General features: G+C 45.0%; 2 protein-coding genes, 1 long non-coding RNA gene and 2 other non-coding genes across 12 annotated transcripts; 4 read left to right on the plus strand and 1 right to left on the minus strand.

Moving 5' to 3' along the window:
* Nucleotides 1-12179: 12179 nt before the first annotated feature.
* LOC116544576 lies at nucleotides 12180-17685 on the minus strand. Of its 5 annotated transcripts, none has more exons than XR_004265955.1 (5): nucleotides 17598-17685; nucleotides 17223-17562; nucleotides 17040-17130; nucleotides 14762-14904; nucleotides 12180-12711 (listed from the first exon to the last, which is right to left on the minus strand). It is a non-coding gene; the product is annotated as an uncharacterized LOC116544576 (long non-coding RNA). The 5 variants fall into 5 exon arrangements; XR_004265961.1 differs by lacking the exon at nucleotides 12180-12711 and adding an exon at nucleotides 15465-15546 and having other exon boundaries at nucleotides 13041-14904; XR_004265962.1 differs by lacking the exon at nucleotides 12180-12711 and having other exon boundaries at nucleotides 13041-14904; nucleotides 17452-17562.
* On the plus strand, nucleotides 17602-32074 carry SLC25A38 (solute carrier family 25 member 38). 4 transcript variants are annotated; one of them, XM_032271020.1, is made up of 8 exons: nucleotides 21438-22708; nucleotides 24535-24562; nucleotides 24667-24788; nucleotides 25674-25758; nucleotides 26678-26857; nucleotides 27095-27263; nucleotides 29576-29742; nucleotides 31254-32074. In XM_032271020.1, exons 1-8 carry the CDS (start codon nucleotides 22686-22688, stop codon nucleotides 31374-31376), a joined length of 897 nt encoding a protein of 298 aa, XP_032126911.1. In that variant the 5' UTR covers nucleotides 21438-22685; the 3' UTR covers nucleotides 31377-32074. The 4 variants fall into 4 exon arrangements, with proteins under 4 accessions (XP_032126930.1, XP_032126921.1, XP_032126911.1 ...); XM_032271030.1 differs by lacking the exons at nucleotides 21438-22708; nucleotides 24535-24562 and adding an exon at nucleotides 17603-17844; XM_032271025.1 differs by lacking the exon at nucleotides 24535-24562 and having other exon boundaries at nucleotides 21439-22708.
* A 10021-nt stretch (nucleotides 32075-42095) lies between these two features.
* On the plus strand, nucleotides 42096-48596 carry RPSA (ribosomal protein SA). Its single transcript, XM_032271068.1, has 7 exons — nucleotides 42096-42196; nucleotides 43327-43492; nucleotides 44351-44469; nucleotides 46806-47051; nucleotides 47809-47937; nucleotides 48057-48222; nucleotides 48431-48596. The coding sequence occupies exons 2-7, from the start codon at nucleotides 43360-43362 to the stop codon at nucleotides 48523-48525; spliced, it is 888 nt and encodes a 295-aa protein (XP_032126959.1). The 5' UTR covers nucleotides 42096-42196; nucleotides 43327-43359; the 3' UTR covers nucleotides 48526-48596.
* Nucleotides 44133-44283, plus strand: LOC116544935. Its single transcript, XR_004266109.1, has one exon. It is a non-coding gene; the product is annotated as a small nucleolar RNA SNORA62/SNORA6 family (small nucleolar RNA).
* On the plus strand, nucleotides 47108-47261 carry LOC116544921. The gene has a single exon (XR_004266102.1). It is a non-coding gene; the product is annotated as a small nucleolar RNA SNORA62/SNORA6 family (small nucleolar RNA).
* Nucleotides 48597-70244: the final 21648 nt, after the last annotated feature.

Raw genomic sequence — 70244 nt, forward strand, 5'->3', positions numbered from 1 at the left:
ACAGAAAAAATCAGGGGTTGCAATCTTAGTTTCTGACAAAACAGACATTAAACCAAAGATCAAAAAAGACAAAGGACATCACATAATGGTTAAGGGTTTGATTCAACAAGAAGAGATAACTATCCTAAATATATATACACCCAATACAGGAGCATCCAGATTTGTAAAGCAAGTTTAGGGTCCTACAAAGAAATTTGAACTTCCACAAAATAATAGTGGGAAATTTTAACACCCCACTGTTAAGAGTAGACAGATCATCGAGACACAAAATTAACAAAGATATTCAGCACCTGAACTCAGTGCTGGATCAAGTGGACATGATAGATGTCTAAAGAACTCTCCAGAGCCGGGTGCGGTGGCTCAAGCCTGTAATCCCAGCACTGTGGGAGGCCGAGGTGGGTGGATCACGAGGTCAAGAGATCGAGACCATCCTGGTCAACATGGTGAAACCCCGTCTCTACTAAAACTACAAAAAATTAGCTGGGCATGGTGGCGCGTGCCTGTAGTCCCAGCGACTCAGGAGGCTGAGGCAGGAGAATTGCCTGAACCCAGGAGGCGGAGGTTGCGGCGAGCCGAGATCGCGCCATTGCACTCCAGCCTGGGTAACAAGAGCGAAACTCCGTCTCAAAAGAAAAAAAAAAAAAAAAAAAGAACTCTCCAGCGCAAAACAACAGAATATACATTTTTCTCATCACCACATGGCACTTAATCTAAAAATTATCACATAATCAGAAGTAAAACCTTCAGAAAGTGCAAAAGAACTGAATCATAACAGTCTCTCAGACCACAGCAAAATCAAATTAGAACTCAAGATTAAGAAATTCACTCAAAACCATAAAACTACATTGAACAACCTGGTCCCAAATAACTCCTGGGTAAATAATAAAATTAGGCAGAAATCAAGAAGTTCTTTGAAACTAATAAGAACCAAGAAACAATGTACCAGAATCTCAGGGATGCAGCTAAAGCAGTGTTAAGAGGGAAATTTATTGCACTAAATGTCCACAACAAAAAACTAGAAAGATCTCAAGTTAACAACCTAAGATTGCAACTAAAAGAATTAGAGAACCAAGAGCAAACAAACCCTAAAGCTAGCAGAAGACAAGAAATAACCAAGATCGGAGGTGAAATGAAGGAGAAAGAGACATGAAAAACTCTTAAAAAAAAAAAGTCAATGAATCCAGGAAGTAGTGTTTTGAAAAAATTAATCAAGTAGATTGACTATTACCTAGACTAATAAAGAAGAAGAAGAAAAAAAGAATCCAATAAACATAATTAGAAATGATAAGGGGGATATTACCACTGACCCCACAGAAACATAAACAATCACAGAAATATAAGCAATACTATAAACACCTCTATGCACACAAACTAGAAAAACTAAAGGAAATTGATAAATTCCAGGACACATACACCCTCCCAAGACTGAACCAGGAAGAAATTGAATCCCTGAATAGACCAACAATGAGTTCTGAAATTGAGGCAGTAATAAATAGTCTACCAATCAAAAAAAAAAAAAAAAAAAAAAGCCCAGGACCAGATAGATTCAAAGCTGAATTCTACCAGATGTACAAAGAAGAGCTGGTACCATTTCTACTGAAACGGTTTTAAACAATTAAAAAGGAAGGACTCCTTCCTAACTTATTTTATGAGGCTGGTATCATCCTGATACCAAAACCTGGCAGAGATACCACAAAAAAAGAAAACTCAGGCCAATATCCCTGATGAACATTGATACAGAAATCCTCAATAAAAATACTGGCAAACCAAATCCAGACAATTACACAGCTGGCAAACCAAATCCAGCCAACAAACATATGAAAAGAAAGCTCAACATCACTGATCATTAGAGAAATGCAAATCAAAACCACATTGAGATACCATCCTATGCCAGTCAGAATGGCAATTACTAAAAAGTCAAAAACGATAGATGCTGGTGAGCTTGAGGAGAAATGAAAATGCTTTTACACTGTCAATGCGAGTGTAAATTAGTTCAACCATTGTAGAAGACAGTGTAGCAACTCCTCAAAGATCTAGAGGAAGAAGTACCATCTAACCCAGCAATCCCATTACTGGGTTTATACCCAAAGGAATGTAAATCATTCTACTATAAAGATACATGCAGACATATGTTAATTGCAGCCCTATTCTCAATAACAAAGATATGGAATCAACCCAACTGCCCATCAGACTAGATAAAGAAAATGTAGTACATGCACACGATGGAATATTATTCAGCCATAAAAAGGAACAAGATTATGTCTTTTGCCGGGACATGGATGGAGCTGGAAGCTGTTATCCTCAGCAAACTAACACAGGAACAGAAAATCAAACACCACATGTTCTCACTTATAAGTGAGAGTGGAATGATGAGAAGACAAGGACACATGTGGGGGAACAATACCTACTGGGGCTTGTTGAGGGTGGGAGGTGGGGGAAGGAGAGCATTAAGAAGAACAGCTAATGGATACTGGGCTTAATACCTAGGTGATGAGATGATCTGTGCAGCAAACCACATGGCACATGTTTACCTATGTAACAAACCTGCACACGTACCCCTGAACTTAAAATAAAGTTGAAGAAAAAAAAGATGATAGATACCTCATCAACCTTGATTCAATTGTGTGAATGTATTAAATTATCACACATACTCTGAAAATATCTACATCTATTTTGTATCAATAAAAGAAATACTGAGTTGAAATGAGAATAGGAGGAATATGTGGAAAGGGAGAAAGGAACGCTTACATTTTTAGACATCTACTGTGAGCTAGGTACTTATTCAGCATTTTCTCACTTATTCTTGAAAAAGTCTTTCCTGATTATTATTGTTAACCCAGGAGGCTGTCAAATTGGAACTGAATCTGTGACTCAAAACTTAAAAGAAACCAGTAACAGAAATACTTGAGTTTGCAGAATGGCAGATAAGAAACAACTTGCTGAAACACTGAAACTCTCTCCAATTATGAGATAAAGTAAATGACTAACATCAATTGAAATCAATATGGCCAGTGCAAGTCTGTTAAGAACCAGCTTGCTGACACCACCAGCCTGAATTTACACCATGTTTCATACTAACTCCCCTTGAATTTGTACATGTGATCCATGAGGTATCATGAAGAGACAACTGCACGTGCCCAGACTTTCCAGACCTCCACTTTTCATCTACCAATCACCAGCTAATCTCAAAATCCACCCACTGAACTTTTTCCTATAAAAATACTACTTTGAAGCCAGCACAGAGAGACAGATTTGAGATTGACACTCCTGTCTCCTTGTGAGTTAACTTCCAATAAGAAGGCTTTCTTCTCTCAAAACCTGGTATCATAGAATTGGCTTCTAGTGCATTGGGCAGCAAGCTCCCTTTAGCTTGATAACAGAGTCTCAGAGTAGAATGTCTTTAAAGCCATCTCTACCCTGCCTCCTGCATTAGCCAGCTAGTCCATGGTCACACATGCCCTGTGCTTTCTTGGCTTTGCTGTCCCACTGCCTGGTCTACAGCAGGCCATGCTCTGGAAGACTCAATTCTGAGTGCAGCCAGCCCTATGAAGGGCACCGCCACACTGGGCACAGCAGGATTGGACGAGCTCTGTGGTTGTGGTGAGATTTGAAGAGAGGTCTCCTCCACCTTCTGCCAGACTGCTGCCTGTCAGGACTTTTCTCTCTCTCACCCAGCAAAGACCATTTGGAATAGTCAACACTTGTGAAGTGAAAGGTATTGCTGGATCTTCAATCATTCCACGTGTCCCTTAGGGAACATTACAAGGAATATATTAAAAGACCTGACCTGAACCCTGCTCCTTTACTTACAAGCCAGCCTGAACTAACCTCTTTGAGGTTAGTCGTTGGTAAGATAAGGATGATGAAGATGGTGATGATATGCTATCTCTCCTGCCTGTTCTATAGAATGGCCTGATATCCAATCTGTAACCGCAAAACCCTTTGTACACACACAAAGGTTACTATTATTATTATTTTTGCCCTAGAAGCTACACACAAAGGTTATTAATAATAAACAGCATATAGCCTTTTACTGATAGTGTAACTTTGGGCAGCTTATTTTAACTGTTCTGGGCATCAGTTTTCTTATATGTAAAATTGGGACAGTAATAATGTATTCCTCTGGTCTATATGTTCAGGGTTATGAAGTCGTGTTCTAACATCACCTACTGTTCACTGGCTAGCAGTACCACTACTTGCCCACAGCAGAATAGAAAGAATTGGCGCTCATTCCTGTGTGTATCTGTGTGTATACATGTGGTATGTTAAGAATATGTTTGTCGGCTGGATGCGGTGGCTCACACCTATGATACCAGCACTTTGGGAGGCCGAGGCAGGCAGATCACGAGGTCAAGAGATCGAGACCATCCCGGCCAACATGGTGAAATTCTGTCTCTACTAAAATATATAAAAATTAGCTAGGCGTGGTGGCGTGTGCCTGTAGTCCCAGCTACTTGGGAGACTGAGGCAGGAGAATTGCTTGAACCCGGGAGGCGGAGGCTGCAGTGAGCTGAGATCGTACCACTGTACTCCAGCCTGGTGCCTGGCAACAGAGAAAGACTCTGTCTCAAAAAAAAAGAGAAAAGAATATGTCTGTCAAAAAAAGGCTAAAGAATTGTTCCAGATGAAACTAAAAAGACATGACATCTCACTGAAATATTAATATATCATTCTAAATTGGATTCTGGATTGGGGAGAAAAATGCTATGAAGGACAGTTTGAGGATAATTGATGAAATTTGAATTTGGACTGTATATGAGATCTTATGAGTATTAACAGATAAAGCAGAAACATTTATAATAGCGCCTGGGGTGTAGAAAGCACAATTAGTCATTACTTACAGAATGTAAGCCCTATCTGTTTTATTCACTACCATATCCCAAGAGCCTAGAACACATAATATATGCTTAATTAATATTTTTTGAATGAAAGAATAAACTGGTCTCCTACAACAAGACAGAGCTAAAAACTAGGGTGAGGTATCCAGGGCCAACCGTCCTTACATGCAGGGACTGATTGTCATGGCTGTTTCCTAGTCATTGTTGGTTACCTTAGTGACCCTTGGCATGCAAGACATTCTAAGATTGATCCAATTATTCCAGGTGCCTGCTTAACACAACCAGAAGTCCTGGCAGCTCTACACATCAAATGCATTTGTAATTTACTAACTTACGATTGCTTAGTGTTTTGCCCAGCGAGGGAGGAGGGGGTGGATTTTGCTGTTGGTCCTCTGCCCCTCAGAAGACAGACAGGCTCTGCTTGGTGGAGGCAGAACCTCAGGCCAATGTTTATCTAATAGGAGGAAGGCTAGCCTTTGTGAGGAGGTTCAGTCGGCAGATCTCAGCTGGATGTCATGCTGCAGAGAGGTCTCAGATGGCTGGTGGGGCGCTGACAGGCAGCACCCCTTCTCCAAGCTCTGGCTGGCCAGCACCTGCTACCCAGATCAGCCTGGATGCCGGTCCAGCTCATCACTGTGAGTATCTTCAACACCAGATGCCGGGCAACTGAAACTAGTCATAGAGCCCCAGAATGAGAGAGCTGACACCCTAGATAGTATTCGATCTGCTGCTCTCCTTTGACAGATGAGGAAACTAAGGCCTGGAAATACAAGTTGGCCTGCCCGAGGCCATAGCAGATATTGGCAAAACGAAGACTTAGGGGCATAGCTCCTGATTCCTAGAAGGTACTCATTGCACTTGGCTGTTACCCGATACTGAGGGGTGAGGCTCTCAAAGTGCGGCCACTCAGGGCTTAGAGTCGGTATCTAGAGGCCCCTTCTCTCTTACCTACTCTGTAGCCATTCTCTAGCTTTTCTTGAACATTTCTGACGTGGGAAAGTTGAATTGCCAAACCCTAGAGTGGGTAGAATTGGGGAAAGAAAATCTGGGCAGTAGCACCTGGAGGGAAGGCAGCAATTACATTTTAATACGATAATTTCTAGGCTGGGCACAGTGGCTCACTTGAGGTCAGGAGTTCAAGACCAGCCTGGCTAACGTGGTGAAATTCTGTCTCTACAAAAATTAGCCAGGCATGATGGCAGGCACATGTAATCCCAGCTACTCAGGAGGCTGAGGTGGGAGAATTGCTTGAACCCGGGAGGTGAAGGTTGCAGTGAGCCAAGATCATGCCATTGAACTCCAGCCTGGGCTAACAGAGCGAGATTCCGTCTCAAAAAAAAAAAAAAAGGCAGAATCAAAAGTGAATTGTATGCAATTTAAGTGCAAAGAAGTAGCATCAATTGGATGTCATCCCTTTCATATTTTCATGAATAACCTCATCCCAAAAAGGATTTCAGTCCAGGCTTTGTTAATATAATCATTGCTAAAAAAAATAAAATATTCTTCGGGCTCAAGCTGGAGAAGGAGAGATTTTTTTTCTGTTGAATTCAGATGAAGCTAGCATCTTGGAATGCTTGCTCCAGCAGGTACTGAGCCAGGCACATTCACATTATGCGGTTTCCACAGCAATCTGCAGGGAGGGTGGCATTATTCTCATTTTTACAGATTCGAACATTGATGCAGAGCAGTGAAGTGACAAGCAGCAGTAAGTGTGGCATATTAATGGGAAAAAGTTTTGGAGACTGAATTCAAATGCCGCTCTACCATCCACTAGCTCACAAAAGAAGAGCTTCCTGCAGAAGGGCACTAATAATCGTCAATCCTTCATCCCTGACCCCTGGCCCTTAAGAGCTTGTCTGTTTATAAATAATTTAAGAAGTTATGTTTCTGTCCATCTGTTTAGGTAGAGAAGGGCATATAGAGGGAAGTGTGAATAAGCCAGATTAATGCACCAGAAAAAGTAGAAACTGTACCAAGAGCAGGAAGGACTGATTGGCACCAGTGAATTCAAACAATAACCAGGTAGAAGATACAAGAAGGTGTTGTCATATGATGGATTATCCAGAATTCCCAGGAAGGAGGGCTAGCTATCTGGACTCAATCATCTACTCTGTCTCCAAGAAAAAGGAGTCTCTGGTTGAGCCTTCTGATTGTAATAGGACAGTAAGGAGATATATAAACTAAATAGTCAAACAAGGTGAACCGTCTTAGAAGCACAACCTGAAGGACTTGGGGAGCAGGAGAGGGAGGCACAGAGGAGCTGGAAGCTGAAAGGGAACCAGGAGGGGAAATAATGTGTCTTTGAATTGTGTATCAGCAAGGCTGTCCAGTGTCAGGGAGACTTGACCAGTTTGCAACTTCCTGTGTGCAGAGATCCCTCTAACATGCCAATCTGACCTTTCATTTTCCTGCTGAAACCTCTTCAGCATAAAGCCTGCATTCTCCTGCATGGTTGATGGAGGGCATCAGGCTTTCCCTCTGGCTTCCTCCCTTCCATTCCTTCCCTCCTACTAGACGTTTCCATATTTACAGTCTAGGAATCTTACATGCTCTCTCTTACCGCTGGGCATTTGTAAGTGCTCTGTGAGAGAAAACAGGCTCATCTATTACAAGAATGCTTGAGCGAATGAGTCAAATTGGAAGGTACTGGGAGCTGGAAGCTGTTCTCCTCAGCAAACTAACCCAGGAACAGAAAACCAAACACCACATGTTCTCACTTATAAATGGGAGCTGAATGGGCACAGTCCACCACCTCTTCTGGACTTTTCAGGTCTCAAGCAACAGCTACCTCCAGTCTGATACAAAAGATTCCCTCCCCAGTGCCAGCTGGAGCCTGTCATGGTGAGGCTATATAATGAGTTCATGGAGAAGACTGTGGATGGGTCATGGAGAAGACTTCCAGGTTGCTGGCACTCTGTGCAATTCCTTAAAGAAGCAGACCTTGCTAAGATTGCAAAAGCTGTTCCTGGTATGTTGAAACCCCCTATATCAGTAGTGTTTAACGGGGCTTGCAGGGGTGCTCTACATAATACGGAACTGTTCGCAAAGCTTTGTGTATGCACATGCATTTTCCTCAATGCAATCTGTGCCCCAGCCCATCTCCTGTATCTCCAGTGTGGCTTGCATTAGCCTGAAAGTCAGGACCAAGGGAGTCTGGAGATCACGATCCCAGATTCATATGCTATTAGCCCAGAAAAGGAACTTGAAGCCACTTCGTTCAAGGCCCTCATCTTACAAGTGAGAAAGCTGAGGCCTAGAGCAATGACAATGAGTTTTTGGCAGAGTTTGGACTAGCATCAGAAACTCCCGACTTCAAGTTCAGTGCTCTCTCCACCCCCATCCGAAGCCACTCTCGGCATCTCCTTGTATTTGTCCACCACAAATGGTCTCCTGTATAGACCAGACAGGTGAAGCATAAGTGAGGAATTGGAAAGGGGCAGGGTATGGGACTGAGGGCCAGTGCCTTCACCCTGTGCACCCAAGGCCGGTAGCTGTGACACTGCCAACGGACTATCAGGTAGTTTACAGAGACCTGAGGCTGGGACCCAGAACCTGTTTGGGACAGGACACATGTTCCCTCTAGTGGTCACTTTGAGCTGAGCTTCTGAATGGGTGAAGAATGGATAGGAAAGAATGGCAGATGATGGAGTGCCACATGTTGTTAAGAGACAAAGGGGCCAGCGGGAAGACTTCTAATTTATATACCTAATCTGTCATTAGAAATCCTGCTTTGAGATTTTTGGTAAAAGTGCAGGTGTTTGGTAAGTATTTGAATTAAAAAAAAAATAGACACAAGTGGATGGGCACAGTGGCTCATGCCTGTAATCCCAGCACTTTGGGAGGCTGAGGTGGGCAGATCATGAGGTCAGGAGTTCAAGACCAGCCTGGCCAACATGTGAAACCCCATCTCTACTAAAAAAAAAAAAAAAATTAGCCAGGCATGGTGGCAGGCACCTGTAATCCCAGCTACTCAGGAGTCTGAGGCAGGAGAATTTCTTGAACCTGGGAGGCAGAGGTTGCAATGAGCTGAGATTGTGCCACTGTACTCCAGCCTGGATGACAGTGCAAGACCCCGTCTCAAAAAATAAAAATTAAAAAAAATTAAAAAGACACAGGGTCTTGCTCTGTCACTCAGGCTGGAGTGCACCGGTGCAATCATAGCTCGCTGCAGCCTCAAACTGCTGGGCTCAGACCTTCCTGCCTCCACCTTCTGAGTAGCTGAGAGTACAGGCTCATCTGGCTACTGTTTTTATTTTTGTAGAGACAAGGTCTTGTTATACTGCCCAGGCTGGTCTCAAACTCCTAGGCTCAAGAGAACCTCCTGCCTTGTCCTCCCAAAATGCTAGGATTACAAGCCTGAGCCACTGAATCTAGCCTAAGTATTCAGATTTTATATATGGGAGGCTTCACTCTTGACCTCTAATTAAGGCCCATAAACTGGCCAGGCACATTGGCTCACACCTGTAATACCAACACTTTGGGAGACCGAGGCAGGCGATCACCTGAGGTCAGGAGTTTGAGACCAGCCCGACCAACATGGTGAAACACCCTCTCTACCAAAAATATAAAAATTAGCTGGGCATGGTGGCATGCGCCTGTGATTGGCTACCTAGGAGACTGAGGTGGGAGAACTGCTTGAACCTGGGAGGCAGAGGTTGCAATGAGCCAAGATTGTGCCACTGCACTCCAGCCTGGAAGATAGAGTGAGACTCTGTCTCAAAAACAAAACAAAACAAAACAAAACAAAACAAAAACCCATAAACCCTTTCCATCTTCCTTGAGGTCATACTGCTTAGACAAATCTAACTTGAACAAATCTCAAACCTGTGGGGGATTAGAGAAGGGGACACATTTGTTTATTTTTCAAAAGGGTGTTTTCCTGTTTATTCCTAGATCTGCCCAAATCAGTACATTTCAGATTAGTATTTCTGATTCTGATGATAGAAACAGCTGAATTCTGATTTCATTGGTGGTTCACTCCTCCTCCCCTTCCCAGAAGCTGTTCTCTTTCTTCAGATAATATGGGTCTACTCGGAAGTACAGTGGGGATATTGAGGGCTGTAGGTTTTCCTGAGGACTACTTCCTCTGGTCTTCTGCCCTGGAGGTCTGCTCCATCGAGGGGCCAGACTCCAGCCTGAGGTCCCTCTCACTGACTTGACTCTTCTCTCTAGTCCAAATGATAGAAGACATCCACCTCTTTCTCAGGATTACAGAGTAAAGACTTGGCTTTCAGTATGTCATTTTCCACAATGACTTGAAGAAGTGTGTCAGCCTGTTCCAGACTGGGCTCTCCCTCAAGGGACTGCCTAGGTAAGGCACGGAGAGCCATCCCAGCTGGCAGCTCAAGCATGGTTTTACTCAGTATAAAGCAGGGAGGGAGAGGCCAGCTGGTAGGTCTGTGGCTGCCTTCCGCAGGTTCTTGGTTACTGAAGTACAGGGAAGCAGAGGCTTCACACTACTGACTCCCTAGGCAAGGAGTGGCCTCTTCCTATTAGGGAATTATTCATTAATCTTCAGCTGCCTAAACTTCAGGGGAGCAAGCAGTGGGTGTCAAAAATGAGAAGGGAGAAAAACTCTTCTTGTTCAGTGGCTGGTATATGCCAGAACCTGTACCGTGAGCTTTGGCTGTGTTCATTTGACACTCACAAAAATTATTAGAAGGAGATAATTACTTTTTTTCTGTTTTATAGGTGAAGAAACAGATGCCCCAAGTGGTACTGTGACTAAGGTCACGGGGCTGGAAATGTGGGATTCAGAGCTAGGTCTCTCTGCCTGTCAAGCCCATGCTGTTCTCGCTGAACCATTCTATTTCCACCTTAGATGGACCCAGAGGGAAAACAAGAGATCAGAACTTGAGGCTGAGGCTGGCGGTGGTGTGGGGGGCTTCTTCTGTCCCCTTGAAGAGCTCATCTCCTAAGCAGGGAGAACGTACTTCAGACAGCCTTGCTTGTCTCCCCTTGCATTTTTTTGCTCTCACTTGTCTGCTTCACACTGAGTGATGCCAGACTCTGGCCATGGTTTGCAGGGAACAGGTCAGTATCTCACCTCACCAGCACCTGGTCATGAGGAGCCGAGTGATGATGACTTTTTCTCCCCTCACCTGGCTCTGCAAGATTCTCCATGGAGATGCGCTGGGAACCATGCTAGATCCCACACTTTTCATGGCAGCATATCACAGTGCCAGTGCAGTCTTTACAGGGACAATGACCATCACCTTCAAGAGGTCTGTTTTCCTTGCCTGGGTTCAAGTTAGGAGCAAGCTGGTATGAGATTATTTGATGTATTATGATGGAAAATATGGATGCAGCAATCTTGATTGCAAAGAGAAGTTTCTACTTTTGGTTTTCACATGAACTAGTCTAAAATTTTTAGACGTTCCTTTTTCATCCGAGGACAAGGTAACAAGCTTGAAGATGGTTGACGTGTTCAAAAATAAAAATATTCTACATAGGATGATGATGAGCTATTTTTGGCCACCTCTGGTTTAAATAAAGCTAACAAAGTTGCCTGTAAATATTTAACTCAATCCACAAATAATTACACAAATAACATTACTTGTCAGGGACAAGCTGCCCCCCAAAACCCTCTCAGCTGACCTCCACCCTGATTGCTCTGCAGCTGCATTCCTAAACTCTTATCTAGGGGCCGCAGCAAGGCTGCCAGACCCGCCTCACTGAGCAAAGCCTGATAACAGCCATCTGGGCAGCACGGGAGAGGTCATGGGAAACAAACCTTTGTTACAGTACGGGTAAACTCTTGTTTTACACATACCTGTAAAATCCTGTTTTTTTAACTGCTGCCACAAAAGTCGCAGGATGATGTTAGTCTCTCACAAGCTGATAACCAATTTGTGCTTATTACAAGCTGATAGATTATCTTAGTCTGGAGACTCCCTTAAGCCCCTCTCACCCCACATAAACCCCTTGTTTTGTAAGTGCAGGGCTGCCTCCTCTGATTGTTACAGCGCAGCCTGGCAGGTCAATAAACTTGCTTGCCTGACTTTAGGTCTACTTGTCCTTTCTCTCGGCCAACCTTACATTACCGTACTTATAATTCCTTATATTTAATTAGCTCTTTAGGAAAACACTTCCATAAACATTCTTTCATTTGATTTTTACAATAATTCTGGGAGGTAGGTAATAACATCTCCAAGTTGACAAATAAGAAAGCTGAGGCGGGCCAGGTATACTGACTCATGCCTGTAATCCCAGCACTTTGGGAGGCCAATGCAGAAAGACTGTTTGAGCCCAGGAGGAGTTCAAGACCAGGCTAGGAAACATGGCAAGATGCCATCTCTACAAAAAAAAAAAAAGTTTTAAAATCAGCCAGGCATGGTGGTGCAGGACTGTCGTCCCAGCTCTCAGGAGGCTTAGGTGGAAGGATCGCTTGAGCCTGGGTGGTCAAGGCTGCACTGGGCCATGATTGTGCCACTGCACTCTGTAAGGTCCGACCACGCCATGGATGCCATGGCAACCCCCGCAACCTGCATGTACACCTCTGGATGGCCTCCTGGAATTAGAAAATCTGATGTAACTGGAAGACCATGAAAAGAGGAAGAAAGAACCCCTTCGGCGCCTACTTAACTCCGAGACAGTCTCTATTGTTCCTTATTCCTGCCTCAATTGATAAGGCCATTGGACCTGGGTCAACCTTGTGACTCCAGAACCCATGACCCCCTCCCAGCTTGCAAAAACCGCCCAAACCTATAAAAGCAACTCCTATCCCACCGCCCTCCACTGACTCTTTTCGGTCTTAGCCCACCAGCACCTGGGTGAATAAACAGCCATATTACTCACAAAAAGTCTGTTTGAAGGGTCTCTTCATTCAGAGCATGAGTTTTAACACCCTCCAGCCTGGGCAATAGAGCAAGACCTGTCTCATAAAATTTTTAAAATAAAAAAAAAAGAAAAGAAAAAAGAAAAAAAATGAAAACAAAACAAAAAAAGCAGGCTGAGTGTGGTGGCTCATGACTGTAATCCCAGCACTTTGGGAGGACAAGGTGGGTGGATCACATGAGGTCAGGAATTCGAGACCAGCCTGGCCAACATGGCAAAACCCCGTCTCTACTAAAAATACAAAAATTAGCTGGCCGTAGTGGCATGCACCTGTAACCCCAGCTACTCAGGTGGCTGAGGCAGGAGAATCACTTAAGCTGAGGAGGCAAAGGTTGCAGTGAGCTGAGATTGCACCATTGCACTCCAGCCTAGGCAATAGAACAAGACCTGTCTCCAAAAAAAAAAAAAAAAAAAAGCAAGCAAGCTGAGGTGAATACACAGCTAGCAGGTGACAAAACCAGGATCAAATACAGAATCAGTGCCTGATTCCAAAGTCCACTTTCTTTTTACAGCATTACTCTGTCTCAGTGGTCTCTTAAGGACACACAGAAAAGAGCAGGAGATATCCTCTACCCTTTAAGGAGGGGAAACGAGGATACGTCAGGAAAATGTGTGTCCTGATTATCTTTCGGCCAGATTGTGAAAGGTAATCTCCTTTACTTAAAGCCAACCGATTACAGAGGTTAGCCACATCTACAAAATCACGGGCAGATCACAAGGTCAGGAGTTTGAGACCAGCCTGGCCAACATGGTGAAACCCCGTCTCTTCTAAAGATACAAAAAATTAGCCGGGCATGGTGGCAGGTTCCTGTAATCCCAGCTACTTGACAGCAACACCTGGATTAGCATTTAATTGAAACTTCACAGCAACACCTGGATTAGTGCTGAACTGAAAACTGGGTATTATAGTCTAGCCAAATTGACACATAAAACTGTTATACAAGATGCTTGCTTATAAATAAAGTCATTCTGCTAAAGATTAAAAAAATAAAACCTTCCACATATGGATAGATCGCAGGTGGGTCCTACTCACCCCTGTGGGAAATTCAGATCAATCAGGACCTGGAAGAACTGTGACCAGAAAATATGTGCTTCTGTTTATAAACTTTTAGCCAAAATGTTGCCTGTTTCCTCATTGCGAAGGCAGCAGGAAAACAAGAGTTTGATTTTTCCAGAAGATGGGGAACTGGTTTGTCAAAATGTTGACAGAGTGACTTGTGGCTTCCATATATTTGATGGCAACACACAAAATGCCACCCCACCTGGGCGGGTATCAGAGCTCCTCTCCCTTCCACTGCCCCTGACAGCTTGGTCCTTGGAGTAGAATCTGAGGCCCCCACTCCTGCAGGAACACATCCATCCCACAGAGTCACCCGCCTCTCCCTTGGATGCCAGCTTGTAAGCCCCTCTAACTCTCGTAGCCCAGTTATCCTTGACTTGAGGGTGAGGTTAGAGGCATGAGTCACCGGCACAGAAGGAAGAAAGGTGTTTCTTTCTTGTGAAGCCCAAAGCAGTGACAGGACCATCCTCTCTGTGGAAGCTTCTGTAAAAGCCCTTAGAATTATTTATCTGCAGTATTCACCCATCCTTGTGATCAGGCAGAGAGCGATGTATCCTCCCCCACCCTCCACCCAGTGAAGACAGTGCACCTGCAGACTCTTAGGCTTCTCTTTCAGGTTGTATGTGTTTCGGATGGGAGCGGATGTTCAGATGGAGAGGGGCCGCCAAGAATTATAGGATGAAGACCATCATAAGATACCCGTAAGACCTGAAAGGCCAGTAGGCATAGAGAGGCTATGAAGATGGACAGCAGAGGAGGTTGTGGCAGAGAGCATGCATGGCATCTCCCCTCTCAATCCTCTACTGGTTTCTAAAAGACAAAGGCTGGCCTCATTGTTTTGGCATCAGTAGAAGAATTTAGATATTTCCAGAAACAGTTCTGGCTCCAGGTGGGTAGAAAGATCTTGATGAGCTGGTTTTCTGGAAGCATGGGGGGTGGGAGCAGTGATTTACCTGTGTGCTCTTCACCATTCCAGCCATCTTCTTACAAATGAAGTGACACAGATGTAAGGCACCACAAGATCCACCTCCTCCCGCTCTGACAGGCAGACAGGAAGCCAAAGTCACTATGTGACCAGCCTCTGTCTCTGCCATTCACCTCCAGCTTCCTCTGTGGACTGCAGCCTTTTCCTTCTCAGAGAGTGGAAACTCCTCAAGATGTCAAGACTTGCTGGGAATAAAGTTTTAAGAGGAGGTTATGTATCCAAACTGATACATGTGTATTTCTTCCTGGGTAGAGGGTGTCTCCAATCCTTGGGATGGGAAAGCATCATGTAACCTGATTATAGAATCCAGAAAACAAGAGCCACTTTGGGTCTTTGAGGGACTCAGTGTGTAATTGGGGGAAGTTAGGTCATAAGAGCCAAATCACCTTCCCCTGACTGCAGATAAATCCATTAAGGCTTGCCTTACTCTAATGACCTTGTTTTGAATTAAGGTCACACACAATGTTTTCTTTTTTTAAAAAAGTCCACTCCTCCAACCTTGCAGTTTAGTAAGTACTGCTCCAAAACTCCCACTCCTCATCTGTCGATGAGTAATGCTCCTTTCCCATGATCATTATACACCTCGGCATCCCACAAGCATCCAGTGGAGAAGATGTGGGAAAAGAAGGGACTGTGGGCTTTAGAGTTGAGTAAGCATGGAGAAACAGACATAGAGGGAAATCTGCCAGCTGCCACCCTTGAAAGCCAGCCCATTTCTTCTGAGCACATAGCCAAGCAGGCATACCTGGAAGGGTGAGGCAGTGGACAGCCACCTTTCACTCTAGGTCCCACCTGTGCTCCACACCCAGAGTGGCCAAAAGCAGTCTCTAAAATATGCCAAGATATGATTTCTCAAAAGTAGGAATTCTTGGCTTATGGAATTGGTGCCGGGAGTGGGGCAGGTGTCAGGGTGGAATTAGGTCTTCCTTTAAAAAGAAGTTTCAGGCTGGGGGATGGTGGCTCATACCAGTAATCCCAGCACTTTGGGAGGCCGAGGCAGGCAGATCATGAGGTCGGGAGTTTGAGACCAGCCTGACCAACATGGTGAAACCCCGTCTCTACTAAAGATATAAAAAAATTAGCCAAGCATGGCAGCGGATGCCTGTAATCCCAGCTACTTGTGAGGTTGAGGCAGGAGAATCACTTGAACCCGGGAGGTAGAGATTGCAGTGAGCCAAGATCTTGCCATTGCACTCTAGCCTGGACGACAGAGCAAACTTTCAGTGCATAGTTATCAACATCAGCACTGCACAAGGAAAATGAACCTTGCAGCTTAGAACAAAGGGTAGCAAAGTATTCAACCACCAGGCAGGTTTGTAATTTTTTAAAAATGTTTATATTTTCCTTAATCCTCTTTGGGAATAATCTCTTCTAGGACCACTTTCTTGCTAGTTCTATGTACCTCAGCAGCACAGGAATTAAGTCTCAAAAAATATTATCTTGCTCCCTAAGTCATCAGTTTCTTTTCTGCTCTAGAGTTCTTGGGTGATGAATGCATGTGGGAAGTTGCGAAGGTTGCTATGAAAAGCTTGGACTTTATTCTGCAAATTCCCAGGGTCACTGAAGGTGTATGCCTACACTTTCAGTAGGAGTGTCAGGATCCCAGCAGTAATGCTTTTCCATGGATCAGCCGAACAGTAACAAGGGGAAGCTGGGAGACCGAAAAAGCTATTGACAGATTCCGGGTGAGCAATAAACCAGAATTTTAACCAACTAGACCAGTGCTATCCTACAGAAATGTAATGGGAGCCACATGTTAAAGCTTAAATGTTCTACTAGCCACACTTAAAAAGAAACATGTGCCGGGCGCGGTGGCTCAAGCCTGTAATCCCAGCACTTTGGGAGGCCGAGGCGGGTGGATCACGAGGTCAAGAGATCGAGACCATCCTGGTCAACATGGTGAAACCCCGTCTCTACTAAAAATACAAAAAATTAGCTGGGCATGGTGGCGCGTGCCTGTAATCCCAGCTACTCGGGATGCTGAGGCAGAATTGCCTGAACCCAGGAGGCGCAGGTTGCAGTGAGCCGAGGTCGCGCCATTGCACTCCAGCCTGGGTAACAGGAGTGAAACTCCGTCTCAAAAAAAACGAAACATGTGAAGTTATTATTTGTTTCAGAGACGGGGTCTCGCTTTGTTGTCCACACTGGTCTCGAACTCCTTGGCTCCCTCAAACGATCTTCCGGACTGGGCCTCTCAAAGTGCTGGGATTACAGGCCTGAACCACCGTGCCCGGCCTGAAGTTAATTTTAATAATATATTTCACCTAACCCAATATACCCAAAATATCATTTCAACATATAAAAATTACTGAGATTTTACCTTATCAGTCTTAGCTATTCAGCGTGCGGTTTATGCATACAGCACACATCAACTCCTGTGCTGTTTTCAGCATTTAAAGGGAAATATGGTCCTGTAAAAACAAAAACACCTGTTTAACGGGAAGCAGATTTAAAAGATTGATTGGTTAATCAATAGCCCCGGTCGCCTAGTGTTACCCCCAACTGGGCAGACCGGGTCTGGATTGTAAATACGTTCAGACGTTCCACGCAAAAGCAAAGTTGCCCGCAGACGCCCCATCAAGTTCTGGGTGCAGGGACCCTGCAGTCCTGGGCGTTTTCACCAGGCGGCACTAAGGACACCCTCACGTGACGACCGTCCCACCCGGAAGCGAAACCTCCCCTTCTACAGAGTTCCTCCAGCTTCCTCCAGCCCGGGATACACAGAACCTCACCTCCAGTGCCGAGGCCTGCGGCGGGGCAGGATGGGCAGGAGAGCAGAGCCGCGAAGCCTGCGGCGCGGGTGAAAAGCGGCGCGTGATTCCCGCGGCGGGATCGTTCCGCGCCTGCTTAAATGTTCTACTAGCCGCAGCCTCGGGACGCGCAGGCCCGGACCCCGGCGGCTGAGTGCTTACAGGCGCAGACGTCAGAGAGCCCGCGGCTTAAGGCGCCTCGTCCGGCTGGCGCCATCCCCCGGCCTTCTTCTAGGTCTGCAGGGCGGGGTCCGAGCGCCCATCCACGGCACCCTGGGCCCAGAGCTCTCGCGGGCCTCCTCTCCAATGATTCAGAACTCACGTCCGTCGCTGCTGCAACCCCAAGATGTCGGAGACTCGGTGGAAACGCTTATGGTGAGGGCACTGCGGGGCAGGAAAGGCAGGGGTCCGAACCGCGGGCTCGGGCGGGAGAATTCGGAGCGTTGCTACGGCTCGGCGACCCTTTTCCGCGCCCCAGGTGCGCTCAGGGTCGAGGATGCAGCGGGAGAGGAGTTTGACTCAGGAGACTGAGAAGGGTGCGGGGAGGGAGGAGGGGGCAGGAGCTGCTGGGCCGGAGTCCCGGTTGAGGGCGGAATTGCCCGGGCCTGAGCGGGGCGCGTGCCGGGGAGTGTGCCCCCGCGGCCCCCACGAGGTGCGGGTGGGATGCCAGGAGTGGCGGAGGTGGGAGGGCCCCTGGGCAGATTTGGGATGGTCACGAGGCCTGGTAATAGCGCTGAGAAGCCGTCGACGCCGCCGCGAGCCGGCCGGGTACAGCTGCGCGCCCGCGGAAGGCGGTGCTGGTACCGGCGGCCCTGGCTGGACTGCGCCTCCGCGTGCGGGCTGAGGCGGCGCGCGGTCCGCGGACGACGCCACGCCCCCTCCGGCGTTCGATTGGTCGCCGTGGCCGGGCCGCCGGGCCGCTATTGGTGGAGGCGGAGGCGGGGCTGGCGGGGTGGTTGGCTGGTGGGTGGAGTCGGGCGCAGCCGGTCTCGGGCGCCGAGGGCCTGGGGCCGGGCGGCTGCTGCTACTCCGAGGTCTGGCGCCGGAGGTGGGGGCGGAATGCAGCCTTTTTTTTCTTTCTTTTTTTTTTTTTTTCCTTCAAGGCCGAGACGGCGGCAGTGGTGACTACGTTGATGTCTTTGAAAACCTGCTTAACTGTTTCAGAGCTCTCCAGCTCTCGCCTCCAGATCTGAATTGAACTTAGGGAACTTTTTTTAAGGGGAGTAGGAAGTGCTTGAGGAGCCGGTTTGCACTTTTATGTGTTATTTCCTTTGTGGGTGTATCATTGTTTATGCCCTCCTTTCTCCCCTTAAAAACAAACTACATTTTTATTTACCTTGACCGTCTTTGAGCTGCCCGTTTTCTTGAGACGGAGTCTCGCACTGTCGCCCAGGCTTGAGTGCAGTGGCGCCATCTCAGGTCCCTGAAACCTCTGACCCTCGCATCCAACCAATTCTCCTGTCTCAGCCTCCCAAGCAGCTGGGATTACAGGCGTGCGCCACCCCGCCCGGCTAATTTTTGTATTTTTAGTAGAGAGGGGTATGAACCAGTTAAAGGGTATTGGTTTGGTTGGGTTTTTAAAATTACAATTCAATGAGTATTGATGGCAACAGCACCCCAACTCCACCCACCAGGCAACCACTCCGCCAGCCCCACCTCCACGAATAGCAGCCAGGCCGTGGGTGGCGACCAGTCAAACGCTGGAGTAGGCATGGCGTTGCCCGCGGACCACTGGCCGTCCCAGCAAACTGTTGGAAGGCGGGCACTCAGGTGCCGTCACTCCTGGCCCGCAGGTATGTTGGCCAAGCTGGTCTTGAACTCCTGACCTCAAGTGATCTGCTCGCCTCAGCCTCCCAAAGTGCTGGTAATACAGGATTGAACCACCCTGCCTGGCCTTGAGCTCCTTTTTAAAAATTAAGTTCACTCGCAAAGGATGTGTGCCATTCACCATTGACAAAATCTTAAGACCATTCGATATTACCTGTTGGGATGGTGTTTTTTTGTTTTTGTTTGTTTTGCCTATTAGAGGTTAATCTGTACTGCTAGTATAAATAACATCTCTGCTAATGGACTTGGAAAATTACAAAGCTAAAAAAGCTATTGGCTCAATCATTTGAGCCAATAACATGTCCAGTCACTGTGCTGTAAAATTAAAGAGATTATGAAGATATTTCCTGCAATCAAGGATGGGAAGGTGAAGGACAGCAGCCTTAAAACAAATTCCACACAACACCTGTGTGAGCACTGGGGCAGCAGCGCCTAGAACTGCCGGGAAACTGTTAACTGCAGTCATTTCTATAGCCTTGCTGGAGCAAGGGTCTTGGAGGAAGGTGGGGAGATTAACATCCTGGAATGAGGCATACAGGGTCCAGTGAGCCTTGTCCTGTGGGATTGTGCTCAGATGGAGAGCATAAGGTTTCCTGTTAGCTGGCAAGATTTGTTTCGTTGTCAGAGTTGAACACCTACTGTGCACCAGGCTCTGAAGTCAGTTCTTGAGATACCACCATGAACAAGACAGGGGGGAGTGTGACCCCTCTGTCTTGGACACACAGCCATAAGGGAGATGGCCCTAGGTGCTGCTGCAGAAGCCCCAAGGAGAGGCACTGAACTTGGACGTGGAGGAGTTAGGAAGCAGGAGAGGAGCTAGGACATAACAAGAAGTCAGTTTTCAGAGGTGAAAGCAACGTGAGTCCTCCAGTATGGCTGCAGAGTGTGTGGGTGGGAGGGTGAGAACAGAACAAAACAGCAAGCAGGAGCCCTGTGATTCATGAAAGGCCTTACAACCAGCAGTGTGAACTTTATCCTGAGAGGAATCTGAACCGATTGAAGTATTGGTTTGGTTAGGTTTTTAAAGCTATAATTCAGTAAGTATTAAAGACAAATTTGTGGGATATTCTGTAGTTCCTAATACATTTGTCATTACTTGTATTTTTGTTGTTGTGGTTGGGTTGTTTTTTTTTTTTTGTTTGTTTGTTTTTGAGACAATCTCGCTCTGTCACCCAGGCTGGAGTGCAGTGGCACAATCTCGGCTCACTGCAACCTCCACCTCCCGGGTTCAAGTAATTCTCTGCCTCAGCCTCCTGAGCAGCTGGGATTACAGGTGCCTGCCACTATGCCCGGCTAATTTTTATATTTTTAGCAGAGACGGGGTTACACCATGTTGACCAGGCTGGTCTTGAATTCCTGACCTCATGATCCACCCACCTTGGGCTCCCAAAGTGCTGGGATTACAGGCATGAGCCACCGGCGCCCGACCATTACTTGTATTTTTATTCCTTTTTTTTGTTTCGTTTTTGTTTTTAAGCTAGTAACTTCAAATTTCACAAAACACTGTCTTTCATTGAAGGGTTTTATTCCTGAAAGCAGTGTGATCAAATTTGCAGTTGTTTTTTTTTTTTTTTTTTTTGTGACGGAGTTTCACTCTTGTTACCCAGGCTGGAGTGCAATGGCACGATCTTGGCTCACTGCAACCTCTGCCTCCTGGGTTCAGGCAATTCTCCTGCCTCAGCCTCCTGAGTAGCCGGGACTACAGGCACGCGCCACCATGCCCAGCTAATTTTTTGTATTTTTAGTAGGCACGAGGTTTCACCATGTTGACCAGGATGGTCTCGATCTCTTGACCTCGTGATCCACCCGCCTCGGCCTCCCAAAGTGCTGGGATTACAGGCGTGAGCCACTGCGCCTGGCTAAATTTGCAGCTTTAAAAGATGACTCAGGATGGGCACGCTGGCTCACGCCTGTAATGCTAGCACTTTGGGAGGCAGAGGTGGGTAGATTGCTTTAGTCCAGTTTGAGACCAGCCAGTGCAGCATAGCAAAACCCCATCTCTACAAAAAATTAGCTGAGCATGGTGACACACACCTGTAGTCCCAGCTACTCGTGAGGCTGAGGTGGGAGGATTGCCTAAGCCCCCGAGAGGTCACGGTTGCAGTGAGCCGTGATTTTGCCACTGCACTCCAGCCTGGGTATCAGAGCAAGACCTTGTGTCTAAATAAATAAATAATAACATAAAAGATGCCTCTGGCTGCAGGGTAAAGAGTGGATTAGAGGGGTCATAGAGGTGACAAATGGGTGAAGAAGTGGTAGCCGTCACCAAGGCAAGAGATGACAGGGCCCTTTGCTGGAATAGGTAGGTGGATTTGAGAGCTGTTTAGGAGGTAGAGTGAACAAGTGTGGAGAGGCCAAGTCCAAGGATGGTGCTCAGGTTTCTGGCTGAGAAAAATAGAGAAAGGGCAGGGCATTCACTGGGACAGGGCACCTTGGAGGAGGAGCTGGTTGGAGGTATGGGAGAAAGATGAGTTCAGGTTTGGAAACGTCATCTGAGGTGGCTGTGGGACGTCTGAGTAAGTGGCTGTGTGAGTCTGGAGCTCCAGTGAGAGGCTGAGCGTGTGGAGGGGAGGGTGGAAATGAACCCCTGGAAGTGGATGAAGGGCCTTGGGAGTATAGTTCATTTAAGGGAGAGGCCAGAGAAGTGGGAGGAAAACCAGGGCAGTTTTAACCTCTGAAGCCTAAGGAAGAGAATGTTTCAAGAAGGGAGTGGTGGTGAATAGTAAATGCCCTGACTGGCCTAGTGTCCTGGATTTTCACTTTAGACTGAGCTATATGGTGAAAAGAATATGAACTTTAAGTCCTGGCCAGTGGCTTTCACCCCTGTGATGTAGGACACATCTGTAACCTCTGTGAGCATAAAATGCCGTGAGATTTTTGAGGTGGTGTCTTTAGATGCCTCGCCCAGTGCTACTCGGGGAGCAGAGTGGAGGGTGGGTTGGCAGAGTTGAGGCTAGAGACTGCCACAGAGGTCATCAGGATGGATCAGTGGAGGCCAGACTGGGCAGACTGACGGCTTAGTCAGTGGGACTTGTGAAGCAGCAGGTGTAGTGAGTTTTATGTGTCCCTGAGGTTTCCAACCGGACTCCTGGCATATCCCAGCATGGATTGGAGAAGAGGCAAATGCGTGGAGAACTGTTGACCAAGTTTTCCATTTTGGACATGTTGAATTTAAGATGTCTGTGGGTCATTGAGGGAAGACAGAGATATTAGCAGAGTCGGGGGGAGAGCTGGCCTGGGCTGGAGATGTGCACGTCACCAGCACATGTGTGAAGCCTGGGTGTAGATGAGGTTACTCTGATAGGAGATAAGAGGAGCAGTGCTATGTGAAGGGCAGCCGGAGGGCAGGAGAGAGAAGCCAGAAACTACGAGGAGAGGCGCTCAGCCACATGGCATGCACCAGAGAGGCCAAGTAAGATAAGGACAGGGACAGGAAAGGGGTCCTGGGGTGCAGCAGGTGCCTGGCGAGCCCTCAGAGGCTGCCTTAGTGGAGGAGATTTGGCTGGATAGCACACTGGTGGAGCAGGGGGTGCTGTGGAGGGACTGGCATAGAGCAGGTGGAGATGGTGTAGTGTCAGGCTGGAAAGATGGATGCTTTGGAGCATGTTGCCTGGCAGAAAAGGAGATGCCAGTGGGATTGAGAGGCCCAGTGTGTGAGTAAGCGGGGCTCATTAATGCCACAAAGTCTTGGGGAGACACTAGAAATGCAGAACTCATGGGAATATTGGTTGGCAGAAGAGCAGGACCCCTCTGGGGGAGAGGGAGTCGATGTGGATAGACTTGCTGAATATGCACACCTTACTTGGTTTTACCTGTTGTCTCATCAGACCACCCTTTGGTACTTCAGAAATTATTGGATTGTGGTTGTAAACTCCAGCTTTTAGTGACCTGACATAGTTCCCCCCCACCCCCTGCCTCCAACTGTCTTACGAGGAATTCCAGTTATAACTGGCTCCTTTGGTCGAATTTGAGATGCAGTGTCTTCTCTGTTAAGCAAATACCACAGATCACAAACATTTCAGTTCCAGTTAAGTACTTACGTGATGTGTATAAAGGAAACTTTATATATATTCATCTTAATATTTTAGGGCTACAGTGTGTTATTTAATTAAAAATAATAGTGCAAATGCCACTTAATAAGGGAAGAGAAGATCTTTGAGGATGAATTTGCCAAGTATTTTTGGAGAAGATAGCTATCTATTTATTTTAGGGAAGGGGAGGAGGGGGAAGAAGGTCACTGGTTGGGTTTTAAGTACCTTTTCATAGTCAATTGTGATTCTACTGGATTCTAGGGGTCTGGAAAGAGGATACTGTCCTGTAATGGTAGTACCAGCGCTGGAAGCTGCAGCTCCTGGAATATGCTTAAGGGAGGTGCATTTAGTCTTTGAAGGAGTGCCACCCTTCCAGGTGGTGTCTGTAGATTAGCCAGTGGTATGACAGTGCATGGGTTGAAGAGGAGGCAGCAAAGCCAGGAGAGGCTACTGGTCTGTAAGACTGTGTGATCTGCTGAGGGTCCAGTGAGCTGGATGGTTTAAGAGATGGGGAAAGTGGCCAGGCGCGGTGGCTCATGCCTATATTCCCAGCACTTTGGGAGGCCAAGATGGGCAGATCACCTGTGGTCAGGAGTTTGAGACCAGCCTGACCAATATGGTGAAATTAGTCTCTACTAAATATACAAAAATTAGCCAGGAGTAGTGGCGGGTGCCTGTAGTCCCAGCTACTTGAGAGGCTGAGACAGAAGAATTGCTTGAACCCAAGAGGCGGAGGTTGCAGTGAGCCGAGATCACGCCACTGCACTATAGCCTGGGCGACAGAGTGAGATTCCATCTTAAAAAAAAAGAGAGAGAGAGAAACAGGAAGTTTTAAATGAAAGAAATACTAGATTCTACAGGAAGTGGCACTTATATTTTACACAGTGGTGAGCTTAAGGTTTCATTTGCTTTGGCATGGTTCTATAAATATCTACAGGTTCTACAGCCAAGGGAGCCTGCAAATCAGCCTTTCCAAGTGAAAGCACTACACTGAATTGACTTTGCTTTTGCAGAGGTAGGAAGATGACTTTTTGAGTCAGAACAAATAGGGAAGTGTGGTCAGTGGCATGGAAGTAGTTTTGCTCCCACTGAGCAGCATGCCTACCAGCAGTACTAAGACCAGAGATACCTCTTGCAGCACATAGTGTCCTCAGCAACATTCTGGTATTTTTAATTTCTGTCTGGCTATGCTTTTCCCCTCTCCGAGGTATGACGATAACATGAGGCACCATCAGGTAAGTTTCTAAGAGACATTATAAAGGAATTCACTGGTCAGGTGTGGAGAAAGGTGAGGCTCACACAGGCAGAGCTGCTGACACAGTATTGTCTTGTCCTGCAGTTACATCCGGTGATCAAGGCTTTCCTGTGCGGCTCCATCAGTGGGACCTGCTCTACCCTCCTTTTCCAGCCCCTGGATCTCCTTAAAACACGACTGCAAACTCTCCAGCCTTCAGATCATGGGTAGGCCCTGCATTACATTGGGGAACTGATTTCAGCAACTTCTCAGACACAGGAGCATCTTTACTGTGTTAAGTCAACTTCCATTCCGTTGGATGTTCAGGGACACAGACCACGCCCAACTTTCATATGTTCTGTGAATTTTTATATTTGACATTTCTTATTAATTAAATGGGGTCCTTTCCTGAGCCACTTCCTGGAATCTGCCTCAGTGACATTTACACTTTATTGTGTTAGCTTGTGATGTTAACCATATTGTCTGGCATGAGTGTAGCAGGTGATTTTCTGGAAATAACATCAATATTGTCTGTTTTTGTTTTTGTTTGTTTGTTTTTTGAGGCAGAGTCTCAACCTCTTGCCCAGGCTGGAGTGCAGTAGTACCATCTTGGCTTACTGCAATCTCTGCCTCCCAGGTTCAAGTGATTCTCCTGCCTCAGCCTTCAGAGAAGCTGGGATTACAGGCACACGCCACCATACCCAGCTAATTTTTGTGTTTTGGGTAGAGATGGGGTTTCTGGCCTCAACCTTCTGGCCTCGAGTGATCTGCCCGCCTCAGCTTCCCAAAGTGCTAGGATTACAGGTGTGAGACACTGCACCCGGCCTGTATTGTCTGTTTTGTGCCCTGATATTGAGCTCTGTGCTGTGGGAAGGATACAAAATGTACATAAAATGGGAGGTAATCCCACTGCTTGCAGTGTAAATAGATAAGCAAATACGTGTGTGCCAACCTATGAACACATAGTAAGTCAGAGTACCTCCAACGTGTGCTGTAGAGATTGTTAAGTGTCCTAGAAATGAGTCTATAAAGGAAGTCTTTGGAGAATTGTTTTATGAGGAAGTGATCCAAGTGATTTTTTTCTTCCCTATCTCCATTTTGTCTGCTTTCAGATCTGGACGTGTCGGGATGTTGGCTGTGCTCTTGAAGGTGGTTCGCACAGAGAGTCTTCTGGGCCTTTGGAAAGGGATGTCCCCTGTAAGCTGCTATCTGGGTCTAGGTTCTCTTGCACACACTCCTTGATAACCTGCTGTTTCTCATCCACTTACCAGCTCTTAAGGATGTGTGAGAGTAAGAAGCAGTGGACGTCACTACATCGTCTTCCTACCCATCTCTCATGCTACCACCAACTTGTTTGCAGGCTCAGGGAAATGTTCCATCTGCACATTATGCTTTGATGTGACTGATTAGTGCAGCATAGTCTTTACAGCAGAAGTTCTAGTGCCCCACCTGTCCTTGCCCTTATCACTTCAGTGAAAGTGGGATGGGGCCTCCAACCAGCATTTCTTTGCTCAAAGGCTTTTTTTCTGGTCTAAGGGACTCACTTTACTGGAAGTGCCAAGGAATTAGTGCCCAACCCAAACCCGAATCAGAAATACATATACTGATTTCTCTAATTATCCCAACAATGTACTTCAGAGTAATTTTGTGTTTTGTTTTCAAGAGTATAGGCCAGTTATACAACCCTGTGGGTTTCTGTGCAGTTCCTTTGCGATTAGATTTAGTTCTACATTTTTAGCAAGAGGACCACATAAGTGAAGTTGATTTTTCACCCACAGCAGTCCGCAACCACTGAAAGACGAGAGTTGATGTTTAAAAATCCCATGTCCCTCCTTGTTCAGGGAGAGGGATAACTCTGAGGTGTGTTCTACACTGATTCCCAGAGTTCCCCAAAGGGATTAGGCTGCCCACAGCAGTAACTGGTTTTATAACACACCTTTTAGTGACTGCCTTCTCTCCTACCTTATGTCCCCCACTTCCCTATTGGTGTTCCTTCCACACCTTAAACAAAGTACGTGCATACAAGTCATCTTGGGGTCTTTTGGGAAAACCCAGCTGAGACAATACTTAAAGTGTCGGGTCTTCGATTTTCTTTTCTCTGTGCCCTTTTCTGCAGTCCATTGTGAGATGTGTCCCTGGCGTTGGAATCTACTTTGGCACTCTCTACTCATTGAAGCAGTATTTCTTGCGAGGCCATCCCCCTACTGCCCTGGAGTCGATCATGCTGGGGGTGGGCTCTCGCTCAGTTGCGGGGGTCTGCATGTCACCTATCACTGTAATCAAGACTCGCTACGAGGTGAGTTCAACTGCTTTTGGGCCTCAGGATAGTTCAGTTCAGCAACTGGGCTCTTGGGGAGTGACCACTGATGTCAACTCCTGATTTATAATCAACACAGTCTGATGTGGTCAGCCAAGCCATATGTGAACTAGAGCCCATGGTTTCCTGGTAATGCCCCATAACCTGCAGTCTGCTTGTTCAGTGCTCAAATGCAGGGCCTCCATGCAAGTCATTGGTTCTGTGCTCTCTTTGCAGAGTGGGAAATATGGCTATGAGAGTATCTGTGCCGCGCTGAGGAGCATCTATCGCAGCGAGGGGCACCGGGGCCTCTTCAGTGGCCTGACAGCAACTCTCCTTCGAGATGCACCCTTTTCAGGAATCTACCTGATGTTTTACAACCAGACCAAAAACATAGTGCCCCACGGTAGGGATAAAGGAAGGTGTGGGGAAGAGCTATTCTTGAGATTTCAGATCCTTACCATTTTCTCTGGGTTATAAGACTATTTGTTTCTCTTAGCAGAGTGTTAGGAACTGAGCCATATTATGATTATGTTAGGAACTGGGATGCAAAGGTGGATGTGACAGACTTGGTCCCTGCCCTTTGGAGTTTACATCCTATTAAAGAAAACAGTATTTACACTACTATAATTTGGGGGGTGAAAATAGGGTGAGTGAGAGGGAAATAAAGCATGCTCTGCAGAGTTCTTGCAACAATACTTAGCAAATTTGATCTGAAGATTGCTGGGACCCATCCGAGGTCTGTTAGATGAGAAACGCTGGGGTGTAACCTATGAATCTGTATTTTTCAAGAAGCACTTGATGTGATTCTTGTTAAAGTCTGGGAAACAGTAATAAGTTAGGAGTTTGAAGAAAAATAATATTTTCATCTCCCTTGCTGTTCCCAGTTAGCATGGTCTTGAGCCCTCCATTTAGGTGGAGATGTAGGTGCCACACTGCAGGCACGGGGGGAGGCCCACCCCACCCCACCCCACACACCAGTTAGCTTATGTTCACGTTAGGCCAGACATGGACAGAATTGGTGGGCAGTAAACATTGACCCGAGCAGAACAAAGTAGTGCTAGAAACACACCCATAGAGTGAACCTGCATGCAGTAAGGTGTCTATGGATAATCTCAGCGAGTTAAGACCGGCCTGGCCAACATGGTGAAACCATGTCTCTACTAAAGATACCAAAAATTAGCCAGGTGTGGTGGTGGGCACCTGTAATCCCAGCTACTCAGGAGGCTGAGGCAGAATTACTTGAACCTGGAAAGTGGAGGTTGCAGTGAGCTGAGATCACACCACTGCACTCCAGCCTGGCAATGGGGCGAGACTGTCTCAAAAAATAAAAAATAAAAATTCTGAGGCCTATTGCTTCTTGGCCTTTTGGCTAAGATCAAGCGTGAAAATTTCTGAGGCCTGGTGCGATGGCTCACACCTGTAATCTCAGCACTTTGGGAGGCCAAGGTGGATGGATCTCTTAAGGCCAGGAGTTTGAGACCAGCCTGGCCAATGTTGCAAAACCTGGTCTCTACTAAAAATACAAAAATTAGCTGGGCATGGGTGGCACATGCCTGTAATCCCAGCTGCTTGGGAGGCTGAGGCATGATAATTGCTTGAGCCTGGGAGGTAGTGGAGGTTGCAATGAGCTGAGATTATGCCACTGCACTCCAGCCTGGGTGACAAAGCAAGACTCCCTCTCAAAAAAAAAAAAAATTGATCTGCTATTTGGAAATAAACTTACAAAAAAGCCACAAGAATAGTACCACGTGATGCCCTTTTTAGTACCTCAGTGTCTATTTCCAACAAATAAGGACATCCTGTCATATAACCATCTTATGAAATTCAGAAAGTTTAAACCAGATAATTTTTTTTTTTGGAGACAGTCTTGCTTTGTTACCCAGGCTGGAGTGCAGCAGTGTGATCTCAGTTCACTGGAACCTCATCCTCCCAGGTTCAAGCAATTTGTGTGCCTCAGCCTCTGGAGTAGCTGGGATTACAGGTGCATGCCACCGCGCCCGGCTATTTTTGTATTTTTAATAGAGACAGGGTTTCACCATGTTGCCCAGGTTCAAGTGATCCTCCCACCTCGGCCTCCCAAAGCGTTGAGATTATAGGCATGTAGCCCAATTCTTTAACCTCTAGTCTGTACTCTGATGTCTCTGTTTGTCCCAGTAATGTACTTCGTAGTAATCTTGTGTTTTATCTTCAAGAGTATAGGCCAATTACATACCTCATTGTGGGTTTATCTGCAGTTTCTTCATGATTAGATTTTTAGCAAGAGAACCACATTCCTCACTGACTTGTATCAGGAGGGTCATGGCATCAATTTGACCCATTATGAGTGATAGTAACACTTTATCACTTGGATAAGATACTGACAGGTATCTTCCTTGAAAACTCACCTGTTTTTCCCCTTATAATGTCTAAGTATCTTTGTGGGAAGGTAACTTTGAATCTATATAAACATCCTGTTTCTTTTCCCCACACATTTTAACATCAGGTAATGATTCTTGCCTGAGTCAATTATTGTGATGGTGTTTTGAAAAAGGTGCTTTTCTATCTCTAGCATTCCATCTACATATACTTACTAGTTGCACCTTTTAAGTTTTTGATTCTTAGCCTTATTTGAATTCATACCTTTCTTGGTTTGAGGAAGAATTAGTGGGCAACTTGCACTGACCTTTATGTGATGAACGTATGATCTATAATCACGTTACCCTTGTTCTATTTCAGACCAGGTGGATGCAACCCTTATTCCTATTACAAATTTCAGCTGTGGGATATTTGCTGGTATTCTGGCTTCACTGGTAACTCAACCTGCAGATGTTATCAAAACTCATATGCAGCTTTACCCACTGAAGTTTCAATGGATTTGCCAGACAGTGACATTTATTTTCAAAGTAAGACTATAGAATAAGTACTGGTTCTTGTGGTATTTAAGGATCTCTTTCTAGAGCAGTAGTTCTTACTCTTCATTCACATTAAAGTCTCCTTTAGGCCTAAAGAGTTTTAAACCCCCAAGCCCAGGTTAAAATCTAGGCCAACTATATCAGAATGACTAGGGGCATGAAACCCCAGCTTTTTTTTTTTTTAATGTTCCCCAGTGATTTTAATATGTTTTAAGGTTGAGAACCACAAAACTGGTATTTTTTGGGGGGTGGAGACATTTACATTAAGAACAACTGTGATATCTGTTAAACTTGCAAATTGCTGATCTCTACCCCAAACTTATTGAATCAGGAAATCTGGGTGAAATTAGTACGCTAATTGAGGGCCGAGGGTAAAATACTATATAGTCAGAGGGGAAAAAAACACAAACACATTATTTTATTCTAGCAGTTTGCTTTAATATATAGGTGTCCAGTGTTGTGGTTTCCCTGGGCCACACTGGAAGAAGAATTGTCTTGGGCCACATATAAAATATACTAACACTAACGATATCTCATGAGCTAAAGAAAAAATGTCACCAAAAAAAAAAAAAAATCTCATAATGTTTTAAGAAAGTTTACAAATTTGTGTTAGGCTGCATTTGTGGGCTGAAGAAGTTGGACAAGCTTGCTCTAATATAAATGAACAAATGGTATTACTGAAGATAAAAAGTACAGTAGAGACTGGGTGTGGTGGCTCATGCTGGTAATCCCAGCACTGTAGGAAGCTGAAGCAGGAAGATCCCTCAAGCCCAGGAGTTCAAGACCAGCTTGGGCAATATAAGGAGACCTCTCTATTTAAGTTTAAAAGAAAATTACAGTAGATGAATAGTGCACTAAGTACTATTTATAAGCCAGTGGGTTGGCTCTTTTAGAACACATTATCACAAAGCAGATAATCTTGCTAAAGGTAAATGTGAATTTGTGTTTTTATCTCTATATCTAAAATCATAAAGTTTTAAAATAATATTTTCTTTAGTATATGTGAAGCTCAGATTATGAGGGAGGAGGAAGGGGCGTTTTGTCTTTAATTCATATGAAGATAGGGCCACAAAGGGCATACAGTGAATCACAAAAAGATACTCCTTCCTGATAGACAAATAACAAGAAGGCGCCTTTTCCTTCAGCCTGGATCCAGGATCCAGGGCTTGGCAAGCAGGTCTCTGCCTGGATTTCATTTGCTACTTGGCACTTAGTGCTTCTGTACAGTATACAAACTGCACAACTACATAGCAGCCCTGCATAAAGATTTTCAGCTAAGAAACTCCTCTAGACAGCAGGCCTAAAAAGGTAAGTACAGCAACTACAAAAAAATAAAAAAAAGGGTTTTTAAGTTCACTGGTTGTGTTCTTGGACCCATTATTCATAATTTGGGCATGAAGTCTTAAACATGGAGTAGCAGAGACCCTCACTCTGGTACCAAGTGGATAATTAATTGTATTGCTGCTTTGCTTCCAGAGTTCTGACGTTTATTTTCACCACAGGACTATGGACTACGTGGCTTCTTCCAAGGTGGCTTCCCCCGGGCCCTCCGCAGAGCTCTGATGGCAGCAATGGCGTGGACAGTGTATGAAGAGATGATGGCCAAAATGGGCCTGAAGTCCTGACCAAGAGAGTCCTGGGAAAGGGTGACACCTGTTGCCCTGCTTGGTTTCTGCCGAGGGCTGCTGCTTCTCACTACCTGCAGTAAGGAAGTCCTACCTGGAAAGCCAGGCAGAAATTGTGTTGCCTTTGCCTTTGGTAACCCCTTTAAGGAGAAAATAGTTGGACCTGATTTGAGCCTTCAGAATCTCCAAAAGAGGAGTCACTAATACATACAGCACACTGGGTAGTCAGGAGAGAGTTTTGCATACCCTCAGAGGCTACTCGGAGAGGCGTTTTCTGAGGAGAGCTCTGTCAGGTGGCAGCGCTTCAGCCCCCCACCTACACCACAGGGTCTCCTTGGGTACATTCTTGCGCAAGTAATCGCAAAGCCAGAGAAGCTATAAGCTGCCTGCTGGGCCTGAGGAGCTCCAGCCAGGGACGACTGGATGTGAGGAGAGGAGTCACTGTCACCAGGTCACAGACTGAGGTGATGGCAGGATGAGGAGGAACAGATGCCCTTTTTAAATTGCTTCTCAGTCCACTTCTCAGAGGCTCTGGAGAACAGGACAGTGGCTTTCTAGCCTCTGAATGTCCAAATAAAATTTTCTGGTCTAGGCCCCTGTACTGTTTTACCTCTAAATTCTGGCATTTCTTTTTTTCTGTAATTAAAGTGCTTTATTTATTGAACTTTATCATTGAAAGCTGTTTGGAAAACCTAAAAGATGTTGTCATACTTCTTTTTTCCTTACTTGTGCCTTGTTAAAAAAGACTGAACCCTTTTCTAACATAGTTTTAGGGTAGTTGGTTCTTGACCTATGTAGGTCCCTAAAACCTAATTAAAAAAAAAAAATAGCTTTACCGAATGATGCTGTACCATCACTATCAATCAGTTTGAGAACATTTTTATTCCCCAAACAGATCTCATGCCATTTGTAATTAATCCTCATTCCCAACCCCAGGCCACCACTGATGTACTTTCTGTCTTATTAGCCTTTTCTGGATACTTTGTATAAATCCAGTCTGTAGGGTGGGTGGAGTGGCTCATGCCTGTAACCCCTGCACTTTGGGAGGCCAAGGTGGGCAGATCACATGAGGTCAGGAGTTCAAGACCAGCCTGGCCAAGATGGTAAACCCGTCTCTACGAAAAATACAAAAATGAGTTAGGTGTGGTGGCACGCGCCTGTAATTCCAGCTACTTGGGAAGCTGAGGCACAAGAATCACTTGAACCCAGGAGGCAGAGGTTGCAGTGAGCCAAAACTGTGCCACTACACTCCAGCCTGGGTGACAGAGTGAGATGCTGTCTCAAAAAACAAACAAAAAAAAAGTGACTATACCATTTTACATTCTCAGCCACAGTATATGAGAGTTCTAATTTCTCCACATCCTTGTCAACACTTGTTACTGTTTCTTTTATAGCTATTATTGTTGGGTACTCAAATCTTTTCTTTAAAATTCAGTCAAGATGGCTGAGTGCAGTGGCTCGTGCCTGTAATTCTAGCACTTTGGGAGGCTGAAGCAGGTGGAACATTTGAGGCCAGGAGTTCAAGACCAGTCTGGCCAAAACAGCAAAACCCCATCTCTATTAAAAATACAAAAATTAGCCGGGCGCAGTGGCTCAAGCCTGTAATCCCAGCACTTTGGGAGGCTGAGGCGGGTGGATCACGAGGTCAAGAGATCGAGACCATCCTGGTCAACATGGTGAAACCCCGTCTCTACTAAAAATACAAAAAATTAGCTGGGCATGGTGGCACGTGCCTGTAATCCCAGCTACTCAGGAGGCTGAGGCAGGAGAATTGCCTGAACCCAGGAGGCGGAGGTTGCGGTGAGCCGAGATTGCGCCATTGCACTCCAGCTGGGTAACAAGAGCGAGACTCCGTCTCTAAAAAAAAAAAAAAAAAAATACAAAAATTAGCCAGCATCCTGGGGCACGACTGTAATCCCAGCTACTCAGGAGGCTGAGGCAGGAGAATCACTTGAACCCGGGAGGTGTAGGTTGCAGGTCATGCCACTGCACTCCAGCCTGGATGACAGAATAGGACTCTATCTCAGGAAAAAGAAAAAAAAATCATTAACAGCCATTACTTATGCAAGAAGCAAAGTGGGCGGATATTTTGTTCACCTGGTTAAGAACATGGGCTCTAATCCAGGCAGCCCAGGTTGAAAGCTACTCACTCTCCACATACTTAGGCATGGTACTGAAATGGTGCCTAGGAAATGGGATTAGTTTGAGTTTTTTTGAGGGGATGGGGAACAAAGTCTCTCTCTGTCGCCCAGGCTGGAGTGCAATGGCATGATCTCAGCTCGCTGCAACCTCCACCTCCTGGGTTCAAGCAATTCTCCCACCTCAGGTTTCTGGGTGGCTGGGACTACAGGCGCATGTCACCGTGCCCAGCTAATCTTTAATATTTTGAGCAGAGAGGGGGTTTCACCATGTTGGCCAGACTGGTCTTGAGCTCCTGACCTCGAGGGATCCGCCCACCTTGGCCTTCCAAAGTGCTGGGATTACAGGCGTGAGCCACGGCGCCCAGCCAGAAATGGGGCTAGCAATGTTTCCTGCCTCCTCAGGTGGTGGTGAGAGTTAAGGAATAAATGTTCCTGGGGTGTGGTATTAGCTTCATCGGACAGCCACGACAAATTACCACAGACTGAATGGTTTATAATGCTCAATCTGGAGGCCGGAGGTCTGAAATCAATGTGTCAGCGCTGCACTCTCTGGAGGCTCCAGGGGAGTCATGATTTGCCTGTTCGACCTTCTAGTGGTGGCTGGCGTTCCTTGGCTTTTAAGTACATCACTTCAATCTCTGCCTCTGTCTTCACATACCTTTTCCCTTGTGTATCTGTTTCTATGTCCAACTGTCTCTCTTAAGGACACCAGGTATTGGTTTAGGGCTCATCCTAATCCAGTATGACCTCATTTTAATTTGATCACATCTGTTAGATCCTATTTCCAAATAGGGTCACATTCTCAGTATTAGGGGTTAGAATGCCAACATTTCTTTTGTGGGGACACACCCGTAACAGATTAAGTTTACTCTATGTGTAAGTTAAAATCAGTTTATACTTTAGGTTTTAGGTTAAAACACCATATTTAAAATAGTAATTTGGGAAGGGGTGTGGGAGAGGATGAAGCAGAGTCCTAATTTTACAGTGGCACCCACGCCTCCAGTGCTGTGACCCGTAAGTTGTGAGGCCTCATGCTGTGGGAAGCAGGGGAGAATTCAGGATGGGAAAGGAGAGAAGGGAAGGACAGTTAGATGGAGTGGCTGCCTCCTAAGAACTTAGACTCTGGAGCAGGTGTTCCATGTCCTTTGCCTCCTCAGCTTCCTTTGACCCTCATCCTGAGCGCAAGGAAGCTAATGCCAGTGAGGCCTCTTAGGGAGGAGGGGCAGAAATAAGACCAAGAGAGATGGGCTTCTTCCCAATGCAAATTTCCTGGCCTTAGGTTGGCAGGTGAATTTCGGCCACCAGATTCCCCTCACATTTTCTTCATTTGTTTTTTAGGGGAGCAAACAAACATGATAAATCAGGAGAAGTCATCTAGTTTTCTCTAAACATGGGGTAGAAAATTTGTCCTGTGAATCCCGACTCCCATGGCAAGTAGCCTGTTTTTTCCTGTCTCACAGTCTCTGTATTAAAGCTCGGAAAGGAACTGGCCAGTGAGTGTGGAAACATTGCCCATTGCCCCTTTTTTTTTTTTAATGGTTCCTTCTTGGCTGTCTTAGACTTAAAGCACTTAGAGGCAGAGCTCTATGGGAGGAAAATAGTCTTCTGGTGACTAAAGATAAGGCAGTGCAGGGCTAGAGCCAAAAGACACAGAAGCAAAGGTTTCAAGCTGCATTACACTCGCTTTCTAAGAATACATGATTATGAAATCTTTCAAGCCATCACAATAGGAGAGCCAACGGCCCACTAGCCCTTCCTTCATTCATATCGCTCAGATGGAGCAATTGCCAAGATTTGGCCACGCCTGCTTCTCTCTCCCAACTCTGCCCCCTGCCCCCCACCCTTTTTCTTTTATGATGCTTTTAGAGGCAGACCCCAGACATCACATCATTTCACCCTTGCATACTTCAAAATACACCTCTAAAAATTACAGACTTTTTTTTTAACATAAGTACAATGTCATTACCCCACCTGGAAAATTTTAACACATTTTTTGCATATCATCCATATTCATATTTCCCAGATTATCTCAAAAATTATTTTTTAGCGTTGGTTTATTTCAATCAAAATTCAAACAAGGTCCACACAAGGCATTTAGTTTTTTATTATGTTTTAAAGACGGTCTTGTTCTGTCACCCAGGATGCAGTGCAGTGGGACGATCATGGCTCACTGCAACCTTGACCTCCCTAGGCTCAAGCAATCCTCCCACCTCAGCCTCCCAAGTAGCTGGGACTACAAGTGCACGCCACCACACTGAGCCACTTTCTAAAAAATTTTTTTGCAGAGACAAGATCTCACAATGTTGCCCAGGCTGGTCTCAAACTCCTAGCCTCAAGTGATTCTCCTGTCTCAGCCTTCCAAAGGATTGGGATTGCAGTTGTGGGCCACCACACTTTGCTGGCAGTTGGTTTTAAAAATCTCTAGTCTTGGCCGAGTGCAGTGGCTCATGCCTATAATCCCAGCACTTTGGGAGGCAGAGGCAGGTGGTTCACAAGGTCAGGAGTGCAAGATCAGCCTGGACAACATGGTGAAACCCTATATACTAAAAAAAAAAAAAAATACAAAAAAAAAAAATCTCTAGGCTGGGGGCAGTGGCTCATGCCTGTAGGTCCAGCCCTTTGGGAAGGCAAGGCTGACGGGTCGCTTGAGCTCAGCAATTCAAGACCAGCCTAGGCAACATAGTCAAATCCTGTCTCTACATAAAGATTTAAAAATTAGCCAGGCATGGTGAGGTGCATCTGTAGTTCCAGCTGCTCAGAAGGCTGAGGCAGGAGAATCACTTAAGCCCTGAAAGTCAAGGCTGCACTGAGCTGTGATCAGGCCACTGCACTCCAGGCCAAGGTTACAGAGAAAGGCCCTATCTCAAAAAACAAAAACAAAACCCTCTTTGTTCCAGGACACCACCCATTCTCCCCACTTTTTTTGTCCTACATTGTCTTTGTAGGGGCTGAGGAGATGGAGGAACAAGATGACCTGAGAGGAACCTCAATTCTGAAGTAATGTCTAAGGCCTCTTTAGGCATATCCAAGGGCCAGTCTTTGAGGGAACGCTTTCTCAGCCCCAGTATCCTGTAAAATGTCCCATTTTCTGAATTTTGTTTCCTGATGGTTTTAGCTCATTCCTCTGTTTCACGTATGTTCTATAAACAGGATGTTAGCTTGGATGGCTTGACTGTTTAGGTCTATCCAATTTCTTAGGCGGAGGAAAGACCAGAGCTACAGATACTAAACAGCGGAAAGTCTGAAAAGGTATAAGAGGGTTTCTCACTTGGCAAATTTGTGAGTGCAAATGAAACATTCTATTCACTTCATTCAGTTGCTTATTCCCAAGCGAAATGAGGAGAGGCTGAAATTTCTTTAACCAGCAGTTAGAAAGGATAAATAATTTTGAGGCAAACTAAGGTTACAGTGAGTCATTTCTGAGGGCCCAATCAAAACAGGGAACCAAGCAGTGACTCTGGGAGGTTGCAAAACTGAAATCTGCTCACCAAAGTTATGCCTTACGCCCTTTCCACATACTCCTGGCTGAGCCGTGTGCATTTATAACTTGTTGCTGGTTTTTTTAAAGACAGAGTCTCTATTCCACAGGCTGGAGTGCAGTGGCACAATCTCAGCTCACTGCAACCTCGACCTCCCAGGATCAAGCAATCCTCCCACCTCAGCCTCCTAAGTAGCTGGGACTACAGGCATGCAGCACCACACCCAGCTAATTTTTTTGTATTTTTAGTAGAGACAAAGAGACAGGGTTTTGCCATGTTGCCCTGGCTGCTCTCGAACTACTGGGCTCAAGGGATCTGCCTACCTCAGCTTCCCAGAGTGCTGGGATTACAGGTGTGCACCACCACACCTGGCCTTCTAACTTATTGTTGATATTAAATTTAACAACCAGCAGGGCATGGTGGCTCACACCTATAATCCCAACACTTTGGGAGGCCAAGGTAGGTGGATCACTTGAAGTTAGGAGTTCATGACCAGCCTGGCCAACATGGCAAAACTGTCTCTACTAAAATTACAAAAAATTAGCCAGGTGTAGTGATGTATACCTGTAGTCCCAGCTATTTGGGGAGCTGAGGCACAAGAATTGCTTCAATCAATCTGGGAGGCAGAGGCTGCAGTGAGTTGCAATTGCACCACTGCACTCCAGCCTGGGTGATAAAGACTCTGTCTCAAAAAGAAAAAAAAAAAAAGAAAAATAATTTAACAACCTATTGTATCTCAAATCTCAGCTTTTGTCACAACTCCCTCCAAAAAACCTGTCTCAATGCAACAGCATCTAGGTATTCTTCAGCTTCTAAGTACTCCTTCTCTGCTCCTGGAAGCCATTAGCTTAGGTAGTCAAGAAATACTCTAGGCTGGGCACAGTGGCTCATGCCTATAATCCTAGCACTTTGGGAAGCCGAGGTGGGCGGATCACTTGAGGTTAGGAGTTCAAGACCAGCCTGGCCAACAAAGGAAAATGTCATCTCTACCAAAAATACAAAAATTAGCCAAACATAGTATGTGCCTGCAGTCCCAGCTACTCAGGAGGCCGAGGCAGGAAAATTGCTTGAGCCCGGGAGGCAGAGGTTGCAGTGAGCCAAGATCACACCATTGCACTCCAGAGTGAGACCCTGTCTCAAATAAATAAATAAATAAATAAAAATACTCTAGAGTCTAGGATTGTAGTTTTTAAACTCAATATGGCTGCACATTGGAATCATCTGAATGATACCCCAAATAGGGCACTTTGGCATGCTCAGTGCTTTGAATTAAAGAAAATTGAAAGGCCTCTGAAATAAGCCTCAGAACCAAGGTTTCTTTCTGACATTCTCCTGACCCCCATCTCTCAATCCCTTCTCTCAAAGCAACTGAAGGGGCTTTGTCTGAAATTCCCTTATCTGAATAAGGAAAGTTACTCCAGAATAAACACCATAGTCTTTTTTTATTATTATTGTTTTTTTACAGAGACGGGGTTTCACCATGTTGGCCAGGCTGGTCTTGAACTTCTGACCTCGTGATCCACCCACCTCGGCCTCCCAAAGTGCTGGGATTACAGGTGTGCACCACTGCACCCGGCCAACACAATAGTCTTAAAACTTCCTCCCTAGGAATCTTATCAGGTAACCAGGAAATATTAACCACTGGGAAGAGAAAAGACTAAAAGTTATCACCATGCCCAGACGGACACTTCATCTATTTTTCTGAGGGCAGCTCTGAGAGATTATCCAGGAGACCTTATATGCCTAATAAGGAAACCTTTGGTCATAGTGAAGTTCCTCCCCCTACCTTACTGTAATTTGCTGCCATTTCCCCCAGAGCTCAGAGGAACTTTGTGGCAGGCAAACTTTCTGTTCTTTGAACTCAATCGTATCCTAGCCCTCTAAATTGTTGACAACCCCATCTCCCTTCCCTGGGAAGTAAATGCTATTTAAGCTTCAGCCATCGAGTCCTTCTTTGAGTCTTATATTTTGCATGGCTCCTGTGCATAAGCCTATCAATAAATGTGTATGTTTTTTCTCCTGTTAATTTGTCTATTGTCAGTTTATTTTAGCAGTGAACATTCAAAGGGTAGAGGGGAAGTTCCTCCAGGAGCTTTAAAAGCTATTGATGCAGCTGGTTGCAGTGGCTCACACCTGTAATCCTAGCACTTTGGGAGGCTGAGGTGGGTGGATTGCCTGAGCTCAGGAGGTCGAGACCAGGCTGGACAATATGGTAAAATCCCATCTCTACTAAAACACAAAAAATTAGCTGGGCATGGCAGCATGCACCTGTAGTCCCAGCTACTTGACAGGCTGGGGCAAGGAAATTGCTTGAACCCCAGGAGGTGGAGGTTACAGTGAGTGGAGACCATGCCACTGCACTCCAGCCTGGGTGACAGAGTGACTCTGCCTCAAAAAAAAAAAAAAAAAAAGCTACTGATGCTTGAGTTTCACTCAGAGATTCTGATATATTCAGCCTAGGTACAAGGTTTTAAAAGCTCCCCGGGTGATTACCCCTGGAGAAACCCTGCAGAGCTGCATTCACTACTCAGCAATCCCAATCCATACTTAACTGGCTTAAGCAGGAGCACTTTTGCAGGGGGGAGGTGAAGGCTTTGTTTTGGGACTGGGGGGCCTTGCTCTGAGGAGGCTTATGGCCTGAGTCTCTGCGGACAAACTGAATGCCTCCTCTTTCCAAAACAGAGTAGAAGTGGGAGGCATTTGCAGCAAGGGGCCATGACTTCTCTGAATTTGTCCCTCAAGCGCCAGGAACTTCAGCCTTGTTGGGTGATGAAGCAGGGCAGCCTGGGGGTGACCTATGCTATGGTCTGAGGGTTTCCAAGCTCCTCAGATCACACTGGCCACAGAGGAGCTGCAGAGCCACTTGCAGGAGAATCTGGATGTGCTGTCACATGGGAGGGTGGCCATCAAGAGTTCATTTTGGGGTGGGCTCAGAAATCAGACTGACTCAGCAGGCCCCAGGGAGGAACATGCATTTAAAAAAAAATTTTATTATATTATTTATTTATTTTTGAGACAGTCTCATTCTGTCGCCCAGGCTGGCGTACAATGATGCAATCCCAGCTCACTGCAGCAACCCCCGCCTTCCGGGTTCAAGCGATTCTCCTGTCTCAGCCTCCCCAGTAACTGGGATTACAGGCATGGGCCAGCATGCCTGGAACTTGCATTTTTAACGAGTACCTTCAAGTGGCCAAGGTTTTAGATGCTGCAGTGAGAAACCTAACGTTGGAATCCCTTTTGCCACATCTCCAGTTGGTGTTTATAGAGGTCCTCTTCTTGCATACCAGTTGACCATTTGCCATAAGTCTGGGAAGATGTGGCTTATCAAGAGATACAGTGGATTAGTTTGTTTTGACGCTGCTGATAAAGACATACCTGAGGCCAGCTGCAGTGGCTCACACCTGTAATCCCAGCACTTTGGGAGGCTGAGGCAGGTGGATCATGAGGTCAGGAGTTGGAGACCAGCCAGGCCAATGTGGCAAAGCCCCGTCTCTTCTAAAAACACAAAAAAAATTAGCTGGGCATGGTGGCGGGTCCCTGTAATCCCAGCTACTCAGGAGGCTGAGACAAAAGAATCGCTTGAACCCAGGAAGTGGAGGTTGCAGGGGGCCAAGATCATGCCATTGCACTCTAGCGTGGGTGACAAGAGCAAGACTCCGTCTCAAAAAACAAACAACAACAAAAAAAACATACTCGAGACTAGGTAATTTACAAAAGAAAGAGGTTTAATTCAACTCAAGTTCCACGTGGCCAGAGAGGCCTCACAATCATGGTGGAAGGAGAAAGGAAGTCTTGCATCACAGCAGGCAAGAGAGAGAATGAGCGCCAAGTGAAACAGGTTTCCTCTTACCAAACCACCAGTTCTGAGAGTTATTCAACCTTTCAAAGTGCTGGGATTACAGCCACCAAGCCTCTTCAATTAACTCCTATTTTTTGTTTGTTTTTTGGAAACAGGATTTGGCTCTGTTGCCCAGGCTGGAATGCAGTGGTGCAGTCATACTCACTGCAGCCTTGATCTCTGGGCTCAAGTGATCCTCCACCCACAAGCCTCAGCCTCCTGAGTAGCTGGGATACAAGCATGCACCACCACACTTGGTTAATTTTTGTACTTGTTGTGGAGACAGGATCTCCCCATGTTTTCCAGGCTGGTCTTGAACTGCTGAGCTTAAGCAATCCACCCACCTTGGCCTTCCAAAGTGCTGGGATTACAGGTGCGAGCCACCATGCCCATTTATCTTACCTCCTACTGATAGCTATTGTAAAATTTTTCTTCTACCAAAAAGAAAATTAAATACATAATATACATTTTATATAAAAATTATATATAATGGTTCCCGTTTTCTCAATAAAATATTTAAAATAAAAAATTATATATTATATACATTTTATATAAAATATGTATTATATAATTTTTATATATCATATATATGATTGATATATATTAAATTTTCCTTCTACCAAAAAATTATCATATAGTTTTACATAATTTTTATATAAAACTGCATATAGTATATGGTCTACTGTATATATCATACATATACTGTATGTAGCATATGATATACTATATATACTATATCACATACACTATATATAATATATACAGTATATATGTAGAGACAGATGGGTGATAGATACAATGCATACCATTTGTTCAATCTTGTCCTTTTTAACTTTTTCAGTGAAATTTCCAAGTGAACATTTAAATCTGAATTACGTCCTGTTAAACTGTTCTCCAGGAAAAGAAAAGAAATTCTTAAGTTTTTGTTTAACTAATGTTTAAGTTTGTTGTGTCGAACAAATCTTCCTACGTTTCAGGTAAGGAAACTGCAGTTTAGGCGAGAAAGCCGCTCAAATTCGCAGGTACAAGGCGCTGGGTAGCTTCAGTTCCGCGCTCTGGACAGGAATTATGGGTAGGAAAGGGCACAGGGCGTCGCTGTGGCACTAGAAACCCCAAACTCACCAGCCCTCCAGATCCGACCAGGCCGCCGCCATCGGCTACAGCCCGAGAGTCCGCGCAGGCGCCGCAAGCCGGCCTTCCGGAAAAAGGAGCCCAGTTCCGGCGGCGCTCAGCCCTGGCTCCGCCCTTTTTCCGCTCGACTTTCTTTGCCATTGGCTGACAACAGAGTATATAAAAACGTCACTTCCTGCGGCCTGTCCTTTCCGCGCTACCTGCCGAGGGTTCCAAACGGCGTTGTTCTGGGTGAGTACGTTGTGACTATTCTGGCGCCTCCTAAAGCCAGAAGAATGAGCTTTTTCTGCCCAAATGAGGGGCGCGAAGACTAGTAATGAAAGCGGTCAGACCGGCCTGTCTCTTGCTCGGCGCGCGCCATCTTAGGCCCTGCTGCCCTCGTGGCCATGCTCGGGCCCGCAGATTCCCACGTTGCGGCAGGAGCGGGTGAGGCCGCACTCCAGCGGAGGCTCGAAACTGGGGTTCGGGCCGGGCCGGGCCGCGGGTGGCCGGGGGTGCAGACGCGGGCTAATATCTCGTGCTGCCATCCCTTCGGACCCCCGACGCGGCGGTGAGTCGAGGCTCAGGCGCTGATCTTGGACTGGTCGGGTTTTCCGTTTGAACCGTGTAGGTCAGGAGTTGAGGTTCTTGGGTTTTGAGACAAGTGGTGACAGCGCAGCAAAGTAATCGCGAAGCATCCGCCTGCAATCTGAAAATAACTGAAACCAGTTCATACATTTCTTTGCCTTTACTTTGCATAGCCCAAACGTGGCTGCTCTTTTAATATCTAGGTGTTAACTTGGCGCGTCCGCAGATTTCCTTAACTCCTAAAAAGTGTTGAATTTGCATTCACGAATTTCGTCTAGGTTGGTTGGTTGGTTGATTTTGAGACTGAGTTTCAATGGCACCATCTCGGCTCACTTCAACCTCCACCTCCCGGGTTCAAGCGATTCTCCTGCCTCAGCCTCCAGAGTGGCTGGGATTACAGGCGTGTGCCACCACGTCCGACTGATTTCCTATTTTTAGTAGAGATGGGGTTTCTCCATGTTGGTCAGGCTGGTCTCGGACTCCTCGCCTCAGGTGATCTGCCCACCTCAGCCTCCCAAAGTGCTGGGATTACAGGCATGAGCCACGGCGCGGGGCTTCCTCTAGGTTTATTATTTCCGTTATTCTGCTGTCCACACCATTTCCTCAGTAAGATGTGCTGCTGTTGTATGATACTCGGCATGAATCTGTTAACATTAAAGTTCTATTGTCTTAACCCCTTCACTGCTCAGTGTCTGACACTAGCGGATGGAATCTTTGGTTGTTTTTAAGGATGTATCCCTACCCCACTTAACTCACTGGAATGAAAAGAAATAGGTTGCTCTTTTTTTTTTCAGATTCCCGTCGTAACTTAAAGGGAAACTTTCACAATGTCCGGAGCCCTTGATGTCCTGCAAATGAAGGAGGAGGATGTCCTTAAGTTCCTGGCAGCAGGAACGCATTTAGGTGGCACCAACCTTGACTTCCAGATGGAACAGTATATCTATAAAAGGAAAAGTGATGGTTAGTCATTGCTTTAATTTTTTGTTATTCCAGCTGTAAGTACAAATTTTCGCCTTGTTATTCTGATGGTTAGTTCTGGGTAATTTCTTTGTATCCTCTTCTTCAAATGAAGCCAGAACCCTAGGTTGAAAACATACTCTTAAGTAAATGTTCTGGTGGTTACTGGAAGAAAAGATTTCTGCTTCAGGGGAAGAAAACGTCAGTTGCCTGTGTTATGGGACTTGTGTTGGGTCATGAATGTGACAAAGTTTGTTAGCTGAGTGTGTAATGTCTTCCATAGTGTTCTCACTTCATAGGTGCTTTTACAGCTATTCGACTGACTTGAGTGGAAAGTGGGGTAAGAGGTGGGAATAAACAATATGGCTTAGAAGAAGCAGAAGAGGGATGGCATTAAGTTGGCTAAGATGCTTATTTTAGATATACAGCTACCAACCACTTGGGAGTGGCATTCTGTAAAGGAGTTTCAGGACAAATCTTGCATCAGTGCTGTTGGTAAAAGGAAAAGAGTGGCAGAAAGCCAGGAAGTGGATTCCCCTGCCCCTCTTTTTTAATCTTCAGAAAGTGTATTTTTAAGAACCGCTGATGGACAGTAGGTACAGGCAAAGTGAAAGGAAAGATGGATTTAGGCAACTGAATCCAGGCTGCACACTGTTAAAGCTCGGGTGGAGGCCTGTCTTGGCTCGTGAACTTCCGAGTGTCGGAGGTGTGCTACAGTAATGGCAAGGGTGCTCGCTAACCCCAGCGGAGCTTGCCTCTGTGGCTGGAGTTTGGTAGGACTCGCTGCTACATACACTAAACTTCTATGACGAATGTTATCACAGCAGGTCAAGTGTTAAAAATCCTTCTGCCTTCACCTAGGCATCTACATCATAAACCTGAAGAGGACCTGGGAGAAGCTTCTCCTGGCAGCTCGTGCCATTGTTGCTATTGAAAACCCTGCTGATGTCAGTGTTATATCCTCCAGGAATACTGGCCAGGTTTGTGGAACAGTGATTAGTTTTTATATTATAGAAATAAAGCTTACAGATATTGTGAGACATACAGAAACGTAAAAGAAAACTATTCAGAGATCTTAAGTTGGACTGAGCCATAGAAATTACTCTTAGATGTCCTTTTCCTTTTAAGAGACGGTCACCCTCTGTTACCCATTGCCCAGGCTGGAGTGCAGTGGTGTGATCTGAGCTCACTGCAGCCTTTGCCTGCTGGGCTCAAGCGATTCTGCCTCAGCCTCCTGAGTAGCTGGGATTACACCATGCCTAATTTTTGTATTTTTAGTAGAGACACGGTTTCACCATGTTGGCCAGGCTGGTCTTGAACTCCTGACTCAAGTGATCCTCCCGCCTTGGCCTCCCAAAGTGTTAGGATTTTAGGTGTGAGCCACTGTGCCCAGCCTATAATGACCTTTTCAACATACATGTTGGGCATCTCGCACTATGTGGAACTTATATTTTCATTTTGTGTAGACTACTGCCACTAAATATGTAGAAATCCCATTTAAGTGGCTTATCACATTTTTCCAGACTCAGTTTTTACCTTGAAATAATGAAATTCTGGGGCAGAAATTTGATGTCAACTGCAACATTTTTCAGAAAGCTTTTCTTAGACTAGGACACTAGTCTTTGTTTTATCCAAGTCTCATGAGCAAGAAATTTTTAAGAATTTTAGTTATTCAGTCATAGTGACATGCCCCCCAAGTTAATTGAGAGGCCAAGGCAGAAGATCCCTCAAGTCTAGGAGTTGGGGGCTGCAGTAAAAATCTTGTCGTGGGTCACTCATGCTTGTAATACAGGTACTTTGTGAGGCTGAGGCGGGTGAATTACTTGAGCCCAAGAGTTCAAGACCAGCCTGGGCAAGGTGGCAAAACCCTGTCTCTACTAAAATTAACAAAAACTAGCTGGGTGTGGTGGTGGTGTGTGCCTGCAGTCTCAGCTGAGGCTGAAGTGGGAGGATTGCTTGAACCCAGAAGGTCGAGGCAGCAGTGAGCCGAGACTGTGCCACTGCATTCCAGCCTGAATGACAGAGTGAGGCCTTGTCTCAAAAAAAAAAAAAATCTGCCAACTCGAATGAAAAATACCTTAATTTATATTTTTGAAAAATGACTAGTTAATGGCTGGGTGCGGTGGCTCGCGCCTGTAATCCCAGCACTTTGGGAGGCTGAGGTGGGTGGATCACGAGGCCAAGAGATCAAGACCATCCTGGTCAACACGGTGAAACCCCATCTCTACTAAAAATACAAAAAATTAGCTGGGCATGGTGACGCGTGCCTGTAATCTCAGCTACTCCGGAGGCTGAGGCAGGAGAATTGCCTGAACCCAGGAGGCGGAGGTTGCGGTGAGCCGAGAGCCCGCCATTGCACTCCAGTCTGGGTAACGAGCGAAACTCCGCCCCCCCCCCCCAAAAAAAAAACAATCTTTCTGTTGAGAAAACTAGTGGATTTCTTGAATTGTAAGGGTTCTAACAGGGATTTCATTCATCCCAACAAGACAGATTTAAAAATTGTGTGGTAAGGACTCTGTTTCAGTGTTGACAGGGCAGGTTCCCGTGAGTGTTTTTGCAGAGGGTTATTCCTCAAACTGACTTGTTACTGGGACCACACAGTTTGGTACACAGTAGAAAAGGGGCAGTTCTGATTATTGCTGTAGAATGAAATGAGTGACAGTACTTGCTTGAGAAAAATACACTGAGCATCTAGATGGGGCCAGGTAGTATTCCTAGGTGCTTGGGATGTAGTAGAAAAACAAGACTGCCTTTTAATACATGGGGAAATCTCTGGAGAAGTAAGAGGTTAAGGAAAGCTGGTGTTGCCTGCTTTACATGGAGTAGTGGTGATTAAATTAGCCGGTGCCCAGAAGTGCTTGCTGGGTGTCAGGCATTGTTCTGTGTTAGGTGTATTTAATACTTAACCGTATGAGGAACTTGGAGGCATGTGAATGTCCTGAGCAATTTAACTCAAAAAGTCACCCACTTGGTTCTTAGAGCCTGGGAAGTGTGGCTCTGGAGCCTCCAGATACGAGGAAGCCAGTGAACCAGACACCTGAGGGTGGGAAGTGCATTCCAAGCAGAGGGCCTAGAGGTGAGGGCATGTCTAAGGTGTTTTCTGGTTATAGTTTTTAAAGTACTTGTCAGTTTATATAGAAAACAGAAGAATTAATGTTTTCGGTGTTTAGTTTTGATGCTTGCATTTTTGAGGAAGTGGGTATTTGAGGGTTTTAGCTAGATAGGCTCTTGCATGTGGTTACAGAACTGGGTGTCAGCATATGGGGAGTTGCTGTGAAGTATCTCTGGAGTACTACGAACTTTTAATTCTTCAAAGAGGGCCGTGCTGAAGTTTGCTGCTGCCACTGGAGCCACTCCAATTGCTGGCCGCTTTACTCCTGGAACCTTCACCAACCAGATCCAGGCAGCCTTCCGGGAGCCACGGCTGCTTGTGGTTACTGACCCAAGGGCTGACCACCAGCCTCTCACGGAGGCGTCTTATGTTAACCTACCGACCATTGCTCTGTGTAACACAGATTCTCCTCTGCGCTATGTGGACATTGCCATCCCATGCAACAACAAGGTAACGATTTTATGATCTAGAGTTTGCGAATGTGTGCTGTAGAAAAAAGCACTTCCTGTGCACATTGTTAGAGCTTGGAGTTGAGGCTACTGACTGGCCGATGAACTCGCAAGTGTAGGTAGTGTGCTACACGAGGGGCAAGTTTTTCGCTAACACCATGAGGGTCTCTGGCCCGATGAGTGGAGTTTGATAGTAATTCTTGCTACAGTATAACATTACTGCATGACAGCTTTGTGGAGAGATGAAAACATTTGGAAAACAGTGTGTTTTCTTCTGCCTTTGTCCATGTTTCTTGCTCAGGCCTCTCAGGCCCTTGGCCTTTCTGTTTTCACACCAACTTGATGGGTTCTACTATAAGATTCTAAAAAGGTGGGTTACGTGGTTCAAATTGGTTGATTTGTAACGGTTCTGAAAACCCTGATTTTGCATAAGAATTGCCCAGTTTTTGTTGTTGTTTTTTTGTTTTTTTTTTTTAAATGCTAGTGTCCAGGCATTTCTCCCAGGGATCTCATCTCGTGTGGGGTGAAGTCCTGAAAACTGTATATGTGGCTTTTTTTTTTTTTTTTTTTTTTTTTAATCCCTGTGATTCCAGTCTGCAGACAAGGTTGGGAATCCCTGATGATAATGTTCCTTGTTACAGTTGTTTTTAAACTAAGAAATGGCTGTACTTTTGGTACCTAGATGTAGGATCCAGGAGGGTGCTTGCTATTTGAGTTTGACCAAGTGTCACTTGTTAATAATCTGCCACTCTTGGCAGGGAGCTCACTCGGTGGGTTTGATGTGGTGGATGCTGGCTCGGGAAGTTTTGCGCATGCGTGGCACCATTTCCCGTGAACACCCGTGGGAGGTCATGCCTGATCTCTACTTCTACAGAGATCCTGAAGAGGTAAGCTTTTCCAGAGGCTTGTGGTTACATAAGCAAATCGGACAACTTGGTCCGTGCTTCTAGGAAGCAAAATTTGTCAGTCCCTTTAAGTCCCCCCCTCCTTTGTTTTTAATGACCAGATTGAAAAAGAAGAGCAGGCTGCTGCTGAGAAGGCTGTGACCAAGGAGGAGTTTCAGGGTGAATGGACTGCTCCGGCCCCTGAGTTCACTGCCACTCAGCCTGAGGTTGCCGACTGGTCTGAAGGCGTGCAGGTGCCCTCTGTGCCCATCCAGCAGTTCCCTACTGGTATGTGTCAAGATAGAAGTGCATCAAGCTGGTATTTTGCAACTTCCCAGTTTTATTCTAACTTTAATGACCTCTGGCTTTTATACTAGCATTAAGAGGTTTTCATTCTAGCATGCTGTAGCATCTGTTAGATTGCTGTGGGGAGTGGGGTGAGGAAAATCCTACTTTGAGGACAGTGCTGATGGCTTTTTTGGTGTTTTCTTAACAGAAGACTGGAGCGCCCAGCCTGCCACGGAAGACTGGTCTGCAGCCCCCACTGCTCAGGCCACTGAATGGGTAGGAGCAACCACTGAATGGTCTTAAGCTGCTCTTGTGTGGGCTCTTAAACAACATATAAGATTCATGGAAAATAAACATCGAGTTTCTAAAAGTTGTGTTCATTTATTTTGGTTTTTCCAGATCAGAATACCTGGGATTTCATACCAAAGCATAACAATAAATACACGTCTTGCCATGAATTGTACTTCTGAAGTTCACTGTAATGTATATTGCTTTTCACTTGAGAGTTTTCCTCAGCTTTCTGTGTAGAGAACACCTGTGTCCTGAAAATAGGTGTAAGTGGTTACATGTATTTAGGTGGTCACTTCAGGAATATTTTTCCAAGGCCCTGATAATGTTGACTTTTATTACCATTAGTGTAGGTAAATTTTGTAGAGCTAAGGTTTTTATTTTTGAGACTGTTCCTCTCACTTAGGTTAACTATTCCTGGAAGCCCTGGAGAGGCAATGGCCCCACATTGAGAGACATTCATTACCCCTCTTGTCAGCTTGCCTACAGGTTCTGGGAGAGGGAAATTTGTATGAATACATAAAAATTAATGTAATGCTTTCCATATTTGTCTTTTGTTTGTTTTGAGACAGTCTTTCCCAGTTTCCCAGGCTGGAATACAGTGGTGATCTCAGTTCATTGCAACTTCTGCTTGCTGGATTTAAGTGATTGTCCTCAGCCTCCTGCCTACCTGGGATTTTAAGTCTGTACCACCACACCTGGCCTTTTTTTGAGAGGGAGTCTCACTCTGTCACCAGGCTGGAGTGCAGTGGTGCGGATCTCATGCTAGCTATGACCTCCCCCTCCCAGGTTCAAGCAATTCTGCTGCAGCCTCCTGAGTCGTTGAAATTACAGGCAGATGCCAGCATGCCCAGCTAATATTTTTGTGTTTTTAGTAAGAGGTGGAGTTTCTCCATGTTGGCCAGGCTGGTGTCAAACTCAAACTTCAGGCGATCCACCCGCCTCAGCCTCCGGAAGTGCCGGGATTACAAGCATGAGCCACCACACCTGGCCTGGTGCTCACTCTTTCTTCCCACAGTACCTTGGCCCCATTTCTGCCCGTGCTTTGTCCTCACCGACAGACAGTGGCTCACGAAGCCCTGTCCCTAATCCTTGAGTGGTGGGCTGGTTCATGCTGGTGTGAAGACCCCCATGCCATTATTGCCCTCTTCTTAGAAGGCCTCCAGCACTACTTGGACAGTTTGGGCCAGCTCCTCAGCCACTAGCCTCTATTTTCATCTGTTTTTCAGCTGAGCTTTTATATGTGGAAATAGGTTATTCTACCTGGAGTGTTAGGATCACCTCCTAAATAGGATACTAGAGATAACAGGTATTTTAGGGCCCTTGCCCCATTTGCTATCTGGCCTAATTAATGCCTTATCCTAGCCCAGGAGGCTTCTCACGTTTGCTGTATGCATAGGAAATTTCTAGCCTTCAGCCTCAAAAGAGGATCCTGCAAGTCTGGCTGCACACAGGGTCCCAGCAGCTGTCAGCCTCAGGATAATGGAACATTTTAAATGCTTCCAACTCCACAGAAAACGTGAGTTACTATAATTGCCATTATTCAGATCTTACTTCATTCCTCCGATAGCCCTTGTTTTGTCTCTTCCATTTGACTGTTTCTAAGTTGTGTCCTCATCATCATTCCTCATCATTGTTTGTTCAGTGATTTGAGTAAAGTAGTTAAATTCTGCTGCTTTTAGAAAAATCACAGATTTGTATTTGCACCTCTTGGGAAAAGAACTGAAAAGTTGCTTTGAAAACAAGAATTTAAAAATTATTTAAAAATAGAGATGGGAGTTTTGCAATGTTGCTTAGGCTGGTCTTGAACTCCTGGCCTCAAGAGATTATCCCAATTTGGCCTCCCAAAGTGCTGGGATTATAGACTGGAAGTCTGAATTTATTAGTGGAGGAGTGAGGAAGAAATGAACCCTTTGAAGAAAGTGGTTTGCTGAGGGAATACTCTCTCTCTACAGAGGGCCCCATGGACAGGTTCCAGAAGACCTCAGTACAGATGCAGGATATGAGAACTACAGCATCTGTAAAGTGGGTCCTCATGGTGTCTTTCCCCAACCCCTGGTTACTGTCATTGTGCTCATATTCCTTCTGATTTCTAATTACGTATATTTGTGCTTTTTCTCTTAGTGCAGTATTACTGAGTAGTCCACAGATCATCCTCACTTCTGACATCAATTGCAAGTTTGGGAGGTCCCCAAAACCACCCCAGGTCTTTGTTTTGTTTTGAGACATAGTCTCTCTCGGTGATATAGGCTGGAGTGTAGTGGCATGATCTTGGCTGCCTCCTGGGTTCATGTGATCCTCCCACCTCAGCCTCCCGAATAGATGGGACCATAGGTGTGTGCCACCAGGCCTGGCTAATTTTGTATTTTTAGTAGGGATAGAGTTTCACCATGTTGGCCAGGCTGGTCTTGAACTCCTGACTTCAAGTGATGTGCCTGCCTCAGCCTCCCAAGTGCTGGAATTACAGGTGTGAGCCGTCAAACCTGGCCCACTCTCAGGTTTAATGATTCCCCAGAAGGACTCTTTGAACTCACTGAAACTGTGATCCTCATAGTTATGGCTCATTACGGTGAAAGAACAGATTAAAATCAGCCAGAAGAGGAGCTGCATGAGGCAGAGTCCAGCAGAATTCCACACTTGGAGCTTCAGTTGTCCTCTCCCAGTTGTGGCTCACAGGCAGTGCTAAAGGACCCCTGCAACAATGTGTGACAATATGCAGGAAGCATGGCCAACCAGGGAAGCTTGCCTGAGCCTTGGTGTCCAGGGTTTTGCTGGAACCTGGTTATGTAGACACGGTTGACTGTCCATGTGGCCGACTTTTAGTCCCCTGCTCCTCCAGATACAGAGCAGGTACTGTGTGGTCTAAAGATCCCGTCACAAATTAGTGTGAGACTATCTGGCCTGGGCAAAGCTCCCAGATAAACAAAGACACTTTTTCTTTCTGAGATCACTCTTGGGCCTAGTAAAAGTCTATTCCAAAGATGTACTCCAATATCTCATTTATTGTCAAAGAAGGAAGTTTTAGAAAGCTTACTTGTGTCCTGCCTTCCAGTGATCAAAGTTTCAGATAGAAAAATCACCTTACTGTCCAGTTAAAAAAAACCAGAAACAAAACAAGAATTACTTCATTGCCCTATTGTATTTAAAAAGTATTCTTGCCGGGCACGGTGGCTCACGCCTGTAATCCCAATACTTTGGGAGGCCGAGGCGGGTGGATCACGAGGTCAAGAGATCGAGACCATCCTGGTCAACATGGTGAAACCCCGTCTCTACTAAAAATACAAAAAATCAGCTGGGCATGGTGGCACATGCCTGTAATCCCAGCTACTCAGGAGGCTGAGGCAGGACAATTGCCTGAACCCAGGACGCGGAGGTTGCGGTGAGCCGAGATCGCGCCATTGCACTCCAGCCTGGGTAGCAAGAGTGAAACTCCGTCTCAAAAAAAATAAAATACAATAAAAAAATAAAATAAAAAGTATTCTTTAATAAAGCAGGATCCAGAAAGAAAGGAAAAAAGGAAGGAGGGAGAGGGAGCTATGACTGCTGCTCTCCACCCTGCGTAGAACAGTGACACCTTGTCAAAAAAAGGTTTCAACAAAAATGAAATATCACATGCTGATAACTCTAATAAAAAGAAAAAAATATAATACGTGTTTGCTTTAAAGGCATGTTTTCTTCTTTTGAGACAAAGTTTCACTCTTGCTCAGAGCGAAATGGCTGGAGTGCAGTGGTGCGATTTCGACTCTGCAACCTCTGCCCCCCAGGTTCAAGTGATTGTTCTGCCTCAGCCTCCTGAGTAGCTGGGATAACAGGCATGCATCACCACGCCTGGCTAATTTTTGTATTTTTAGTAGAGATGGGGTTTCACCATGTTACCCAGGCTGGTCTTGAACTTCTGATCTCAGGTGATCCACCTGCCTTGGCCTCCCAAAGTGCTGGGATTATAGGAATGAGCCACCGTGCCCAGCTCTAAAGATATTATTGAAAAAAATCATAATTGCAGTTGTTTACATTGTTGTGTTGTTAGCTCTGAGTTAGTATGCTCAAATTCTTTATTCTATGTAATACGTGTGGAAAAAGTTTAAATCCTAGGTTGCCCCTGGCATAAATCTCTAGACTCAACACCTGGAACTCTGTCTCCATTTTCAAATTAATATATTCTCAGAGCTTGAAAAACAATTTGAATGATTGCCTAAGGAAGCACTAATCCATGCTGAAACGTATTTTCTATAGCTAAAGAGCCCTTTGCAGCCAGTTTTTTTTCAATATTCCTAGAATACAAGAGCTGGCTGAACTGAAAATACTGACAGTATAATCAATAAGTTACACTTGTTGAAGAGTAAAGAAGTGTAACATCTGAATTCTTTAAAACCACAAGCCTGAGGAACATATCCGAAGCACTGACTACTTAAAGCATTTTCTATCTTAACACTTCTAGAAAAACATATTACAGAAGCTTTCTGTTCTATTTCAGAAGGCTTCATTGGTTTGAAGTGAAAGGAAAGCAAGACACTAAACAAGTCAAGAAAAAGCCTTAAATATCATGAAATATTTACTAAAAAGTTACTATAATTTGCAATGTATTTTGCAGGGAAAAAAATGGAAGCAGGAATTGAATGCCTGTGAAACCAGTAGGCCTCTGAGAGTTTCACTTTATTTGCAAAATAAGGGATTTGGTTACGTGATCTCCAAGTTTTATTTTCTGCCAGATAGTCTGTGGGTGACCAGGCATTAGAGATCCCCAAATGATCCGATGAAACTCAATGTGGGAATGAACAAAGAAGTGAGGTCTCCCAGGGTCACTCAGCTGCTTGGAGGCAGGATGGAGACTGGTACCCAGCCCTCTGAAAAGAAGAGCAAAGCCTTCTGTGCGTCGCACTTCCAGGCGTGGATCACGCTGAAGCAGCCCAGTTCATTTCTCCCTTACTGTGCCCTCAACAGCAGCTGCCAGGTGATGGGACAAGGTCTGCTACAAATCACAGCCCTAAGCATGATTGGAACCTGCAGTGCTCAAATCTGCACAAAGGCTGATGACATTGGTAATTAGAATGCAAAAGTTATGCTCTGTGTGATTAACAAAGCTGCTGCAGATGCTGAGAGATCTAACGAGCTCCTTATATGCATGGCTGGATGCTAGCCCTGCCTTCACTGTTTAGCTTTTCCAGTCTCTGGTTCTGTGAGATGAGTCCGTAGCTTCACATGTAATGCCTTTGCTCTGCTATGTATTACTGGAACTGGGTGTGAAGATACTTGAAATCTCCAAATGCTCAAGCATAACATAACCTTTTTTCCCTTAGTAATCAAAGAGACTGTTACACATTTATACAATCTATTATATGCTATATGCATAATCTGTTTATGTTATTTTTTTTTTTTTTTTTTTTTTTTAAGACGGAGTTTCACTCATGTTACCCAGGCTGGAGTGCAATGGCTCGATCTCGGCTCACCGCAACCTCCGCCTCCTGGGTTCAGGCAATTCTCCTGCCTCAGCCTCCTGAGTAGCTGGGATTACAGGCACGTGCCACCATGCCCAGCTGATTTTTTGTATTTTTTTAGTAGAGACGGGGTTTCACCATGTTGACCAGGATGGTCTCGATCTCTTGACCTCGTGATCCACCCGCCTCAGCCTCCCAAAGTGCTGGGATTACAGGCTTGAGCCACCGCGCCCGGCTGTTTATGTTATTTTTAAAAATAGAATATTTCTCACAACTAATAATAAACTAAAATGGAAAGACTGGATAACATTCAATTTCTTACTCATTTAGTCTCTGAATGATTTTCCTTTAATAAAAGTATCATGTTTGTTAATGATTCCATTCATAATCTCCCTTGAAAAAAAACATAGGCTGGGGGCACGGTGGCTCAGGCCTATAATCCCAGTGCTTTGGGAGGCCGAGGAGGGCAGATCACTTGAGGTCAGCAGTTAGAGACCAGCCTGTCCAACAAGGTGAAATCCTGTTTCTACTACTAAAAAAAAAAAAAAAAAAAAAGCCAGGTTTGGTGGCAGTCACCTGTAATCCCAGCTACGTGGGAGGCTGAGGCAGGAGAATTGCTTGAACCCGAGAGGTAGAGGTTGAAGTGAGCGGAGATCGGGCCACTGCACTCCAGTCTGGGTGACAGACTCAAGAAACTCTGAGTTTCTATATATATACAGACTCCATCTCAAGTATATATATATGTATGTATATATATATATGTGTGTGTGTATATATGTATAGTATCCAGGCCAAAGGAGGGAGGTCACTTGAGCATGGGAAGGTTGAGGCTGCAGTGAGCTGCGATTGCACCACTGCACTCCAGCCTGGGCGCCACAGCGAGACTCTGTTTCAACAAAAAGGAAAAGAAAAAAGAAAAACATATATTATCTTATACAGAGACTAGATAAAATTTCCAGTGTTAGAACAAAGCCACCAATACCCAAATGTGGTCCTTTGCTCCCTTGGCATTGGAAGCTGTGGGCCTATCACCCCTGGACTCCTGGGGCTGTGTGCAGAAGGGGGTGACCTATAGAGCATTGCTGGTCCTGCACTGCAAAGTGATGGAAGCCTGAGATGAGGCAAACAGGGCAGATTCCCTTATTGCTGGAGGACACTGGAGTGGTCGACATTTCACAGTGCTGTTGGCAGGGGCATTTGTTTGAGCTCAGCAGAGGCTGGAAGAGTTTCTTGAGCCTGTAGTTCTTACCTGGGTCTGTGGTCAGGCCTGGCACTGTGAGGGTCAAGAGCATCCTGAGGCAGATGAGGCAGCAGGGAGGGGTGGGGCAGGGAGAGGGAGAACTGGATCTCTCCTGTGAGCACCTCTGTCCCGGGAACTGGATCCTCCCTTCCCGTCAACCCCTGAATAGGGCTCCAGAGGCCAGACCGGGAATCTGAGTGTGTCCCTACTCATTCCTTCAGACACAGCTTGGAAATCTTTCCCCAAGAAGATTTCAGACTCCCTGCTCCCTACTGAATGAAATGCCCTCTTCCACATTCCCACAGCATCCTTTGCTAACACTGACGAAATCTTCTATCCGGGCACACGAGCTGCCTCCAGGGCTCTTTGAGGCCAAAGACTTTGTTGTGTTCATCTCTCTGTCTCCAGAGATTCAGATAAGGCTTCGTCCATGGTCATTCTTTGATTGCCGATAGAAAAACAAAGGAATGAATGAATGAGTATAATCCAGTGACTTGCTTTTTGTCCTTGAAGTACTCCCAAACTTTATTTTTCTTTGCCGTAGGAAGGGGAGGAAGAAAGTGATTTGAAATTTAAAAGGCCTGGAGTCCTGGAAACCCAGAGGTATGTCCCATGACAGACGCAGTACAGGATTCAGTGTGGGCTCAGGAGCCAGAGAGCTCAAGTTTAAATCCAGGTGTTGCCATTTGGTCTTGTGACCCTGGGGACGTGATTTAACGTCTCTGTGCCTTGGGTTCTCCATTTGTAAATTAGAGAATAGTAGTGCCATATCATCGAGTTGTCAGGAGGAGCAAATGAATTCATATTTTTAGAACCCTTAGAATATTTTCTGGCAGGGTGGGCGTGGTGGCTCACGCCTGTAATCCCAGCACTTTGGGAGGCTGAGGCGGGTGGATCACGAGGTCAGGAGATTGAGACCACCCTGGCTAACACAGTGAAACCCCGTCTCTACTAAAAATACAAAAAAAAAAAAAAAATTAGCTGGGCCTGATGGCCTGTACCTATAGTCCCAGCTACTTGGGAGTCTGAGGCAGGAGAATTGCTTGAACATGGAAGGTGGAGGTTTCAATGAGCCGAGATTGCACCACTGCACTCCAGCCTGGGCGACAGAGTGAGACTCTGTCTCAAAAGAAAAAAAAAAATATATTTTCTGGCATGCAGCAGTGCTCCAAATATGTCAGCTGTAGTTGTACTTCCATGTTTAATATGTGATCATTCTTTTTTTTTTTTTGAGACAGAGTCTCACTGTGTTGCCCAGGCTGGAGTGCAGTGGTGTGATCTAGGCTCACTGCAACCTCTGCCTCCCTGGGTTCAAATGATTCTTCTGCTTCAGTCTCCTGAGTAGCTGGGACTACAGACACGTGCCACCATGCCCTGCTAATTTTTGTATTTTTAGTAGAGACGGTGTTTTAACATATTGGCCAGGCTGGTCTCAAACTCCTGACCTCGTGATCTGCTCGCCCTGGCCTCCCAAAGTGCTAGGATCACAGGCATGAGCCAAACGCGCCTGGCCAGCACTTTGATTTTTAATATGTGATCATTCTTTTTTTTTTTTTTTAAAGATGGGGTTTCACCATGTTGGTCAGGCTGGTCTTGAACTCTCAACCTCAGGCCGAATATGTGAGCATTCTTAATACCCAAGCAGAGATGAGTGTTAGGCCAGGAACTGCATTCCTTCATTGTTTATCACTAAACACAATTCAACAGTGAAAAGAAAACCTTGCTTCACTCAAACTTAGATAATTTTCTCTAGAGACTAATAAATGAAAGACTGTCTTAACGATTAAAGGAAGCTTGGGGAAAATGAGAGTAAACCTCTTACTTAATGATAAAACAGTGGACTCTTTCTCAAGATAAAAAGGAATGTTACTTAGGCTGCAAGGATAAATGACAGATGAGTTGAAAGTGTTGCATAAAGGGCCAGGAACGGGCAAATTCTAGACAGAAGATTGGCTGGCCAAATTGATGAGCCCCATTTCATAAGACATTGTGTCTTAGCAAGCGGGAGATAAGACATAAGAGGGAGGTTCCTGATACTGCTTTGAGTGAAGGGCTCAGATAGACCCTTTTCTTTCCTTTTTTATAACTTTGAAAAGTCATCTTTTAAAATTTCAAATTTTGACCATCAACATAAAATATTCAAGACACGTGATACTATATAATATACAGGCAACAGAAGAGGAGACACAAACCCTATTTTAAGTGTGTAAATATTATCTGCCACATTAAGGTAGGGATCTCTCATATCAATTTTACATAGTGTTGGATGATACAATGATGAAAGAGCGTCATTGACAGAAACAGGCAAAGAAATCCAGGTCTTTTTTTTTTTTTTTTTTTTTGAGATGGAGTCTCATGCTATTGCCCAGGCTGGAATGCAGTGGCGTGATCTCAGCTCACTATAACCTCTGCCTCCCCGGTTCAGGTAATTCTCCTTGCCTCAGCCTCCCAAGTAGCTGGGACCACAGGCATGCACCACCACACCTGGCCAATTTTTGTATTTTTAGTAGAGAACAGGGTTCCACCATGTTGACTAGGCTGGTCTCGAACTCCTGACTTCAAGTGGTCTGCCCGCCTCAGCCTCCCAGAGTGCTGGAACTACAGACATGAGCCATTGTGCCTGGCCAAAACCCAGGTCTTTTAGAAATGTTTAAATAGCTCATCTGATCACAGTATCTTCATGTGAATATTTTCTAAGTTTTTCAACTGAATTCTATATTGAAAAATAAGTTACTTGGCCTGGAACAGTCCCTAGATGGTTTTAAGAACAATTTTTTTTTAAAATTAATTTTATTTTGAATAAATTATAGTTGTATACATTCAAGGGCTATATTGTGATGTTTTCCTATAGGTATACCATGTGGAATAATTAAATCAAGCTAATTAACATATCTGTCATCTCACTTATTTTTTTCTGTTGAGACATTTGAAATGTACCCACTTAGTAATTTTGAAATATACATTATTATTGACTATAATTGCCCTGATGTGCAATAGATCTCAAAACTTACTCTTTAAGTAAGTTAAGTGGGGCAGTGAGACAGGGGTGGAAACAAGGCCAATAAAGTACATTATTATTATTATTATTATTATTATTTTTTTTTTTTTTTGAGACGGAGTTTCGCTCTTGTTACCCAGGCTGGAGTGCAATGGCGCGATCTCGGCTCACCGCAACCTCCGCCTCCTGGGTTCAGGCAATTCTCCTGCCTCAGCCTCCTGAGTAGCTGGGATTACAGGCACGTGCCACCACGCCCAGCTAATTTTTTGTATTTTTAGTAGAGACGGGGTTTCACCATGTTGACCAGGATGGTCTCGATCTCTTGACCTCGTGATCCACCCGCCTCGACCTCCCACAGTGCTGGGATTACAGGCTTGAGCCACCGCGCCCGGCCAATAAAGTACATTACTGAGAAGGTAAAGCTGTGGTCAGCTGGGATTCCAGCACGGGGAGCTCTGGGAGGCCATGGAGAATTGAAAGCAGCAGCGAGGGGGCAGATAGGGAGAGTAATGAACACGTCCCTCTGATTTGGTGATCATTGTGTTTTGCTGAAAGCTTCAAAAATGGAAGTTTTTGGGTGCTCCATTCACTGAATATTTTGGTTAAAGGGTTTCAATGGGTTTTAAGCAAAAACGAATCAAAATTTAAAATATTTATAAAAATGAGTAGGGGCACAGTTTGATTTACACAGTAGTTTTTCAAAGGCTCAAAAATTTATCCAATCTGGTGAGCAGTACCAAATTTCAAGTAAAAAGTTCAAAATTCATTTAAAAGAACAGTCATTAAATAGAAAGTCACCTTCGTGGTGTGATCTGTAAATGTGTGTTCTGTAGCTGCACATTTTAAACTGTCATTTGAGGGCACAGTCTTCTTAAAATACCTACTTATTTTTGGAGTGGACATTGAGGCTTCCTCAGCAGGTTTCCATCTCTCTGGGGGAATGTGGGAGGTGGGAGGATCAGTGAATCACCACAGCTCCCACATGACAGCCGAAGCTTATGCACAGTTTGTGCAAGTTCTGCAAGTCATCACCAACTTTCTGGAGAAACAGGTTTAACACCTAATTTCCTACTAAATTTTGATTTCCATTCATTAGCTCACTGCTATCAAAAGCTTTATTGCAAAATGCAAAATCATTGCCAAACAGTGGAATCAGTAGTTGCAGATCTACATTATATAGAAAAATGATAAAGCCAGTGCAGCAAAAGCAGAGCACTCTGTTCTCGATGGGAGAATTTCTCAGCTTCCTTCTTACCTGTAATTTCCTACATTTCCCACCTACCCCAGCAACTGACAGTCCAGCTGTTTGCATTTCACATGCCGTGGTAATCATCACTGTGCATCTGGTTGGTACTCACGTTGCTGGCAGGAGCAGCAGCTGGCATTGCTTGTATCAGCATCTGAGACAAATAGGAACTGACTGTCTCTGGGCCTCATGTCCCAGCACGTTCTATGATTTTAGCAAGTGTCCTGAATGCTGGCTTTGAAACGGAGGTATTGGTTAAGTGGCTGCATTTGGAAAGAGCAGAGCAAGCAGATGTGATTACTGCTGATCATCTTTCACTAAGCATGTCTAAGTGAGAGTTCCTTTTACTGCACGTGTGTGTCACGTGCCATGACCAGAAGAGATAATGGCTCAAGTTGGGTGGACAGGTGGATGCTTACCAAACCCAGCCTGACTTATTTTAATGCAGCAATTAAATACTATTTTGGGCTGGGTGTGGTGGCTCACGCCTGTAATCCCAGTACTTTGAGAGGCCAAGGCGGGTGGATCACTTGAGGTCAGAAGTTCGAGACCAGCCTGGCCAATATAGCAAAACTCCTTCTTTACTAAAAACAACAACAAAAAAGTAGCTGGGCATAGTGACATGCACCTGTAATCCCAGCTACTCGGGAGGCTGAGGCCGGAGACTCGCCTGAACCCAGGAGGTGGAAGTTGCAGTGAGCCAAGATCGATCAATAGCACTCCAGCCTGGGTGACAGAGTGAGACTCCATCTCAAAAACAAAAAATAGTAAAAATAAAAACGTGTCACGAAATGGACAATCTTGGACCAGTGATAAACTGGAAAGGACACAGGGAAAAGAAATCCAAACCAGGCCTGTCCCAGACCGTTGGGATGTTTGCCCCCCTCTGTCAAGCACGCCATCCAGCTGTAGCAGCTGTGGGCCTTGGAGTGTGAACGCTGGTTTGGTTAATATCTCAGTCTCCAGTTGCGATGCAGCAGCAAGGACTGAAGTCTAGGAAAATCCCATTCCCAAGCCAGCCCTCCTCATTGCCTGGGTTCCCATTCCCAAGCCAGTACTCATTGCCTGGGTGACACCTCTGTCCTCGGAGCCTGCGATCACTTTCAGCTGTTTCTACTGACTCATTCTGGCCACAAGGGTGTAGTATAGCACAGTGATTATGAGCACAGACCGTCAGACTTTCCGAATGAAGGTTGCCTTTCCTCCCCTGACTTTGTGACTGGGCAAGTTACTGAAGATCTTTAAGTTTCAACATCTATAGAATGAGAATAATAAGAACATCGAATAGGGCTGTCGTGGGGAACAGATGAGACAATATGCATGAAGTGCTTGCAGAATATACAGTCATATGAAACAACGATGGGAATGCTTTCTGAGAACTGTGTGGTTAGGCCATTTCACCACCGTGCAAACATCACAGAGTGTACTTACACAAATGATAATGGCATAGCTTACACACACCTCGGCTATATGGCATAGCCCACTGCTCCGAGGTTACTGTCTTAGTGTGATTGTGTTGTTATAAAGGAATATCTAAGGCTCGGTAATTTATGAAGAAAAGAAGTTTATTTGGCTCACAGTTCTGCAGGCTGTCCAAGAAGCATGGTGCCAGCATCTGCTTCTGGTGAGGGCCTCAGTTTGCTTCCACTCATGGCAGAAAAAGAAGGGGAGCCATCGTGGGCAGAGATCACATGGCAAGAGGAGCAGCAAGAGAGTGAGAGGGCAAGGCAGCAGGCTCTTTTTAACAGACAGCTCTCAAGGAAACTCAGACTCATTACTGCAAGGCTGGCACCAAGCCATTCATTCTCCCCACCATGACCCAAATGTCTCTCATTAGGTTTCACCTCCAACACTGGGGCTCAAATCTCAACCTGAGGCTTGGGGAAGACAAATACCCAAACCACAGCCACTATAAACGTGTACAGCATGTTACTGTACTGAATACTGCAGGCAGTTTGAACACAATGGCGTTTGTGTATAAAAACATATTCAAACAGAAAATCGGCAGGAAAAATGCAATAAAAAAGATAAAAACTAGTACACCTGTATGGGGCACTTAACATGAGTGGAGCTTGCAGCATTCACCCTGAGTGGGTCAGGGAATGAGTGGTGAGCAAGTGTGAAGGCCCAGGACATTACTGTACTCTGCTGTTGACATTATAAACACTGCACATTAAGGCTACACTACATTGATTGATTGATTGATTGAGACAGAGTCTCCCACTGTCACCCAGGCTGGAGTACAGTGGCATGATCTCGGCTCACTGCAACCTCCACCTACTGGGTTCAAGAGATTCCCCTGCCTCAGCCTCCTGAGCAGCTGGGATTACAGGCACGTGCCACCATGGCCAGCTAATTCTTGCATTTTTAGTAGAGACAGGGTTTTACCATGTTGGCCAGGCTGGTCTCAAACTCCTGATCTCAGGTGATCCACCTGCCTCAGCCTCCCAAAATGCTGGGATTACAGGCATGAGCCACTTAGTATAAAGACAGGATTTCACTATGTTGAAACCTACTTAGTGTAGAGACAGGGTTTCATTATATTGCCCAGGCTGGTCTCGAACTCCTAACCTCGAGTGATCCATCTGCCTTGGCCTCCCAAGGTGTTGGAATTACAGGTGTGAGCCACCGCATCTGGCCTCTAGCAGTCCTGCTCTGAGGCTCTCACAGTCCCACCTTCTCTCTGCAAGAAGCTGAAGCATCAGAATGAAGAACGGGAGGAGATGTGTGTCATTGAATGTTATTTCCAGTTTGAAATTCTTGCTTTAATTGGAGCATTTACTTCATTTACAGATAGTGTAATTACTGAATGATACAATGGACTGAATTTTTATGTTTCCCAACTCCAATTCAAATGTGGAAATCCTTACCCCATCATGACAGCATTAGGAGGTGGGGGTCTCACTGTGTCGCCCAGGCTAGTCTCAAACCCCTGGGCTCAAGTGAGTCCTGGGCTCCTACCTTGGCCTCCCAAAGTGCTGGGATCACAAGCGTGAGCCACCATGCCCAGCCTAGTTCTTTTTTTTAAGGAAAAAAAGAAAAAGAAAGAAAAGAAAAAAAAAAAGAAAGAGAGAAAGAAAAAAAAGAATTAAAAAAAAAAGAATGAAGGAGAGGAAGAAAGAGGAAGAGGGAGAGAGAATGGGAGTGTTGCTTTATTGCCCAGGCTAGAATGCAGTCTAAAAATGGGTATTGAAAACCTCTTTTAAGCCAATAATTGTGCTTAATAATGGAGACAGGAAAAAATGAGGGAAGAAAATAACAAACAAGCAGCCAACCAATATTTCATTTAAACCTGTGAGTAGGTGTGATGTGGTACTGATAAGAGTGTATATTTTGTGTATTCAAAGTGGAGAGTTCTATAAATGTTTATTAAGTTTACTTGTTCCGGATCTGAGTTCAAATCCTGGATATCCTTGTTAATTTTCTGTCTCGTCGATCTGTCTAATATTGATGCTAAAGTCTCCCACTATTATTGTGTGGGAGCCTAAGTCTCTTTATAAGTCTTATGTATCTGGGTGTTCCTGTATTGGGTGTGTATATATTTAGGATCATTAGCTCTTCTTGTTGCATTGATCCTTTTATCATTATGTAATATCCTTCTTTGCTTCTTTTGATCTTTGTTGCTTTAAAGTCTATTTTATCAGAGGCAAGAATTGCAACTCCTGCTTTTTATTTATTTATTATTTATTTTTGCTCTCCATTTGGTTAGTAAATCTTTCTCCATCCCTTTGAGTCTTTGTGTATCCTTGCATGTGAGATGGGTCTGGATGCAGCATACCAATTGGTTTTGGCTGTGTCTTTTGATTGGGGGATTTAGTCAATTTAAATTTAGGATTAATAATAATATATGTGAGTTTAATACTGCCATTTGATGTTAGCTGGCTGTTTTAACCATTAGTTAATGTAAATTCTTCATTATGTTGATGCTTTTTACTTTTTGGTAGATTTTTGGAAAGGCTGATGCTGGTCGTTCCTTTCTGTGTGTAGTGCTTCTTTCAGAAGCTCTTGTAAAGCAGGCTTGGTGGTGATGAAATCTCTGAGTACTTGCTTGTTCACAAAAGATTTTATTTTTCCTTCGCTTGTGAAGCTTAGTTTGGCTGGATATGAAATTCTGGGTTGAAAGTTCTTTTCTTTAAGGATGTTGAATATTGGCCCCCACTCTCTTCTGGCTTGTAGGGTTTCTGCTGAGAGATCTGCTGTGAGTCTGATAGGCTTCCCTTTGTGGATGACCTGACCTTTCTCTCTGGCTGCCCTTAGTATTTTCTCCTTCATTTCAACCCTGGTGAATCTGACGATTATGTGCCTTGAGGTTGGTCTTCTTGAGGAATATCTTTGTGGTGTTCTCTGTATTACCTGGAGTTGAATATTGTCCTGCCTTGCTAGGTTGGGAAAGTTTTCCCGAACAATATCCCGAAGAGTATTTTCCAGCTTGGATTCATTCTCTTCGTCACATTCAGGTACACCTATCAAACATAGATTAGGTCTTTTCACATAGTTCCATATTTCTTGGAGCCTGTGCTCCTTCCTTTTTATCCTTTTTTCTCTAATCTTGTCTTCTCGTTTTATTTCATTAAGTTGGTGTTCGACCTCTGATATCCTTTCTTCTGCTTGATCAATTCGGCTGTTAAAACTTGTGCATACTCCACGAAGTTCTCGTGTTGTGTTTTCAGCTCCATTAATTCACTTATAGTCCTCTCTACATTACCTATTCTCGTTAGCATTTCGTCAAACCTTTTTTCAAAGGTCTTACTTTCTTTGCATTGGGTTAGAACAAGTTCTTTTAACTCACAGAAGCTTCTTATCATCCACCTTTTGAAGCCTAAATCTGTTAATAGAACACACTCGTTCTCCATCAAGCCTTGTTCTGTGGCTGATGAGGAACTGTGATCCCCTATAGAGAGAGGCGTTCTGACTTTGGGTATTCTCAGCCTTTTTAGGCTGGTTTCTTCCCTTCATTATAAATTTATCCACCTGTCGTCTTTGTAATTACTGGCTTTCTAATTGGGTTTCTGAGTGGACGTCCAGCTTGTTGATTCCCAGCGCCGGAATCTGAGCAACCCACTGTGCCGGCCAAAACAGCAGCATTAAGATTGATGGTGCTTTTCTGCCCAGGAATCTCCAGTCTGGCTTCCTTCTTGAGTCCATCCTTCAATCAGCTGAATAGGCGACTCTGCCTTCCTGGAGCTCCAAACGTTGGCCAAAAGGGGACCCAGTCCCGTTTACTCTACACCAAGAACCACCGCGCCGGGGCGGCAAAACCTCTGCCGGCCACAAGAGTAGCGCTGGCAACCGGTGGGGCTCCTCCGCTGGGAATCTCCTGGTCCGTGAGCAACAAAAATTCATCTGAAAGTGTGGCGTCCTCTAGTTCTCTGTGCTTTCACTGGGAGCTACAATCCCGAGCTGCTAGTGATCAGCCATCCTGGATCTCTCTCCGATGTTTGTTTTCAACAGTAAATAAAAAGAAATTCAGCTTAGTTCTGAGTTTCAACAACACATACAGCTCATCACCACCACCATGATCAAGATAGACAATAGTTCCGTCACCCAAAGCATTCTCCCACGCTCTTTTATAGCCTTCCCAACCTCCTCCTAGCCCTGCTCCTGGCAACTGCCGACACTTCTCCATCACTTTAGTTTTGCCTTTTCCAGAATGTCATATAAGTGGAATCGTGCACTGTGCAGACTTTTGTGTCTGGCTTCTTTTAGTTAACATAACGCATTTGACATTCATTCCTGTTGTTGCCAGTTCCAACAGTCTGTTCCCTCTTACTGTTGACTAGTATTCCATTGCGTGAATGTACCAGAGTCTGTTTATTCACTCACTAGTTGAAAGACATTGAGTTTCCAGTCCTATTTTCAGTATTTGGTAATTATAAATGAAGTCATAATAAAGATTTACGTATCAGTTGAGTTGATTTCTTTAGGGAAGTTCAGCAGTGAGACTGCTGGTTCACACAGTAAGTATATTTAGTTTAACTTTTTGAGAAACTGCCAAATTTTCTTCCAAAGTGGCTGTACTATTTTGCAACCCCACTAACAATGGTTAAGAGTTATGGGTCAGGCATGGCAGCTCACACCTATAATCCCAGCACTTTGGGAGGCCGAGGCGGGTGGGTTCACTTGAGGCCAGGAGTTTGAGACCAGTCTGGCCAATGTGGTGAAACCCTGTCTCTACTAAAATACAAAACCTAGCTGGATGTGGTGGTAGGCACCTGTAGTCCCACTTACTCGAGAGGCTGAGGCAGAAGAATTGCTTGAACCTGGGAGGCGGAGATTTTTGCAGTGAGCTGAGATTTGTGCCACTGCACTCCAGCCTGGGCGACAGAGTGAGACTCTGTCTCAAAAGAAAAAAAAAAAAAAATTCTGGTTGCTCCGCAACCTCACTTGCATTTGGTATTGTCTGAAATCTTTAAAAAGCCATTCAATGGGTTTATAGTGCAGCATCACTGTGGGCATAATTATATTCCCCTAATGATTAATGATGTAGAGTATCTTTTTTCTATTTGCCATCTGTATTAATCTTCTTTGGTAAAATGCCTTTTGATTGTCTTTTCGTTTGAAACCTGGTCAAATTTTTTGATTTCTCTATATGCCAAGTAGTTTTGGATTGCATCCTGGACTTTTTATTTTATTTTATTTAGAGACGAGGTTTTCCCATATTGGCCAGGCTGGTCTTGAACTTTTGGCCTCAAGTGATCTGCCCACCCTAGACTCCCAAAGTGCTGGGTTCGTTGTTATGCTGTGTTGATTGTGAGTCTTGTTACAGTCGTCTGGAGAGCACTGATTTTGGGGGTTTGCTTTAGAAGGCATTCTTCAGCAGCTTTTATCCTAATTATTTCTTCCTTGAAGATAATGTCTGTTTTTGTTTGGCTGTTTCTCTGTCTCGTTTATTTTTTCTAAAAATTTTTTATAAGTGTCACTTTGTGAATTTCTTTTTACTTATCATGCTGAGGGTGTTAGCATATCTTTAGACTTTGAATTCATGTCTTCCAATATTTTGAGATACAGTTTTTATCTATCCCTCTGGGATTCCAGTTAACTACATGCTGCACTTTTTTTCTATATCCTTCAGTTTTTCTTCTGTGTGTTTCATTCCTTTTTCTCTCTGTGTTGCATTCTGGATGTTTTCTTTTAACTAGTTTTTTTGTTTGTTTGTTTGTTTGTTTTTTTGAGACAGGGTCTCACTTTGTTGCCTAGGCTGGAGAGCAGTGAGTTGCTAGGCTGGAGTTACCTAGGATACAGATTTTGAGTCACTGCAGCCTCAACCACCTGGGCTCAGGTGATCCTCCCACCTCTCAGTCTCCTGAGTAGCTCAGACTACAGGCATGTGCCACTATACCAGGCTATTTTTTTTTTTTTTTGGTAGAGATGTGGTTTGCCATGTTTCCAGGCTGGTCTTGAACTCCTGGGCTCAAGCAGTCCTCCTGCCTCAGCTCCCCCAAAGTTCTGAAATTATAGACATGAGCTACCACAACCTGCCTCATATAACTTTTTGATTCACTAATTCCCTCTTCAGCTGTGTCTAATCTGATTTTATACTAATCTGTTTAGTTAGTAATTTGCATGATTTTACTTTTGAGTTTTAAAATTTCTATTGTTTTTCCTTTTGGCCAATTTCCCAGGAAGTTTTTGTAGTTTTCAGGTCACAGTCAAATTTTTCAATCTTGTCTTTTATCTCCTTGTTTGTAATAAGCATAGCTACTTTGAACTCTGTGTTAGATAATTCCATGATTAGGATCCTTTATGTTTTTGTTTCTGGTGCACATTTTTTCCTGCAACTTCTCATTTATGTTGTCTATTCACATGCTTTATTGTCTTTGAATATGGATAGGGCCTTTCATTTAAAAACTTGTTTGAAGAAGTAACTTGATAACTTGGAGATTGTTACCTCTCTCCAGAAAACATAGTCACTTTTCCTTGCTTGGGTATACCGTAAATCTATGTCTATCTCCAGGAACTGAGAATTTTCTGGGTCAGCCAAGTGACTGCAAGATTGTGCCAGAACTATTTTACTTCCTATTTGCCCCTTTTCTTAGGGCAGCCTCTTGTGTTCATAGTCTACAAATTTGGGAGATTTATCATTATTAGTGGGCTCTAATCAAACTTTTGTTCCCATAGTCTGGTGAAGGTGCTGTGGTGGGCTAAATAATTGGTTCCCAAAGATACCCATGTCTTAATTCCTAGAACCTGTGAATATGTTACCTTATGCAGAAACGGCATTTTGCAGATGTGATTAACTCAAGGATCTTGAGGTGGGAAGAGGATTCTGGATTATCTAGTGGGTCCAATAGAATCAGAGGAGTGCATGTAAGAGGGAATTAGGGGTGAGACAGAGAAAGAGATTCGAAGCAGAGGCATGTGTGGGCACAGTAGAAAGGGTGGGAGAAAATGGAGAAGAAGGTGCACTGCTAGCTTTGAAGACAGAGAAAGAGGCCGCAAGTCAAGTGCTGGGGAATTCAATTAAATATAAAATCTACCACCCTAGAAAAACAAGTCCAAAGAGTTAAAGAAAAAGACAATAGTTTTATTATCAAATAAATATTAAAGCAGATGTAATACACATCACAGGCAATTTACTAAGATTATGAGGACAGAAAGATATCTCACCCTTTTACACAGTGTATAGACACATACATAAATGTCTTTCTTTTCTTTCTTCTCTCTCTTTCTTTCCTTTTTTTCTTTCTTTTTCCCTCCCTCCCTTCCTTCTCTCTCTTTCCCTCTCTCTTTCTTTCTTTCTTTCTTTCTTTCTTTCTTTCTTTCTTTCTGTCTTTCTTTCTCTCTCTCTCTCTCTCTTTCTTTCTTTCTTGCTTTCTTAAAAGATGGAGTCTCACTCTGTCACCCATGCTGGAGTGCAGTGGTGTGATCTCAGCTCACTGCAACCTCTGCCTTCTGGGTTCATGTGATTCTCTTGCCTTAGCCTCCTGAGTAGCTGAGATTACAGGCATGTGCCAGCACAACTGGCTAATTTTTTGTATTTTTAATAGAGACAGGGTTTTGCCATGTTGGCCAGTCTGGTCTTGAACTCCTGAACTCAGGTGATCCGCCTACCTTGGCCCCCTAAAGTGCTGGGACTATAGGCATGAACCACCACACCTGGCCAGATGTTTTCAAGATGAACAATAACTACTCCTCTAGCAAGAGGACTGAACAGCACCTCTTAAGACCAACACTTCAATGACTTTAAGCAAAAAAAAAAAAAAAAAGACGTTGATTTATTTCAGTGACAATGATTCAAAGTGCTTCTCTCCCTCTCCAAATACTTTAGAAAAAAGAAAATGACACTGTCACAAAACTTTCAAAGATATCATGAATAAAATTTGTTTACAGACTGTCACACATAGTTCGTCCTAAATTCACCTGATAATTGGGATAGCACCCATCCATGCAGCTAACTGCTATATCCAAAGGACAAATAAACTTCTCTTATCTTTAAGACAGGGGTTGTTTTGCAATTTGGAGTGAGGCACCCACTGAAGTCAGGCTGCCATCCTCCCACAGGAACTGGGAGATGCAGGGGCCACGGCCCTTGATGTTTACATTTCAAAGAGATGATACACAGATCGTTGAGAAGGACGTTCCTGGGCAGTAATGCTGGCTTGTAGCTTTTAAGAAGATGTATACACATCTCAAAGAGGCTGAGGAAGAACTCAGAATTATGTTTTCTTTTTTTTTTTTTAGACAGAGTTTCGCTCTAGCTGCCGAGGCTGGGGTGCAATGGTGCCATCTCCGTTCACTGCAACCTCCACCTCCTAGGTTCAAGTGATTCTCCTGCCTCAGCCTCCCAAGTAGTTGGGATTACAGGCATGCACCACAATGCCCGGCTAATTTTGTATTTTTTAGTAGAGATGAAGTTTCTCCCTGTTGATCAGGCTGGTCTCAAACTCCCAACTTCAGGTGATCCACCCACCTTGGCCTCCCTAAGTGATTACAGGTGTGAGCCAACCTGCCTGGCCTAGTATTACAAGTTTTCTAAAGTAAATGTTCTTCAAAGGGGAGAAGTCTCTTCCCTGATTTTCTTTTTCCTTTTTTTTTCTCTTTTTTATTTGTATTTATTTATTTAGTCTCATAGCTATGAAATTCTAGCTCATTGCAGCCTGGAACTCCTGGGCTCAAGGGATCCTCCCACCTCAGCCTCCCAAGTAGCTAGGACTACAGGTCCATGCCACCATACTTGGCTAAGTGTTTTTATTTTTTTGTAGAGGTGGGGTCTTGCTATGTTGCCCAGGCTGGTTTCAAACTCCTGGCCTCAAGTGCTCATCCCACCTCAGCCTCCTAAGGTGCTGGGATTAGGAGTATGAGCCACTGTGACTGGCCTGATGGGTAAGATAGAACAGGCGGTTTACTGAGGAGACTGGACCTGCCTGTAGCACAGTGAAGGTCATACAGAAGCCTTGGGGCCCAAAGAGAATTCAGCAATGGGACCCTGGGGACCAGCCAGGCCCAAAGGAGGTGGCAGGAAAGGAAGGTGAGAGCTCACAAAGTAGCTGATTGTTTTCCTGAATGTGTGATTGGCTAAATCTTGTGACTGGGAAAGTTTTTTCTGTGCTTTTCAGAGCTCAATTTTTGGGTGCCCATGCCTTTGCTTTGAAAGGGTTTTGTCTGTGAACTTAGACATCTTTCAGTGACAATTTAAGTTACTCAGAAAACTGGGGCCCCTGGAGTGAAAGGAAGAGATGAAAGGGGAAAAACATTCATGTAGCAGTCGTGTTCTGTTTGATCTGGAAGACCTCGGCAACAATGGAAGACTGCTGGAGATGGAGATGCTGGGTGGTTGGATTCTACCACCCTGAGCCACATCTGCTGTTTGGATTT

The sequence above is a fragment of the Sapajus apella genome, unplaced genomic scaffold, assembly GCF_009761245.1.
Source record: "Sapajus apella isolate SASKATOON/1434 unplaced genomic scaffold, GSC_monkey_1.0 scaffold4, whole genome shotgun sequence".
Taxonomy (NCBI): domain Eukaryota; kingdom Metazoa; phylum Chordata; class Mammalia; order Primates; family Cebidae; genus Sapajus; species Sapajus apella.

Bases quoted from the DNA above. Each gene is read 5' to 3' on its own strand.
- SLC25A38 (XM_032271030.1), top strand. From the start codon at position 17,776: ATGATTCAGAACTCACGTCCGTCGCTGCTGCAACCCCAAGATGTCGGA. The intron at 17,845-24,666 runs GTGAGGGCACTG...CTTGTCCTGCAG, and splicing joins ACTCGGTGGAAACGCTTATG to TTACATCCGGTGATCAAGGC. The intron at 29,743-31,253 runs GTAAGACTATAG...TTTTCACCACAG, and splicing joins CAGTGACATTTATTTTCAAA to GACTATGGACTACGTGGCTT.
- RPSA (XM_032271068.1), top strand. From the start codon at position 43,360: ATGTCCGGAGCCCTTGATGTCCTGCAAATGAAGGAGGAGGATGTCCTT. The intron at 44,470-46,805 runs GTTTGTGGAACA...AATTCTTCAAAG, and splicing joins CCTCCAGGAATACTGGCCAG to AGGGCCGTGCTGAAGTTTGC. The intron at 48,223-48,430 runs GTATGTGTCAAG...TTTTCTTAACAG, and splicing joins CATCCAGCAGTTCCCTACTG to AAGACTGGAGCGCCCAGCCT.